Source organism: Pocillopora verrucosa, chromosome 6 (genome assembly GCF_036669915.1).
Source record: "Pocillopora verrucosa isolate sample1 chromosome 6, ASM3666991v2, whole genome shotgun sequence".
Lineage (NCBI taxonomy): Eukaryota > Metazoa > Cnidaria > Anthozoa > Scleractinia > Pocilloporidae > Pocillopora > Pocillopora verrucosa.
In genome coordinates this window covers 5445763-5517245 of record NC_089317.1, presented here as the reverse complement: position 1 = coordinate 5517245, position 71483 = coordinate 5445763, and the positions used below count along the sequence as shown (strand labels likewise).

General features: G+C 38.9%; 6 protein-coding genes and 2 pseudogenes across 6 annotated transcripts in view; 5 read left to right on the top strand and 3 right to left on the bottom strand.

Annotated features, from left to right (window-relative positions):
• Positions 1-113, bottom strand: part of LOC136281502 (uncharacterized) — a 2183-nt gene extending 2070 nt beyond the window's left edge. Inside the window, exon 1 of the mRNA XM_066167905.1 lies at positions 1-113. This exon is cut by the window's left edge and continues 42 nt beyond it. The gene's annotated coding sequence lies outside the window, so the exon portion shown is untranslated.
• A 485-nt stretch (positions 114-598) lies between these two features.
• On the top strand, positions 599-3838 carry LOC131800054 (uncharacterized). Its single transcript, XM_066167902.1, has 3 exons — positions 599-774; positions 1916-2383; positions 3111-3838. The coding sequence occupies exons 1-3, from the start codon at positions 745-747 to the stop codon at positions 3324-3326; spliced, it is 714 nt and encodes a 237-aa protein (XP_066023999.1). The 5' UTR covers positions 599-744; the 3' UTR covers positions 3327-3838.
• Positions 3839-16214: 12376 nt separating this feature from the next.
• Positions 16215-18678, top strand: LOC136281499 (uncharacterized). The gene is made up of 2 exons (XM_066167901.1): positions 16215-16353; positions 17307-18678. The coding sequence occupies exons 1-2, from the start codon at positions 16324-16326 to the stop codon at positions 17733-17735; spliced, it is 459 nt and encodes a 152-aa protein (XP_066023998.1). The 5' UTR covers positions 16215-16323; the 3' UTR covers positions 17736-18678.
• Positions 18679-21207: 2529 nt separating this feature from the next.
• On the top strand, positions 21208-25668 carry LOC131768708 (uncharacterized). Its single transcript, XM_059084440.2, has 2 exons — positions 21208-21330; positions 24247-25668. The coding sequence occupies exons 1-2, from the start codon at positions 21301-21303 to the stop codon at positions 24769-24771; spliced, it is 555 nt and encodes a 184-aa protein (XP_058940423.2). The 5' UTR covers positions 21208-21300; the 3' UTR covers positions 24772-25668.
• A 12004-nt stretch (positions 25669-37672) lies between these two features.
• LOC136281652 (uncharacterized) lies at positions 37673-38282 on the top strand (annotated as a pseudogene).
• Positions 38283-38944: 662 nt separating this feature from the next.
• LOC131779328 (multidrug resistance-associated protein 1-like) lies at positions 38945-44162 on the top strand. Its single transcript, XM_066168324.1, has 6 exons — positions 38945-39101; positions 39181-39269; positions 41210-41368; positions 41577-41743; positions 42162-42356; positions 42868-44162. Exons 1-6 carry the CDS (start codon positions 38945-38947, stop codon positions 42974-42976), a joined length of 876 nt encoding a protein of 291 aa, XP_066024421.1. The 3' UTR covers positions 42977-44162.
• Positions 44163-53544: 9382 nt separating this feature from the next.
• LOC131788221 (zinc finger MYM-type protein 4-like) lies at positions 53545-56324 on the bottom strand (annotated as a pseudogene).
• Positions 56325-67553: 11229 nt separating this feature from the next.
• On the bottom strand, positions 67554-70949 carry LOC131788230 (endoglucanase A). The gene is made up of 3 exons (XM_066168757.1): positions 70809-70949; positions 69163-69250; positions 67554-68847 (listed from the first exon to the last, which is right to left on the bottom strand). Exons 1-3 carry the CDS (start codon positions 70857-70859, stop codon positions 67820-67822), a joined length of 1167 nt encoding a protein of 388 aa, XP_066024854.1. The 5' UTR covers positions 70860-70949; the 3' UTR covers positions 67554-67819.
• Between the last annotated feature and the right edge of the window lie 534 nt (positions 70950-71483).

The following is a 71483-nucleotide window of genomic DNA, read 5'->3' as shown; positions in this document are numbered from 1 at the left end:
GTCCAGTTAACTCATGACAAATAGCTCGGCCAAATCCTTGCGAGAATCACGACTTTGTGATGAGAGAAGCTGTCCGTAGTTTATGGAGTCAAGTCAGACAACCTTAACACTACTGAGGCAGCTAGCGTGTTTGCCTCTTTTGTGGTTATCAGGGTTTTTCCCCATCATAATTGCTTTCAATTTTGATTGGCCATGGAAAATTTTGTTTTGATGACTTATTGTCATGTGGCATTCCTAACCACGCAAAGAAGACAAAAAATGTCAAAGTTCAGGCGTAAGGGAAAATTCCCAGCATGTGATAAATTTATTTTGAAAAAAAAATCTGCTAATGAAATATTTTCGAGGCGTTTGGAAAGCGCATAACTTAAAATGAATTTCTGTCAGAATTCCTATGTAAAGTCTTCGGTGCAACTATCAAGAAACATAAGCAGGAGCCTTCCGGCGCCTGCATCTCTCGGGTTTTTTCCCTAATGCGGGTTCTCCAATGAAACAAAGGACAAAAGATGACTCATTGTCAGGGGGGTTTCCCTTCTATGCAAGGAACACATAGTATTCATCAATCCATATCGGGTTCTCCATTAGGGAAAATTCCCCGCAACGAACGAGCGATAAATAAAGCGAACGACTTATTCGGCTCTATACTTAAAAACTACTCGGCCTTGTGCGGCAAGATTGGGAAATGTCTTCCACTAAATATTTAGTAAACCTGTTCCTTCCCTGAGCGAGCTGGAATAAAGTAAGACGATGGGAAGTAACAATTCAAGAATGACATTGGTAAGAAAATTTGCATCTTAATCAGACTTAGAGGTTACAGACTTACGATTGTATTGACTTCAAAGGCCGTGTTTTTCATATTTTTTCGGACTACAAGAGGACACATAGTTACTAACACATCGTTAGAGCAAGATTTATCACAACAGGACCTTTAAAAGCGAGATTACAGCATATAAACTGTGAAAATGTAAAGGCAAATTGTTAAAGTTACCGTCGCATATGACATAATCTGACATTTTACTGACGAATAGCGAATCTACTGGTGAATCTAATATTTGGTTTAAATGTATTCGAGTAGTCTCTGAAGACGGTTGTTAGTAAGGGAGGCAGGGGAAGGGAAACACATTTCTCTTTCGGAAAATTTCGATATTCAAAAACCTTAGAAATACGACATCTGAAATTTTAAGGCAAACTGAGAGCGTCTTTTGATGTTTCATTATTTTTACAAAAAATATTCTATATTTCATCAAAATGATGCCAGTTTAGTTAAAGGAGTGATGATTATGTATTCACATAAATGTATTTGAAAACCTTTGAAATATCATGCTGCATTTTAAATGTTATGTTTGAATTTTGTGTTTAAACAAAAATTACAACAAGAAACAATTTTCAGGGATGCTATCTCGCAGAATGCTGAGCCTTGCATCGAAATTCATAAGCTTTTTTCATTAAATGGTCATCAGTGTCAAGCCCGACATGCAAGCTTTCAGTGTCATGGCGGTTCGTATACATCTTTTTACGGGCCACAAACTACTGTTTCTCGCAATTAGAGCAGTTCGTGGCAGTGTGTATCATTAAATAGCTATATAGTTCAATTAACGACTCCGACGAACTTATGAGAAATGTTTATCCGTCTATGTATGCAGCTACTTACTTTAACAGTTCAAGAGAGCCCCAAAGCATTCTTTAAAGATGTAACACCTCCGACAATTGAAAGTGTAGATGACAAGTACTCGGGGATTTTATAAAAAAGTGAATTTGATCTCGTCTCAAACAGTACTTGAAAGGCTTGCGGTCACATCGACCGATTATAATCCTGACATAATCCTAAGGGTTGTAAAGCTGGGGGAAGATGGCGTCAGAGTTTCCTGAGAATCTTGCAAGCTACTAAAAGCATTTTTATTCGCTTTTTACATTTCAGGATTACCCAAGCAACATGATTGTTAGAGTTGATAAAATATCATCAACAGTTCTCGGAAAAGAGATCGTAAAGCGATGCGGAATCGAAGGACAGCATGGAAATCTCAATGAAGATGACCAGACAACCTTAAAGTTTCTGCGTGCTGCTATCTCATTCATCTCGAACGCAAATGACATGTGCGCTGATCTAACAAACGCTGCCTTCATTATATCGCAGCCAGGGAAAGAGTTTATCATTCAAGCTGGAAATGGAGATTGGGAGTTTTTCTTTTCAGAGGACGCAAAGGATGTTGTACATGGCCGCTGTGTTCGTGAGGGTCCCAAACAGTTTTCAAGCAAAAAAGACTGCAATTCCTATTTCAGAAACCTTTTCTCTTGGTGGTCACAGTCACCAAATACCGTCGTTCGTGGACCATTAGCCCTGACCTGTGAAGTTCAGGAACCCACGTCCAATGTTACACCTCCTAAGGTGACGGACGAAGAAACTTGTAAAACTTACTCAACTGATGCCTTAAGTCTTATGATTAGTGCCAACTAAAGACGTCCCCATTTACATTCAAAAGAGATATTTGCTTTAGATATTAAATAGAGGGGGGCATTGGGGTCTATTAGAACTCGCAAAACCGTAGTAAAAAATCCTCCAAAACTGCAAAACTTCAAAAAATTGGTTATAAAACGTGAAATACCTCGTGATTGCTAATTAGCTATTAGGACAATTTTTGAAGATGAAGATTGAAAAATCAATCAGTTGTCATTGCGAAGGTGTTGGCAATGCGCCGCTCATTCTAAAGGCACAATCAGACGCAAGTTTGAAGCTGGCCACAGCAGAGAGGTAATTGCAGCTATGCCAAATTGACATATCTCCAAATGATAAACGGAGGAAGCGAACTTACTAAATCTATCCTGCTAGCATAGTTTTGGGTCAAAATTTCTAATTTATGATTGCAGAGGGCCTGAAAACGGGTTTAGAAAATGATGATTTGAAATATGTATTATATCACTATTTTATTGTGATTGAAATCCACAGCAGACTCGGGGGTAGGGGGGGTGGGGGGAGGTGTTCCTCGGAATTTGAGGTAAGGTTATGCTGCCCGGTTCTTAAATACTGACCTTCAAGATGATGACAATGATGATAGCGATAAAATGCTTCCCTATAGATCGCCTACAATGACATTCCATTCATTTTTCTTTTTCAGGATAATCCAAGTACCATGATCTCCTACGTTAAAGAGATTGGGTGGATGTTCCTCGGAAGAAAGATTACCAAACGATGTGGAGACGAAGGAAAGCATAATGATCTCGAGGAAAAGCAAGCTACCATCTCGTACACCACAGAGGCAACCAACATGGGAGCAGATCTTTCAAATGGTGAATTCATTTTTTTACAACCAGGAGGAGAGTTTTTCATTTAGGCTGGAATTGGCGACTTGGAGTTCTTTTTTTATAAGATCTAAAAATGCAGTTCCCTGACAGTACATCTGGCCCTGCTAATCGAAACGGTAGACCCAGAAAAGCACCAGAACGAATAAATGGTTTGCCGTCTGCCGCTTAGAAAAATCTCTGTCCTGCTACATCTCGACGGAGAAAAAGATGAAAATCAAGAAATAGGAAGATTTTGTTACTAGCTTGATACTATGGGTGACAAATAACTCCATAATCTATCAGACAATTTGAGTTTGTTACATGTCAAGATTTATTAAATTTAATACCGTTGTCAGGAACATATCCATACCTATCTAGCCATATCTAGCCTTTGGCTAGTAATCCTTCGCCTTTCCCATGAAAGGTGTATTCATTTTATTCACAATTAATGCCCTTTTAGCAGTCTAAAGCTTTCCTTTAAACTTGTATCTATCTTTTCGATTCGGGGAGTACTCTGTCTCTTCAACATAATAATAAACAACTTTCCAGCCCAAAACCTTAAGGCCAGAAGTCTTACTCTTCACCTGTGATATTGATATGTAATCTAATAATATGCGTGTTAAGTTAGGGAATAATTTAACTGAATTTCTATCATAGTAACTTTGCGTTTCCTGTTATACCAAAAATAAAATCAAAAACAAAATCAAAAGAACAGAATAGGTAACAAAGGCTAGGAAATCAACTGAAACAATTTTTTGTTTGGGATTCCTCGGTACTTCAGTGTTTCCCTTAACCCTTTCATTCCCAAGATCTCATTAGTTACTCTCCTTGCTGTCTGCCAAACAACTCTTATGATGTTAGCTCTGAGAATTTGGTATGAATCAACTAATAATCCCTTAGCTGATATTTTTCTTTATTCTCATCACTTGCCTGTTTGATATTGTATTGATTTGGTAAGAGGACATTTTGTCCTGGTCGCAGTTTCGCAAAGACAGTTTGATCTCTTGAGCTAAAGTCAGAGTTATCATTTCTGGTAATATTCGAGCGTTGCCAATGAAATTTCCCATAACCTTGTCCAGCTAACTCAAGACAAATAGCTTGGCTAAGTCCCTCCGAGAATCACGATTTGTAGCTTTTTGTCCAGAAGCTTTTTTGATGGGAGAAGCTGTCTGCAGATCATGGAGTCAATTCAGACAACCCTAACACTACCGAGCCAGCTGGCCATTTTGTCCTTTTTGTGGTTATCGGGGTTTTTCCCTATCATAATTGCTTTCAATTTTGATTGACCAAGGAAAATCTTGTTTTGATCACTCACCGTGATGTGGCATTCCCAACCACGTAAAGAAGATAAAAAATATGTGTAATCTGACAATCAAAGATTTATATATCTTATGGCAAAATTCAAGCGTAAGGGAAAATTCCCAACATGGAATGTTCGGGGTTGCGAACACATTTCCCCTCCGGAAAAATTCGAACTTCAAAGACCTTACAAATACGACTTCCAAGATTTTAAGGCAAACTGACTGTGTTTTAATGTTTCGTTATTTTTGCAATGTTCTATATTTCATCAAAATGATGTCAGGTTGCGTTTAAAGGAGTGACAATTATGTATTCACATAAGAAACTATATATAAAAACCTTTGAAATATTATGGTGTGTTTTAAATTTTATAATTGAATTTTGTGTTTAAACAAAAATTGGATCAAAAAGAAAGAATTTTTCATATATCAAATGTTCATCGGTGTCAAGCATGACTTGACACCGATGTCCATTTCTTTATTTGTCATGTTGGTCCGTCTACATGAAAACTGAAAAACCTGAAAACTGAAAACCTGTCTTGTTTACAACTGTTAAGAAGATGTACGTAGCAGGTTACCTCCAGGCCTTCCTCCTGTCTTACAACAACGCCACTCACCTGCCAAGTGATTCCCCTCTGGGCAAACCACTCTGCTTGCTTTTACCGGAACTACATCGCGGCTATAGCGGCTATGAACTTTATTGGCCAGTCAACTACTATAAATGCTTCATCTCCCTTCAAAGAATCAAGAATTTGTCGCTAACACTGATCCTCTGCTGTCAGGATATGCCCTTTCCATTCAAAGATCTTAGCGGCAGCATTTTTTGCTACGCACAGATGGTCTTCCACTTGAACCTTACCCAACTGCATTGTGTACTCAGAAAAAGCAGCTCTTACTTCTTCAAGAACACTCTTCAGCTTCTCGCAATACTCACACTTCACGTTGTGAATGTGAAAGTCAGTATCACCAGCATCGCTCGGTGCAAAGACCCTACAGTGATTGGCACGTTTCCTATGGTGCTTTTTGCAGTGATTACGGTATGTCAGTAGTCTTCAAATACAACTTGCTCTCCTGAAGCTTTATCCGAACTTCCTTACACCTATCCTTCTTCTGCTCCCACGCGTTCCAGTTCGTCTATAATTTGGAGAAATTTCTTAAAACCATCCGCTCCCTCAGCTGCAGTGTTGCTAAACCTCCCAATGATTTCTTCTGTGTGGCCTCTTGAACTTCTAGTACTCACCACATCGTGGATTTACTTATCGGTTGAAATCCATTCTCTTTTTAAGGGTCCATGTATTGATTAACACTGCCACTGTCCGCACCATGTTGGGCATAACAAACTCTTCAACGCTCTCAAGTTTGATGGTGCAAGTGCCGTAGGCTACGTCTTGATAGTAATATGGCCTCATAGTGAACTCTAAGAAGTGGTCTAGCTGACGGTGTTGTATACGGATTCTGTGACGTGAGATTTTCTCAACGGGCACCTCACTCTTTGCCTGTGCTCTGTGTCTAGCGGAGAGGTTTTCAAATGGCTTTTATATGCGTTTAAGCTCGTTGGCTGAGAATCTATCAGCATAAATACTTAGTATTTGAGTCTTAAGTGATTTTGTGGGAGCGTTCTGATAGGCGACCATAAGGGTTCGAGGGCCAACATCAACAGCTGTCTTGCACTTCCGTTCATGCATGGTCTACGACCGCTTGAAATAACGCTTTACCATCTCTTAAAGCCATGAAATCGCACACCAGCTGGCACGCTTCCTCAGCTTTTTGAGCAAACTCAGAATGTTTTAGGAAAGGAGCATTTTTCCCAACAATCTACTTGAGATTCCAAATGTGTAATCGTGGGCTTTTGTGCAGCATCGGCGAGGCTATCAATGAATGCATTAAAGACTTGAATTGGATCCATGCTAAAGTTCTGAATAGAAACTGTCTTAAAGATAGGTGTGCAGACAACATTTCTCTTATTCCTGCCGACTAGAATTTTGATCCAAAAAACGATGTTATCGCTGGTTTATTTAGAAAGGAGAAGCAATTCAGGATAATTACACAATTGAATTACGTGACGTATCACTGATCACGGTGTATTTTAGTATGTGCTGTTATCGCCTGTTACACTAAACAGAATCCTGTAGTTTGGTTTTGAAATGTTCATACAGGTTTGGATAGCATAAGCTGTCAGAACTTATATAAAACGGTCGGAGTTTGCTCAGTGAACTAATTTGCTTAATCGGCTCTCACGCTAACAAAATCGCTAAAAGTTTGAAGTCACCACGGCGAGGAAAATTAATAAGTGCAAGATGTTTTCATATTTTTCTGCAGCCAAACATCTTAACAGAAGAAATCAAGCAGAGTTTCCAATGGTCAGGTCTGGACTTGATCAATATCAACCAAGAAAGAAAGAGTACTTTTGACCAATTTCAGAAAGCTGTTTAACGAGTGTTTTTAAATAAATTATGACAAACCCCTGAATGAAGGAATATCAAAATTGAAATTCTTTTTATACACCTAACATATCACACAGTTCAAAAATACAAAATATTTTTTGCTGCATGCGGTGTGATAGGAGGACCAGGCTACTTTTGAAAATTTTAATGTCGCAAGAGGTCAAAAAAGGGCCTTAAGCAGCTTTGACTATTAAGAGCTCTAAAAATTTTCTTTTAACGTATTTCCAGAAACTAGTGTGGTTTTATTTACTTGCTACCAAATATAGTTTATAAGGCAAAGTTTGAGGGGAAACTTTTTTCCGGTGCGAAATGCCTTGAGAGAGATCAGAGATCGCCATTTAAGTCTGACGTAAATGTTGATGGATCGAAATATCTTCGCATCCTTCGAAAAAAAAGCCAGTTTTCCATCCAGGTTTAGACTTTTTAATAGTGGTTTAGTACTACGTGCATAGTAAACACCGATGGAAGTTCCTCGAGTGTCCTCAAAAGTAGCCAAGGAATGAGAAAGGTTAATACATCTCAACATAATCTATGTGTTCAGTGCTAAATTTCATGTGCAAGTAGTGATTTCTGCCTTTCTTCAAAGGTAACACTTCAATACGCCAATATCTTGTGTAGTAAAAGCCATCAGTTCATCCATGGGTATAGTTAGTTTCTAAGTACATTAGTCAAATCTTTTTTGAAGAAGGACTATTTGAGCAAAGGCTAATTCGTGATAATTTCGATCAGGAAGATTTTTCCTCGCTTGCGGGTAGGGAGATATAGAAGATGGAAGAGAGGAGAGCTTGCCATTGGTTTCTTTTGAATATAAATTCCAGGCCTAAGTTGTTCGAAGGTTGGATAACGCTATCTACTGGATAAAACTCTATACGGTGGATACCGCTATACGTTTTGCGATCACTTATCCGCCGGATAGCAATGGTTAAACATGCCATCCTTTGTCCAAATCGAGAACAACGACGGATGTTTGTTTTAGGCTTACGGATACGGTTTGTCTGCATGATCATGGATTTTTCAGGTCATGGATTCGACCAGACTCTTGTGTAGCGGAAGAGCAGCGCGGGCAAGACACCTTGCTCTTTTTCTTTTACTGCCCAACCCCTCCTCCCTCCAGAATCGTTTTTCTCACCTCCATTAGTTTAGGACGCTATTGTAGTAAAATTTTTCTTCAAGGGGAGGCTGGTACACTGTCACCGCAAAATAATCATGAAAACTTGAATCGAGTAATCATTCGTGGTTGTACGATTACAGATACATGGCGTGAAATTTGGAAAACAATTTATAGGTAATTTCAATATGATTCATTTCGTTACATTAGTTTATTTAAGAAGCGGTGGCTTCTAATGCTCTAACGTTCTCGAAACTTACGGTTACGCTGCAAATAATTCTCTGAACGATGATAAAATAGGAATCGAACATGATTCACTGCTTTTAGAGTAATACTTAAATGATAATCTTTGGAGGCAGACATAATACAGCCGACTAGAGTTTCATTCATAATTGAAGAGCCGAATAGGGAAAACAGTAGCGTTTTCTCCCCGTTAGGATCCTGCTTTTTGCTTGCTGTATCTTTTTCCTCTCTCTTCCCTTTTAACAACGGACAAACGGGCGACTGGTTGCTTTTGTGAAAAAGAACAGTTGAGAAGTATCCAATACGTTTGTTTAGAGGGTGGAAACTCATGGGCAAAGTGTGGATCATTTTGTAATATCGCGTTCCCTTCTTTTTGGTCAATTCTCTGGAGCAGAGGCAATAAATGTTCCAGAAATTACTGTTGTACGTCTTGACAAAATCCTTGCGCAGAAGTGTGGTGATGAAGAAAGCCATCCTTACCTCGATGAAACGAGGAAGGTAACCCTTAATTTCCTGCGAGCAGCAATCGACTTCATGGAAAAAGAGGAATGCCAGTTTTACTTTTCTCAGCTTCTCAATGGAAACATACATGGTCGTTGCTTGCGCAAGCCAACACTTCATTACACTTGGGACGAATTCAAGAAGGTTATCAGTCTATATGTTGTGACTCTTGTAGTTTTAGCCTTAACAGCCTCATGATTCCTCTCATCAAAGAAAAAGACATTATGTGATGGTCAATTATTTTCCAACTGAGTGCATCATTTATTTGCTCATATAGATTTATTGTCTGAGCATTAGCTTGAGTGTAAGAGTGTTGTATGTGAGGATGGAAATGCGTGACTGAGTCGTACATGTAAATAGCGCTAGAATCATAATCTCTTACAACTCACGGTTAATCCCCGGAGTCGTAATAGCGAAATAGTCTCCTCCAATAAGATGTATTTTAACCACACTACGTTTAGTTACATTGTTTGCTTCTTCGTTACGGCTGTTAATTCTGTCACACTAGGTTATATGTAGTACATCGCGGGATTTTGTAGAAGCATTCTTGAACGTGATGAATTTCATTCCTCAAATAAATTCTTCCATTGCATGTATATTTTAATTGCTGTCATTTGTGACATTTTGCTACACAGAAGTGCAAGGCCATGATAGATTTTGATATTCTAAGAACCTAATTACATATTTTAACCAAACTTTTGGTGGACATCTGACTCGTGATTTAGAGCTCCTCAAAGAGAGTCTCGATAGTAGTATCTTTATGATATTGAAATATTTAAATATTGCCTCCATAACATGAACAAATTCAATTTTAGGCTGTTGAACATCTGAATATTTTTTGGGGAATCACGTGGTTTTCAGGGGGGGGGGGGTCAGAAGAAGGGATTAGTCGTCGCTAACAGAGGATAAAGGGAGGAGCAAAGAAAATTGACTGCCAATGAGGAAGATCATTAGATAGCTGCGGAGCCTTAGTGGTGGGGGGAGGGGGGGGGAATCAAATAAATTGTATTGTGACACAAACAAAGTCCACCTTACCCCCTCCCGACGGGTCCCTAAACTTTAAAAATTCGCACATTTGACAGACCACATGAAAAAAAAAATTGATTGATTAAAACAAAACACTTGAACCCATCCACTGAGACCCTCGAATACATGTAAAAGATGTGATTGTACTAACGATTTTGAAGTGAGTTGATTTAAGCAAGACACTAAATTGGTGAGATACCCAAAACGAACTGATGAAAGCTTGATGTCACTGAATCTACACGTTTTAAGTCCACTTTCCACGCCAAAATCGATTATTACTTTCAAAACATAGATTCATAGGAATTATATAATGGTTTCTGGTAAATATTCTGCATCGTTTTCTCTTTGAGGCAAACGAATGAACTTGTTTGAGATGAGTCTCCTAAAAGATATCACATTTTCATTCATCTGTTAACGATTATCCTATCTTAACCCTCGGACGTACAGGAGAGGATGGATGCTACCTTCTTTCTCGTTTTTTTTTTCAATTTAAAAAAAAAATACATTTGCTTATCTTGGAGACATATTTACTGTGAATTTGGTGAAAATCGGCTCAAATATGTAGGAGATATTAAATGACAATATGAGCTACGAAAGAATTTAAGGTTTTTAAGTTGAAAAGGATATTACAGTAAACCTATTATTTGTTTCGTGAGTCGTATTTTCTAAAAATTTCGAAGTTTGCATTTGTGAGATTAACACAGTGGATCAATGAATCGGTCGTTTCGCTTATATTCGGGTGTATCCTGAGAGTGACCAAATTATGAGAGAATTGTAAGAAACAATGTTGAAAATACAGGTATGGACTTTCGCCATGAAGAAATTCAGCCTGTGAGCTTTCTTAATTTCGTAGAAGAAATGGAAATAGGAAGCTTGAGTAATTTTTAAATCAATTTGAGCCCCACTCCAAATTAAATTTCTCCTGATTATCCCAACGGGTCAGCAGTTTCTGTAATCGACGATCAGTATATCATTTTAGTATCTAACTTGCCTACACTTTAATATCACTTTGATTCCTAAATAGACATGATATTGTGAATACGGATATTAAATCCCGGCTAATGTTTGATCAATAATGACGAGATTATTTTGGGCCTATTGTCAGAGTATTGAGCGTGATGCCGGCATATCAACTAAGTTTCTCAAAAATTCCCTTGACATTACAGTTTTACAAGAGTCCTAACAGTGAGCCTTCATTTCTTGCTTGCAATTTAAAATTATAAAATAATTAAAATAGTACGCGCGCTCTGATTGGCCATAAAACCATTTTACATGAGTGTATGTAAACACAGTTTTCATACGGAATCTTCTCGCGGAGTCCTCCCTGCTATTTATTTAGCTGTAACTCAGTTTCTTTAAGTTTGTTTTGAGTACAGTAATGGAATAAGAAGATTTTCCTAATTTTTCTTTGGAGTTTAATTTTCCCAGTATTCAAGAAACGGCCGAAAAGCCAAAGGAACAACAACAACAAGCACGTCGCTTTCCTTCGTTGCAAGAAGAGGCTCTTTCATAGTTATTTTATAACTAATAAGCTGGAAACCACTCCGCTTCCCGTCGTGGTTTCCTACGCTTATCTCGTGTTCTCCCAACCTCCCAAGTGTTTACATCAGGCTATGTAAACACGGAAACCATTTTACATTTCTTCAATTTGATCCAATAAAAACGTTGTGTTCTGAACTTCAGTAAGCGTTTTATTCCCAGAAAGGTTTATCTGTTTGTGGTAGGAATAGGTGATGGAGTTTTGGGGGCTCTTAAAAGCTATTAAATTGAACATAATGAAAGATTCTGCGCATAATTTTCGGCAAAATGCCACGTTTTCAGCAGTGACGTTCAAAAGCATACTGCTTATATTTTGCAGCAAAATTTATTTGACCCTAGCCCCGATAGTAAAAAATTGATTTCGCCTAGCTCTTTGTTAAGTATCCTAAAATTGTTCAGCATACTATATCTGAAAGTACATTTAATACTTACAGGATCCATTCTACTATTGCCAATTGCGTTTCCCATGATGTGTCGTTTTGGCGTGGTGAAAACGGTGCTTGAAATTGTGTGACGAAAGGTGTGGAAATCTGAGCTGTCGACTGCCCTTTTTCCTTCTCTCGGATTCCATGGGTTTTTCCCTGGCACTGTTTTGACTGCTTTGTTTACATCTCTATGGCAACGAAGCATCTTTCTGGCCTTTCTCTCGCTTTTGAATTCTGTAGGATTTTTTCCCTAGCTTTTTCCAACTAGATCATTTACATTATGCATCCTCACCAGGCAACACTGACATCTGTATGATTAAGGATTAATTGTATTCTACGCCCTTAAGCTAAAGGGAAAAACCCCCAGCTCTACACGAAAGTGAAAATGAAAATTCGATACTGCTTCTCACACACTTTTATCAACTGGTGTTGAATAGTGCCCCGAGAACGTTTGCCCTTTGAAACCATGGGAAATAAAAAGTCGAGAATGATATCGGTAAGGAAATTTTTACAGGATATTTTGGTGCTCTTTTGATCGTTTTAAGATAGCAGATTGCTTGCCACCGACGGTTATACTGGTTCTACTCGGCTTTAGACAGAAGTCACCTTGAAATTTACGCATTATCTAACAACTGAAAATTTACATGAGGCTTCATGAGAACCAGTGATTGAAAATTCCTGGGACTTCTATATATATCTGGCCGTAAGTGAAACACTTCTTGCAAAACTTAAACTTATTTACAATCAGTCCCGGATGGATCATAGTGCTGATGTTTATAGCCAAACTTCGGAAAAGATGGAAGTCGTAGCGTGACATTTGGGTCGCGGTTGAGTGATCCAAGCGAACCCGCTTTAACTGAAGACCATAAAAAGGTTTAAAACATATCAAGTCCATCCCTTCTCCAATTTATTTTTGGAGAGTGTGAACCTTGTTTGCACTGCATTGTTGTATTCGTTCCCGTTTGCCAGTCCGTGATCAAAAAGTTCTGTCCGTTTTCAGAAAAAATGAATTGCAGCTTCTTTCTTAGTTCAATTTGTGGTACACACGAGTGCACGAAAAATGTTTGTCAAAAAAATAGTTCTGAAAAGAACCCTTCAACCTAGCATTGCAATCTGGAGCCAACGATTCATTGTCGACTGATTTGATATGTCGAAGTAGACTTTTTCAGAAAATGTGACCGTAAAGCTGTCGGAAAAGTTGCATGCAAATCATTTGTAATAGTGTAAAAAAAGGAAAGAAAAATCTACAAATCCCGCAATTAGCAGGGTTGTTACCTTTATTATCGGCAACTTAGCCAACATATTTCTTTGGTCGAAGATTTAAGTTTATCTTCTTACTTTACGTAACAGCAGGAAATTTCTCTTAAAGCTAGTGTCACATCAAGTTTCGACATACTAGTAATTCGCATTTTGTCTCAGCCACAAAGTCCCCTTTGAGGCTTAAACTACTACCTACTACTACTTAAGCAGTATCTTCGATTGATAATTACGATAAAATCGTAAATTTTTTTTTAAGGCACGTATATATTTAGCAATTGTTCGGCGAATGCGAAGTGAACATTCTTGAATAAACGATATGCGCGTAAACTTCATAAGGTCACGAAGGAGACTATGAACAATTTATATAATTCCCTTGGGTCAAGTTAATAACGCCACAAGCAAAAGCTGAATGAAAGCAGTTAATGAGTACTAGCTGTGTCTGCGTTCGTTTGCATGAAAGCGTTAGGCACCCCTTCTCTGTAATCAACTCAAGTGGGGTGATACATCACGTAGTCCTCGAAGAATCAGGGCGCGAGAAAGTGATGGGAAAGGTGATGGGAAAGATTGTCGTCCAGTTCTGTCTGTAATCATACGTCGAGTGATTAACAAAATCGGACTCCCGCTTCGCGGTCGTCAGATTTGTTAATCACGAGTATGATTACAGACATGATTGGACGACCAAAGTCCTGTTACCAACTAATCATAATCATTACTATTTTCGAAGAAACAAATACATCTAGAACAAACATCGCCAAAGGAGACAATATTTACAATTAGAAAATCCTCCATTTTGGAAATTCCCTAGTTTTTCCCGGGATGAGAGGTTGTTGGTGGATGTAGCTGAGTGGAATAAGTATGATTGGCTGCTTCAACGTTGCTGTCCGATTACAGGTGTCCATTTTCAGCCAACTGTCCGATTACAACTGTATAGAATGATTAGTGACAAATAATCAGCTAATGTACCGATCACATTTGAGGAAAATGAAGTGGTTATGATTATCTCTATAATCAACTTAGTAATTATTAGATGCTAAAAAAATATCATTAAATTTTGGTCTCAACGAAATTACTCATTCCGTAAGCATTTGAAGAACCAACTTAGATGACTCCTGTGTGCACCTTAAAAATAGACGCTTGAGCTTACAGAAAAAAAAAAGAACGTGTCGGTTGTCCTGGAGTTTTAAGCGGCAGTCAAAGCTAGTGCAACTGCTGAACCAAGAGATAACAAGGGGCCGCATAAACGGGAGACAGTCGAAGTGATTCCATTCCAAATAAACCGCAACGTGGGCCTATGAACGCATTTACCAGTGATGTTGTTAAAACCTTCTTCGGAGAAATAATATTCCCAGTCGCCTTTTCCAGCCTTGACGGTAAATTCCCTCCCTGATTGTGCGAAGATGAACAGGGCATTTCTTAGGTCGGCTCCATCATCCATTGCCATCGGCAAGAAATTGATGGCAGCTTTTAAAAATTTTATTTTTGTTCGGTCGTCTTCACTGAGGCGTCCTCTATTTTCCACTTTTCTAACCTCAGCTCCCAGAACAGGAGATGTGATTTTATTAACAACTATTCTGACGTTTCTTTGATAATCCTGAAATCAGGAAGTAAGACTCGTTGAAAATGAGCATTAATCATTAAAATATGTAGAATAGCAGCCAGCTGCGAGGATCTCTTAATTTCATCTCTCCACCGCAGTACAAATATATGAATTTTCATATATCTAAAATCTTCATTCACTTGGATGTTTATTTGGACCCAATTCATTGACCAGCTCCCAGTTGGCTTGTTAGCTCAATTGGTAGAGCGCTGCACCGGTATCGCAGAGGTCATGGGTTCAAATCCCGTACGTGTAGTTGTAGTGTTCTTAGCTGCGAGGATCTCTTCAGCAGCCACACTGTTTAGAAACGCCATATTTTTTAGTCTTTCCTTATTGCCTATCTTGCTTAAACTTTTCCTTCGTTCATGCTGCTGTATCTAATGCTGCGCCGATCTTAGAATCTATTCTAGGCGTATAGTTACCCCAAATTAAATGCGACATTCAGCGGTCAATAACATTCACGCAAGCTAAAGAAATTCAAGAGAGTTTGGAATTTTTACGAGTGCTTGCTTCTTTTTGGTTCGCATTCCCTCCAATCACCGTCCACCCTCAAAAAACTATCTAAGTTCCTCATTAATTGAACCAGAAAGAGGCGAAAAACAACATATAGAACCTTGATCGATAGCATCTCAGCGCCCCTCTTTAGTAAGTGTGACGAACTCAGCACCACTCCTAATGAAGTGATCGGTCAAAATGAAATATAGTGCATTTAACTTAGCGCTATTGTCAACACAACTTGATTTTTAGATCGGAGCGAAAACTGAAAAATGTAACATATTCTAATCCAGACCGAAACAAATTTCTTTCGTCTCACTGGGAGCTGCTCGCTTTAGTTTAACTTGTTTGGCAACTTTCACCAAAAAAAAAAACATTTAACAATTACTGAAGCCATTCTCCTATTTCCAAGTGCTTTATCAAGTGTGTTACCCATCATGCGTCTTTGTAGCTTTGGGAGAAGAAATTGTTGAGGTTCTTACGACGATATTTCTTCGTTTCAGTGGCGATTCGCAGAGTAACTTTAACAGTTTCACCGCATGTGGAGAAGGTGTTGTACTGGATAAAAGCCTCATCTGCCAGTCGACTCTTTATCTCGCTTTCGAATTGCAGGGATTTTTCCCTCGAATTTTTGCAATTGAGTCCACTTATATTTTGTAGCCAATGAAACATTAATTTTAAGCAATTCTCGCGCTTTCGATTTTCATGGGTTTTTTCCCGTGTTTTGTTCCAACGTAATTTGGATTTTTCTCGCTTTCAAATTCCGAGACAGTATTTATTGTGTGGGCGACCTATGTACTCAGCTCTCGTTTTAATGATCAAGGGGTTTTCCCTTGTTTTTTTCGATGTTATTTTTTACATTTCTTAGCCAATGAAAATTTTGTTTTTATGACCAATTATCCATCGTCACCAAGCAACCCTGACATCCGTTTGATCAAGGATTATATTTCACGCATTTAGGTAAAGGGAAAAAGCCCTCAGATAAACTGGTGAGAGTGAAAATGAAAAGGGAAGCCTCCTTCGAACGGCTACATCATCTCGTGTCGGACAAAACTGAGAAATTACCTAGAGAAGGTTCGCTCCTTGGGTCAACCAATCATACTCACAAACCATGGGAAGCAACAAGTCGAGAATGACATCGGTAAGGAAATTTTTAGTTTCAAAATAGTACGTTAAAGTATGAAATTTTGGTCCTGATTTGAGAATTTCGTGATTGATTACAAGCAGGCAACGGTTTTCTCTTGGTTCTCCGGGGCTTTAGACAGAGGTCACAGAAATTAATTTGCGCCATGTCTTTTGTACATTGAAGAAATCTTTTACTAAGAATTGACAATTCCTCGGGCTCCTATATACCTAGCTACAGCAAAAGATTTTAGCAAAAACCATATATGTTCATAGTCAGTTCAAATTGTAACTTAGCTCTAGTCAGTCATAGTCAAACCTTGAAAATGACAGAAATAGTAACGTGACATACTTTGTTCACTATTTGGGTCGCTGTCGAGTAATCCAAGCGAATCCGCAATAAGGTGAAGACATCTTGTGAACCGTGCACATACTGTCGACTTGATAGCGAAGAAGCGTATGATCGAAAGAAGATTTAAGAAAATTTGAAATACCTTGTGATTGCTAATTAGCTATTATGACAATTTTTAAAGATGGAGATTAAAAAATCAATCAGTTGTGATTGCGAAGGTGTTGACAATGCGCCGCTCAATATGAAGGCACACTGCACTGAGATGATTGCAGCAATGCCAAATTGACATATCATCTCCAAATGATAAACGGAGGAAGCAAACTGGCTAAAATGTATCCTGCTAGCATAGTTCTTGGGTGAAAACTGCCGATTTTTGATTGCAGAGGGCCTGAAAATGGATGTAGAAAATGATGTTTTCAAATACGTATTATATCTCTATTTTTCTGTGACTGATATCCACGACAGCCTCGGGGGTGGGGAAGGTATTCCTTGTAATTCGAGGTAAGGTTATGCCGTCCAGTTTTCAAATACTGGCCTTCAGGATGATGACAATAATGATAGCAATATAATGCTTCCTTTTGGATCACATGCAATGACATTCCATTTATTTTGCTTTTAAGGATTACCCAAGTAACATGATCTTCCACGTTAAGAAGATTTCGTCGACGTTCCTTGGAAGAGAGATCACCAAACGATGTGGAAACGAAGGACAGCATAATGATCTCGAGGAAAAGGATAAGACAACTTTAAAATTTTTGCAAGCGGCCATCTCGTACATCTCAGTGGCAACCAACATGGGAGCAGATCTTTCAAATGCTGCATTCATTTTTTCACAACCAGGAAGAGAGTTTGTCATTCAGGCTGGAAATGGCGACTGGGAGTTCTTTTTTTCAGAAGATCTAAAAAATACAGTTCATGGCCACTGTGTTCGTAAGGCTTCCCGAGGTTTCTGGAACAGCTGCTCTTCCCCTGACAAAACTGCCAACCGAGACAGTAGAACAGAACCAGGACGAATAAATGGTTTGCTGGCCCTGCCGTCTGCTGCCTAGAAAAATCTCTCTCCTACTTCATTATCTCGACGGAGAAAAAGATGAAAATCAAGAAAAAGGCAGATTTTGATACTAGCTTGATACTATGGGTGGCAAATAACTCCATAATCTATCAGACAATTTGAGTTTGTTACGTATCAAAATTTATTCAACTTTATACCGTTGTCAAACACATATCCATAGCCTTTGGCTGGTAATCTTTCACCTTTCCCATGAAAGTTGTATTCATTTTATTCACAATTAATGCCCTTTTGGAAGTCAAAAGCTTTTCTTTAAACGTGTATCTATTTTTCCGATGCGGGTAGCACTCTGACTCTTCAACATAATAATAAACAACTTTCCAGTCCAAAAACTTACGGCCAGAAGTCTTACTCGTTACCTGTGATATTGATATTTAATCTAATAATATGCGTGTTAAGTTAGGAAATAATTTGACGTGGGTGTGTCCAAATTCGTGGAACTTCTTTCGCCATGATGCGTGAATTTTCACCAAACACTCCACCACCGTTTGATCAATATTTGCATCTTTTTTATCTAACTGAATCTCTATCACAGTTACTTTGCGTTTCTTGATATACCTAAGATGAAATCAAAAACACAATGTCAAAAGAACAGAATAGGTAACAAAGGCTAGGAGATCAACTGAAACAATATTTTGTTTGGAATTCCTCAGTACTTCAGTGTTTCCCTCTCCTTGCTGTCTGCCATACAATTCTTATGATGTTAGCGCTGAGAATTTGGTATTGGATCAACTAATAATCTCCTAGCTGATACATTTCTTTTCTCACCACTCTACTGTTTGATATTGCATTGATTTGTTAAGGAGAAATTCTGTCTTGGTCACTCATGGGAGTTAAAGGGTTAAGTAAGAAAAATGTTAGAACCATACATCATTGAATGCAGGGATTTTCTATACATTTCTCGCGATGAATAATCAAATAAATTAGCGTAAACAATGTAAAAATATGTTTACGTCTCACTTCTTTGTTTCAAAACTCTCTTCATTTTTATTTCGACTTTGGCAACATTCTCGTAGTTGGGTGTCTGAGTAACTTCGTCAGTTGTTCATTGTATAACCTTCTGTAAAGATGCAATGACAGGAAAAACTAGCTTTTGAGAAGACCCACATAAGCAAGAGGCACCAATACTCTTAGTTCTCTTCTACTTTATTTTACTTTCTATGCCTAACTAACTTGTCTCTCTTTTACTCGCTCTAGTGCACGCTCTTAAGTACCCTATTGGTGGGAGTGTGGGTAATGAGCTGACTGTCTTTGCAGAGTTAAATCTCTTGTTCAAACTGGTCAAATGTATTTTTTTATACAAGTCCACTAAGGACATCCAAACATGACCACCGACGAACGCCATTTTTCGAGAAACAAGCCTCAAAAATAGTCAGCACAAACTATATTTAACGAAAAAATTTCGAGTTCAACCTTCCGGATTTCTGAATCTGATAAGACTCACACAACGATTGGAATTTTTGAAAACTCAAAATAAAGTCAAGTACTCAACACGACCAGTCCAGAAACAAAATTTCATGTTCGAGTAATTGCACAACTAGAGGAGAAAGACAACACGGAAAACTATCCCAAAGGGGTAAGACTAACACAATCTTTGAATGTTAACCTTTGAATAACCTTGAATCGTAACAACACTTCACAACACTCTCTTTTTCCATTGAGGCCTTTTCAAAGCGAGGTCGCGTCCAAAATCTCCCTGCATTTACTTATCAGTACTTAACAATTTAATCTACAAGAGCGGCTTTCAGAACATAGCAATCCGGCGGGAACTAAGAAGGCAACTTCCGTTCTGTGTATCGCAAAGAAATTAACTAAACCGGTACCCTTAGCTAGAATGTTTTATGCGCTCTAAAATGCACGACCAAATGAGACAAAACACCGATATTTAGTTCTAAAGGATCACTCTTGAGCAGGCATTAAGGCCTTGAGGGCTAGTCCAGCAACAGACAACAACGTGGCGATACGAGAAAAACTAGATGTGACTTTGTTCCAGAGGTACATCAGCCAGGGTCTGCGGACACATCGACCGGTTATGTCGCCGATTTTATCCTCGGAAAAGTAATACTCCCAGTCACCCTTTCCTGCTATAACAACAAACTGCCTGCCTGGGTGGGTAAGTATGAAAGCGGCATTTTCAAAATCAGCTCCATCTTCTTTTGCCATAGGTATGAAATGGATGGCCGCTTTTAGGAATTTGATACTTGCTCGGTCGTGTTCACTGAGACGTCCTTTGTTGCGTATTTTTTCGACCTCATCTCCAAGAGGAATCGAAGTTATTTTCTTCACATGAATTCTTAGGTCTTCTGAATAATGCTAAAAATGACATTGATGTTATCAATATTAGGAGAAAGTTGATGAGAGCAAAAGGAAAAAACCAGCAACCAAATCAACCCACATGTATCGACAGAATCGGGGGTAGAACTCAGACCGCAACTACATGTGAGGAAGCGAGCGCTCCCACTCCCCTCAGTAAGGTTCTTAGAAACTCTCCCATCCCCTCGATCATCTCGAAATCTCGATCAGTAACGAATTCAAGTTTAATTGAAGGATCTGGCATCGATCGCGCATGATGTTGAGTGCATGAACTCGGTAAAACGGAAAACTTCCCTTCACTTTCAGGAAGGTATTGACAACAGATTAATATCGAAACTCGTGTTGACCAAGTCAAATTCGAAAGGGACAAATTTCTTTGAGTTTCATCGATAGATTATTTACAGGTTGATCTCCTAATCGGAGCCAAAGACGGAGTTATACTTACTGGTAATATTCTAGCGTTGCCAATGAAATTTCCCATAATCGTGTCGAGCTAACTCATTACAAATAGCTCGGCCAAATCCTTGCGAGAATCACAATTTTGTGATGGGAGAAGCTGTCTGCAGATTGTGGAGTCAAGACAGACAACCGTAACACTACTGAGGCAGCTAGCGTTTTTGTCTCTTTTGAGGTTATCAAGGTTTTTCCCCCTCATGATTGCTTTCAATTTTGATTGGCCATGGAAAATTTTGTTTTGATGACTCATTGTCATGTGGCATTTTCAACCACGCAAAGAAGACAGAAAATGTCAAAGTTCAAGTGTAAGGGAAAATTCCCAGCATGTGATGAATTTATTTTGAAAAAAGAGATCTGCCAATGAAATATTTTCCGAGGCGTTTGGAAAGCGCATAACTTAAAATTAATTTCTGTAAGAATTCCTATGTAAAGCTTTTGGTGCAACTATCAAGAAACATAAACAGCAGCCTTCCAGTGCCTGCATCTCTCGGGTTTTTCCCTAATTCGGGTTCTCCAATGAAAAAAAGGACAAAAGATGACTCATTGTCAAGGGGGTTTCCTTTCTATGCAAGGAACATATAGTATCCATCAATCCATATCGGGTTCTTTATTAGGGAAAATTCCCAGCAACGAACGAACGATAGATAAAGCGAACAATTTACTCGGCTCTATGCTTAAAAACCACTCGGCCTTGTGCGGCATGATTGTGAAATGTCTTCCACTAAATATGTAGTAAATCTGTTTCTTCCCTGAGCGAGCTGCAATAGAGCAGGACGATGGGAAATAACAATTCAAGAATGACATTGGTAAGGAAATTTTCATTTTAGTCAGACTTACAGGTTACAGACTTACGACTGACTTGACTTCAAAGGCCGTGTTTAACATAATTTTTCGGACTGCAAGAGGACACATCGTTACAGGCAAGGAGTTTTGTAGTCAAGGCTGTATGTCATTCCATTCTTTCCTAAAATAGACTAAAATCTATTTTGCTTCGATTGAGCTTAAAATGATAGACTTGAATTTAGACGATCAAAAGACAAACTTTATTGTAATAAGACCTTTTAAAGGCGAGATTACAGCATATTAACTGTGAACCGAAATTCTGAAAATCAGCAAAGTAAGACTTAATACATCAACACCTTTAAAAGCGAGATCACGGCATTTCACTCTGAAAATGTAAAGGCAAATTGTTAAAGTTACTGTCGCATATGACTAACACATAATCTGACGTTTTACCGATGCATGGTGAATCTACTGGTGAATCCAAGATTTGGTTTAAATTTTTTTGAGTGACCTCTGAAGATGGTTGCCAGTAAAGGAGGTAAGGGGATGGGGGGTTGCGAAACGCATTTCCCCTCCGGAAAATTTCAAAATTCCGACATTTTAAGGCAAACTGAGTGCGTTTTAATGTTCAATTATTTCTACAAGAAATGTTCTATATTTCATTAGAATGATGTCAGGTTACGTTAAAGAAGAGCGACAAGTATGTATTCATATGCTAATGAGAAATGTTTATCCGTCTATGTATGCAGCTACTTACTTAAACAGTTCAAGGATTTTCCAAGGCGTTCTTTAAATATTTACCTCCATTGACGATTGACAGTGCGTTTCCCAAGTGTTGGGGGATTTTAGAAAAATATTTGACCTCATCCCAAAGATAGTAGTGCAACGAAATGGATGGCCGTTTTCAAAAATTTGACCTCCATCTGTTCGAATTCACTGAGACTCAATCTTTTTTCCAAGAAAATATGGGCTTATTCTCTCCACTCTGATTTTTTTTCTTCCGGATACCCCTGAAATTTTAAATAATCGTGCATAAACATCGGGGCAAAGCGAAAAAAGGGCAACACACTCGACATACGTGTAATACCAAGTTCATTGTAGGAATCAAACTTGTTCGGGTCTCCAACGATCGCAAACGATCGAGATATAATCACTGCGATATCTCAGCTCTTCAATTTTAAAACACTCGCGAGAGGTCTGAGGGCCAGTATTGTTATATTTTTGATTCCTTACGCGGTTTGAATTACTAGATCTTGTTAGTTTTAGAAATGCACCGAGTAGCTGCTGAGTACTCTGTTACGACCTCAACTCTTAACTTTTACCAAAATGTGCGTGTGCGAATAAGCACATGCACATGACTTCTGCTACGATCATTTTTGACTCAAGCTTGTTTTAAACATTGCATTCTGGATATGCGCCAAATGTAATTTCGACTAAAGACGGCTCTGTTGAAATGAGAAAACATTCAACCAAATCGTCTTGGCATCAAGAAAATGACTTTTGTAGGCTTACTTTTGCAAAATAAATATTGTTTTTGTTGAAGAGAACTGTCGCGATAAAGTTACAGTTAAAGCACCCGATTTTTTTCTCATTAAGTCTGTCTGTATCCAACTCCAGCTCATGAATGTGATTTGTTATATTCCGAAATCAATCTTGGCAAACGAGTGAATCGTTTCTTTCCAACCAAATGCTTCTTTATCTTCAAAAACCGAATATCTCTTACAAAATGAAATAGAAAAAGGAAGAGAAAGTACGAAGAAAGAAAGAAAGAGAAAGAGAGAAAAATAAATAAATAAACTCTCATTTTAGGCAGTGACGATTAATGAATACTGCCCTACTGCTTTCGTTTTCGTGCGTTTTCATTGCGCATGTCCTTGAATCTGCAACTGTGGATATCTGGGTAAGTGTGGTAACAAATGAATCATGCATTAATTCTGGTCAAGACTGGAGTCGCATTCGATTAAAACTTTCAAAATTTAAAACTGAATAGAGCTCGCATTTTACATGGACATTACGTAAATTCGACTCGTATTAAATCTAACAGACGGACTTAGGCGCCGTCCACACGTATCCGGAAATTTTTCGATCCGCAATTTTCTCGCTGTGGTTTGACCTTTCGTCCACATGTATTCCATGAATACGGCTAATGAATCCGCAATTTTTTCGAAAACGGTTCCTAGAGTCAAGAATCAAAAAGTGACTTGAAACTCACCTCTAAAATGTTGCTCTCAAATTTGGGCGGAACCTAAGGATACTCTTGGGTAAAACGGAACTCAATAGGCCTGTGAAACGTTGTCGAGTGACAGGTCATATGTTCAAAACATTGATAGACGTTCGATGAATTTGAATTGATTTGAGTTATCCATGAAATGGTTGACCTTTTTGCGCTTAATGTGTGTACCAAACCTATGTTTTGCTCAAAACTTGAATGACATCGTTGTCAAACTTACGACTAATATAATCCAAGAGGTGGTGTTTTACATACGGTTATCACTACACAAGAATGTATATCATTTTAGTCGAGGAAATTTGAAGCTTGAGCCGCACATCCCAGCTTCACTCTTAGGATAAGCTTAAATATATTTTGCCTCGATTGGGCTGGAAATGTTTCTTCTTTCATGTTCACATTTTGCACTTGTTTATACGAAATCGATCTCGCCAGAAGGACCACCTGCCTTAGAGAAACTTTGGGAAGACGTAAAAACCAACAATTTAAGGGTTTGTTACGCGACCCAAGCACTAAGCAAACAGCTTAATAATAGATCTCAACATCATTTCAAAGTGCTCACACTTTGAGCTTGAGTTTGGAGCGATTTTTAAATATTAATGAGAGCAAGCATATTAGAACAAACAGAAAGCTGAGGGAAAAAATGGCGTGAGAATTTCCTGAGAATCTTGCTGGCTGCTAAAAGCATTTTTATTCGCTTTTTACTTTCTAGGATTACCCAAGCAACATGATCTTTAGAGTTGATAAAATATCATCTATAGTTCTCGGAAAAGAGATCGTAAAGCGATGCGGAACCGAAGGTCAGCATGGAAATCTCAGTGAAGATGACCAGACAACCTTAAAATTTCTGCGAGCTGCCATCTCATTCATTTCGAACGCAAATAAAATGTGCGCTGATCTAACAAACGCTGCCTTCATTATATCGCAGCCAGGGAAAGAGTTTATCATTCAAGCTGGAAATGGAGATTGGGAGTTTTTCTTTTCAGAGGACGCAAACGATGTTGTACATGGCCGCTGTGTTCGCAAGGGTCCTAAACGGTTTTCAAGGGGTATTTGGAAATTATTTTACTTCTGTCTAAGAATTTTCTGGGTGGTTTCATGGTGGTGCCCGTCACCAAAAACCGCCGTTCGTTTTACCAATGGTCCGTTAGCGCTGACCTATGAGGCTCAGGAACCCACGTTCAAGGTTACACTTCCGGAGGTGACGGAAGAAGAAGCTCGTAAAAATCACTCATAACTGATGCCTCGAATCTTACAATAAGTGCCAAATAAAGACGTCTCTATTTACGTTTAAAGGGATATTTACTCCAGATACTAAGTAGAGGGGGGCATTGGGGTCTATTAGAACTCGCAAGGCCGTAGAAAAAATCATCCAAAACCGCAAAACCGCAAAAAATTGGTTCACAACCGAAAACTGCATGCACAACCATCAGAACCGATAAATTTTCACATTCCTGTGACAAGTGAAGCATGCAGAGGTTTCGCGGCTATTCAAAATCATAGTTGCCGCTCAGATCGAAGAGGAACCAGAACCAAAGTAGGAAAAATCGAAAATCACATCGGATACCAAATCCGAAAACCCATTGGCGATTTTTGGGAATACCGATAACAAATGCTTTAAAACGGTATATCCCCAAACCGCAATGAACACCAAAACCGATCTAAATAATAACCAAAACCACAAAACCGAAAATTCAAATGACCCCTCTCTCTTTATTCAATTTTCAAAGAGCAACCCATAAAGAGTTAAAAGATTATCCTCAAATATGCCAACATTTGACGCCGCCATTTAAAAAAAATAATAATAACCTGACCATATTCGCTTTCGTAAGCAGCTGATGTTTTGTTTGATTTAAAAAACTGGTAATTGAGTCAAGAATAATTTTATGTGTAGCTCCTAGTTATTCAAACAGATCGTCGGGAGGATTGATAAAGAGGGGTGAGGTTTTTTCCACGTTACAGGTAAATGGCAAGGTAGCTAAACAAGATTCAAAATGGCGACTTTGGGGTCAAACATATATATATATATTTATATAATAAGCTCAGTTTTGCAGGCATTCTGATTGGTTCTCACTTATGATCTATTGGAGGACAGATGTATAGATGACGTCATCATTAAAAGTTTCTTTCCGTATATTTTAACTCTTTATTATATAAAACAAATAGATTCCAAGTTGCCGTGTCACATCAGTGACACACTCGGCTGGGCCTCGTGTGCCACTTTTTTGTTCTTACCACATTTTGACGTTATCTTTGATCTATTACTGAACAAACGCACGGCAACTTGGAATCTATTTGTTAAATATAAAGAAAATTTTCTTCAGACTTTCATAACGCGGAAATCAGTTAAAAAAAATCCTTTTTCAGTGACTAAGATACATGAAAATACCGTTTTTTTATAAACAGATTCCATTTCTCTGCCTGTTTGTCCAGACATCACGCACTTAAGGCGTCAGATCGTAAGTTTGAAACTAGAACCACTACTTGGTACTTACCGGGGCCCAGTGGGACACGGGATTGCATAAATATAGTTAATCTCTCGCACCGCTCCCCCCTCTTCTGTGGAGCTAATACTGACGTAATTCACAATCAGAGAAAAAAAACTCTTAAAGTCGCTTCAGTGTTATTATTCCTCCATATTTTAAGTACCAAATCGTGGCTCGAATGCTGCTTTAGCCTGTTAAATTCGCGAATGTGACCGGGCATTGTACGTGGTGAGGCAAAAATTAAGAAAACTTTCGCATATTTACATTTTCGCTAATAATTTTTAAGACGCAAACATAGAGTTTTTTCCAGCAAAAAGTTTGAACACCTGCTTAGATGTAAGTAATTTTAATAGTCATTGTGTCAATCAACTTATAATAATTTTAGAATTTTCTTTGAAGTATGCATTCTCGTTATAACATTAACAAACCTTTTTAAAAGGAAGGGCGTCCACGTCCACTGTAGGCCCGCTCATGGCTGACGAGGCCAATCCGGGACAGGTAGGTTCGAGTGTAGTAGCAGCATTTGAGGTTCTGATCAGGGTTTTGGTTCTCTGAGGCAGCAGCAGCTCTGGTATTTCTCCGCTGACGTTTTTCTTTGAGGGCTTCATGGCGTATGGTTTCAAAGTTTTTTACAGCTGTGTGGACTGTGTGGCGCCAGCCGTCCCGCTCGACAGTGATAATTGTCAACTGATGGGGGTCGATGTTGCAGGACTTGAGTGAATTCTTGAGGCAGTCCTTGTATCTATTCTTTGGTGCCCCTCTGTCTCGATAGCCAGTTGACGGTGCGTCACACATGAAGATCTTGGGAAGGCGATGTTCTTCCATCCGGGTCACACGCCCAGCCTGGAGCTGGTATTTTGACAGTATGGCTTCAATGCTGGGAACTTCAGCCTGTTCGAGGACCTCGACATTGGTGACAAAGTCGCTCCAGTGGATGTTGAGGATGGTATGAAGGCAATGCTGATGGAAACGCCGTAGAGCAAAGTAGAGAGTACAGAAGCTCTGTAAACACTGATCTTGGTCTTGCATTTCAAGCTCTTATTGTTCCACACACACTTGTAGAGTCTACCGAAGGCGCTGTTAGCCTTTGCCAGTCTGTTGTCAATTTCCTTGTCGATCTTAGCGTCGGATAAGATAGTGCAGCCCACTTAGGTGAATTGCTGAACTGATTTCAGCTCTGTTTCGCCGATGGTTTTGGTGGGCGGGTAGTATTCCTCCTGGAGCGCGGGCTGGTGAAGGACCTCTGTCTTCTTGAGGCTGACCTCGAGGCCAAAGAACTGAACAGTGCCTGCAAAACAGGTTGTGATTCCCTGTGTAGCTCCTTCTGCGTGGGTAACGAGGGCAGCGTTGTATGCGAAGAGGAGCTCCCGCACCAGCCTTTCCTGGGTCTTAGTATGGGCCTGCAAGCGCTGTACAGGCTACCTTCCAGGTGGTACCTGGCGTAGACGCCATCCTCATCATCTAGGTCTACAGTGGCTTGCTTAAGCATCATGCTGAAAAGGATGCTGAAGAAGGTTTGTGCCAGGACACAACCCTGCTTCACGCCATTAACGATGGGGAAGGGATCTGACGGGTCTCGGTTGAGTCTGATTTGACCGTGTTGGTCTTCGTGCATTGGATCACCATGTTGAGGAATTTTCCAAGACAGCCGAGACGCTCAAGAAGCTACCACAGACCTTACCTGCTGACAGTGTAGAAGGCTTTTGTTAGGTCGACAAATGTTGCATACAGACCCTTGTTTTGTTCACGGCATTTCTCCTGGAGTTGACGGAGAACGAAAACCATGTCCGTTGTGCCTCTGTTGGCTCTGAAGCCACAATGACTTTCGGAAGATGTTCTTTGGCGATGGATGGCACAAGCCTGTTGAGCAGTATCCTGGCAAGGACTTTACGGGCGAAGGCCAAAAGGGTGATCCCCCGATAGTTGGAAAAGTCAAATTGTTCTCCCTAGTTCTTGTACAGGGTGATGATGACTGCGTCTCGAAGATCTTGTGGTAGCTTGCCCTGTTCCCAGCAGCAGACGAGGAGTTCATGGAGCTTGCAGTGTAGTGTAGAACCTCGATGCTTCCAGATCTCAGCTGGAATTCCATCGAATCCCGCTGCTTTTCAATTTTGAGCGGGTCTATGGCTTTAACAGTCTCCTCGATAATAGGTGGTTCATCAAGCTCCTCTCTGATTGGTAGTTGAGGGATGCAGAGGATTGCTGGGTCTTGAACATGGCAGTTTGCAACGGAGATGGTCTGGAAGTGCTAGGACCAACAGCTGAGCATGTATATCTTACAAACCTTCACAGATAGAAAAATAAAGACGTCTTTTGACATAATTTTCAGCGTGATAGAAAAAAGCGGTTTGCGGTGACAAAGTTATTGACCTATGGCACAAGGTAGAATAAAAATCATTACCCTTTTCGACAACGTGATGGCTGTGTTGGCGAAGTAACTATAAAACCACTGAAGGAAGTAAAGCCTGCATTTAAAAGTGGACATTTCATTTAAAAAGGACCTACCAAACTTAATCTCCTGAATGTCGGAGTTTGTACATTACAATGAGGCGGAAATGCTAAAGGAATGGTTCATTACACACAAAAAAAATGCAAACTATATTGACGAGGTCAAGTCTTTTCAAACAAACTTTCTCCTCGCACAGTTCACAGCTGCCTCTGGATATTTTAAAACCCTATCACTTATGGCAACAATCAATTTACTGCCGACTTTTTCGCGCTCCTCCTCCTAAATCACGCCTGTGTAAGAAATTTAGAGTACTCTGCTACTTCGTTATTGAACAAAAATCGATTTCCAGGGGCAAGAGAGGTATCTAGGGAACAAATTAAGCCTGTACTAAGCGGCACCGTATTACTTGGTCGCTCTGTTTTTTAGCGGTCGGTTGTCAAAGTACCGAAATTTCCACAAGGCCTATATTTAGTGTTCATCTATATTAAGCAGACGTGGTCGATCACTCCTTAGTGAGTCCCCTCCACCTGCTTGTACTGAACGCTCATTCAAAGCAGAACTACTGAAATATAATTAAGGAACTAAAAATTAATAATTATGGCACTCTCAAATTATAATCGAACAAAGGCAAAGAGCGTATAATTATTGTCTGCACACCTATTGAGAGCAATTCCAGAGGAACTATTTGTAGAAGATTGTGCTGAGCTGATTTCGTGGAAGGGGTTTCCCCTCATAACCATTGAAAGCAAGGGTGACATTCGCTTGCTAATCAAATAACTAAAATTCCACAGCCAAAGACAACTGGCCCTCAATTGTCTTTGATAATTGGCGCTGAATAAGATGCCGATTAATACAGGTTCATACACAGGCCTAATTTGTTCCCTTAAAACCCAACTATCTCTCTCACTTTGGAAGTATCCTATTCTCTATTTTCTTGATCATCTGTGAACACACATTCAACTAATTTACATAGATTTTTGATGGACCGATTTCGTAAAAGGGGGAGGCATTCTTCGAATTTCGAGGTAAGGTCACGCCGCCCAGCTCTTGGTTACTGACCATCAGGATGATGATAGCAATATAATGCTTCCTTTTGGATCACATACAATGACATTCCATTTATTTTCTTTTTAAGGATTACCCAAGAAACATGATCTTTTTTTGCAATTTTTGCAAGCTTCCATCTCGTATATCTCAGAGGCAATCAACATGGGAGCAGATCTTTCAAATGCTGCATTCATTTTTTCACAACCAGGAAGAGACTTTGTCATTCAGACTGGAAATGACGACTGGGAGATCTTTTTTCAGAAGATCTAAAAATTACAGTTCACGGCCACTGTATTCATAAGGGTCCCAAGCAGGCTTCCCGAGGTTTCTGGTATAGTTGCAGATCCCCTGACAGAACATCTGGCCCTGTTATTCGAGACGGTAGACCCAGAACAACACCAGAATGAATAAATGGTTTGCTGGCCCTGCCGTCTGCTGCCTAGAATAATCTTTGTCCTGCTATATCTCGACGGAGAAAAAGATGAAAAAAATTTGTTACTAGCTTGATATTATGGGTGACAAACAACTCCATAATCTATCAGGCAATTTGAGTTTGTTACGTATCAAAATTTATTCAATTTTATCCCGCTGTTAGACACATATCCATAGCCTCTGGCTGGTAATCTTTTGCCTTTCCCACGAAAGGTGTATCGATTTTATTCACAAGTAATGCCTTGCCAAGTCAACAAAATTTGAGAGTAGACTTAAACTTAAGATATTTGAGAGAGAGCAGACAGCTAGGACAATAAATGGCTTTTTATCGATAAACCAAGAAGTTTAAAACTTTTTTTAAAACGTTTATCTATCTTTTCGATTCGGGAGTACTCTGACTCTTCAACATAATAAACAACTTTCCAGTCCAAAACCTTACGGCCAGAAGTCTTACACTTTACTTGTGATATTGATATGTAATCCAAAAGCATGCTTGTTAAGTTAAGGAATAATTTGACGTGGGTATGTCCAAATTCGTAAAACTTCTCTCGCCATGATGTGTGAATTTTCACCAAACACTCCACCACCGTTTGATTGATATGTGCACGTTTTTTTTTTTAACTGAATCTCCAGCTATCACAGTAACTTTACGTTTGTTGATTTATCAAAAATAAAATCAAAAGAACAGAATAGGTAAAAAAGGGTTAGGAAATCAACTGAAACAATTTTTTGATGCCTCCGTACTTCAGTGTTTCCCTTAGCCATTTCACTCCCGAGATCTCATTAGTAATTCTCCTTAGTGTCTGCCATACAATTCTTATGATGTTAGTTCTTAGAATTTGGTACTGAATCAACTAATAATCCCCTAGCTAAAATATTTTTTTTCTCATCACTTGTCTGTTTGATATTGTATTGATTTGGTGAGGAGAAATTCTCTCTTGGTCACTCACGGGAGTTAAAGGGTTAAGTAAGAAAAAGATATGAACCATGCATCATTGCATGCAGGGATTTTCCATACATTTCTCGCGATTAATAATCAAATAAAGTGGAGTAAACAATATAAAAATATGTTTACGCCTCTCCTTTTGCTTAAAGACTTTCTTCACTTTTATTTCGACTTTGGCAACATTCTCGTTGTTGGGTGTCCGAGTAACTTTGTCAGTTTTCCATTGTTTAACCTTCTGTAAAGATGCAATGACGGGGAAAACTAGCTTCTGAGAAGACCAACACAATCAGGAGACACCAAGACTCTTTGTTCTCCTCTACTGTATTTTACTTTCTATGCCTAACTAACTTGTCTCTCTTTTACTCACCCTAGTACACGCTCTTAATTACCCTATTAGTGGGCTTGTGGGTAATGAGCTGACTGTCTTTGCAGAGTTAAATCTCTTGTTCAAACTGGTGAAATGCATTTTTTATACAAGTCCATCCAGCACATCCAAACATGAACACCGACGAACATCATTCTCAAAAATAGTCAGCACAAACTATATTAAACGATAAAATTACCAGTTCGACCTTGCGGGCTTCTGAATCTGATAAGACTCAACGACTGGATTTTTCAAAAACTCAAAATTAAGTCAAGTACACAACACGACCAGTCGAGAAACAAAGTTTCATGTTCGAGTAATTGCACAACTAGAGGAGAAAAACAACACTGAAATCGATCGTGAATCCTTGAAACGTAACACTTCATAACACTCTCTTTTTCCACGGAGGCCTATTCAAAGCGAGGTCGCGTCCAAAATATCCCTGTATTTAATATCAGTATTCAATAATTTAATCTACAAGAGCGGCTTTCCAAACGTAACAATCCGGAACTAAGAAGGCAACTTCCGCTCTGCGTATTGCAAAGAAATTAATTAAACTAGTATTTTTAGCTTGTGTATTTTCCGCTCTAACATGTATAACTAAATGAGACATAACTCCTATATTTAGCTCTCCAAGATTACTCTTAAGCAGACTTTAAGGCCACAAGGGCTACTCCAGCAACAGACAAAAACGTGGTGATACGAACAAAAGCGGATGTGATTTTGTTCCAAAGGTACCTTAGCCAGGGTTTGCGAACACATCGACCGGTTATGTTGCCGATGTCATCCTCGAAAAAGTAATACTCCTAGTCACCCTTTCCTGCCATGACAACAAACTGCCTGCCTGGATGGGTTAAATATGAAAGCGGCATTTCCAAAATCAGCTCCATCTTCTTTTGCAACAAGTATGAAATGGATTAAAAATCTGATACTTGTTCAGTCGTGTTCACTAAGACGTCCTTTTCTTGCATATTTTCGACCTCATCTCCAAGAGGAAGAGAGGTAATTGTTTCCACAGGAATTCTTAGGTCTTCTTTACAATCCTAAAATGATATTGATTTAATCATCAATGGAGGAAAAATCATGAGAGCAAAAGAAAAACTGAAAAACCTCAATCAAATCAACTCACGTGTACCGACAGAATCGGGAGTAGAACTCAGGCGACAACTGCATGCGAGGAAGCGAGCGCTCCCACTCCCCCTAGTTAGGTTCTTAGAAAGTCATAATTAAGAAACACAACAGAAAAATCCTCGAGACAAGCAAGACACCCTCCACGGAAAACAATTGTAACTGCAGGAAAAAAACTAGTGCCCTCTGAAAAACAACTGCCTCACTTCAAGCGTCGTCTACAACGCCAACGTAACAACAGAAAATGACACAACCGGAAAGAATTACATTGGACTAGCTGATGTCGTTACACAACACAAACTTTCTTTTCGGAACAGAAACTATTCGAACAGCACGGAACTATCAAAGCATATTTGGACATTCAAAGACAACAACACCAATTTTACAATTAACTGGAGTATTTTAGCGACCGCCCCGGCCTACAGCAACAAAAGCAAGCGGTGCCACTTGTGCCTCACGGAAAAACTTTATTTAGTTAGAGCTAAGAAGCCGTCTTTATTAAACAAAAGAACAGAACTCATTTCTAAATGTTCTTATTATACGTAATAACATGTGCAGGATGTGGACATAATTATATAGGAGAAACGGGGGATGTCCTGTGAAATAGAGTGACAGTTCATAAACAACAAATTAGAGACCCACACACACGTATGCTGGGAGTCAGCTAGCATATTTATGAATGTGTTGTGGGATTGACCCTTCAGTTCACTATCTTTCCGTTTTACAAGATTCTCAGCCCCTCCGAGGTCATGAGAAAGAACATAGAGAGGTTTGTTATCCGAAATAGAAATCCGTTCTTAATGACTTGAAATTACGCTTATTGCTCGCGCGCGCTTCGAATTACAATAGCCATTATTGTTGTAATTACAATTAGATAAGTGATTAGTAATTTCACGTTTAGAGAGGTGCGTGTAGGCGAAAAATCGAAGAGAAAATCGTAGCGTTTCTTTCTTCAGTCGTTTATTACTTTGGAGATATGCTAAAATCCGTGAATATGGTCTTTTACGGCACAAAACATTCATTAGTCTATAATTTGATTGTTTATCATCATCATTGCTCATTTTAGTAGATTTTAAAGTCACATGCTGCGTGTTGGTTGACATCACCACAAGTTCCAGTTTGCTACAACTTCGGCTTTTTCAGACGAGAAATTCTGTGCTCTCGCTTGAGAGCAAATATCAATAGTTCTATCAGACTAAAAACTGTGCTTCTATTCCGAAAATAAAATTAAAATTGTTGTCCGCCGAAGACTCTCCGTAGGAATTATTCAAGCGCGTTGTTCATGCTGTCTGCTAGATAACAATTTCAGAATAATCTGCAGATCTCTATGATTATTTTCCTGCTTCGATCGTAAAATATCTGCATATTTTTTTCAAGCATTCTATTACTACATATAAATCTACATCTCTCTAGATCGAGTATTGCCAGCGTTTCATTGCGTGACTTGTAAAATTTATTAAGAAGGAGCCAGCAGAATTTTGACCAGTAGGCTTCCTACAAATTTCCCTTAATGAAATCCCAAGACAAAGTCAGTTGTTTTCGAGAGCAAAGACAATAAATATGAAGGAAAAGTGAGAGGCAAATGTCTTTATCTTTTTTTTAGCTTAATAGCAGCTGTACCCTCTCCTGCAGTCTTCGTCTAAATTTTGCAAGGTCCCTCCTTATCTTCTGCCTTGTTCGGTCAGTTTCGACTTCTGAAGGTAGATCATCAGCATCGGCCTCTTCGCCCTCATTCATATTTACAGAGAAGGACCTCGTCAATAAACCAATTTTGTAGCGGCAGATCACCTGCTGAAGTATTGAGCGATTTCCTGCTCTATCAACTGGTCAGTCTTAGACAAAATTTCTGGCTGGTGTCGTCTCTTAAACTCGATATTTGGGAAGTCACATTAGAGGCGGTTGCCTTAAAAGTTTCCACTGTCCAACACACGTCTAGGAGATAATTCTTTGTTTTCTGAGAAAAGGTGGCTGCTTTTTGTGTTTTCCAAAGAGCCCATCCAAAGTCCACCTGGCTAGTTAGGGATTGTTCATCAGAATTTTACCTGAGGTCCGTCCTTGAACGTAGCCATCCCCTATAAAATGGCAAGCCGGTCTTCTTCTTTTTCCTCTTGATCTTATCATAAGCGGATTTTTTTTGTCAGCTTTACTGTGTTTGTCTTTGTTAGGGTGCTTTTGGATGGCATTCAATGACTGAAACGTCGCGATACATTCTTCCTTTTAGCAAGAATATCATCGCTTTCATGTTCTGTCTGTGACGGATTAGATATAGTTCTCGCCGATACGCCGGTTGCTTCAATTTTGCTTTTTCTTCGCGCTGCTGTAAAACAGTTCATACATTGACCGATAAATGAAATATTTTTAAATACCGTTCGGAATTTACCTTTTCTTTTCTGCGTGCAAATCAAGGGTAGACAAAGTTTTTAAAACACTTGACAAGAATTTCATGGGGTTCACCGCGATAATTTTCGTCGGCCAGAGTCAAGACGCACCAAGCTAGGCGACATCGCTCTCGAGTAAAATAATTTTCCAAAAAATATATGTGGCGAGCCTGATGAAACGCACATTTTTTTTCATTATTGTGATCAAAGCCCAGTGATGTACCTTAATGGGTAGTTACGGTATCAAACCATTGATTATGACAGGGTGAGCTAAATTTTTCTGTCGAGGTCGACGTAACTTCACATTAAAAGCGTTTTTGACGGAACAAACTAGTGAGCATCACTGCACGAACTAAGAAAGTAAAAACTTGTACCCATCTCCCACGCGTTTCGTCTGACAAGAGTAGACTTCATCAAGGAGTTTTTCAAGTAGGGTAAATAAGCTTGCTCATATACAAAAAGTAACTAAGTTGTCTCTTATCTATTGAAGCCAGTGGATAGAATTCGCCAGGTGCGCCCACGGTGTTGATATATGTGTGACATTTTCCGTTACATGTACGAGTCCGTGATCCGTTTGAGGGTCACGGATTTAGTGTAAATATTTGACCCCTCAACATCACGTAAAGTCCATAGCTTATAAAGGTCTTAGAACGTTTCATTACACGGATTTGCCTTCTGCGGGTAGAAGGCTAAAAGCGAATTTCTCAGGCGTAATTGCCTTTGATTTCTCAATTGATGTTGTCGCAAACACAGTTTTTGGGAGTCACGAAACAAAAAAACTTATCAGGACCTAGCGTCATGTTCTAATGGAAATAAATAGCAAATATAAATACATTCTCTTGAGAAAAAAAGTTATAAATAACAGGGGTTCTCTGAAACAAATAGTGATAGAAAAGGGTTTCAGTTCTGGTCAATATTGACTTTTCATAGCCTACTTCCAAATCTGAGGGAACGCGCTGAGAGAATAAGAAATATAAATGTGTGATAATGCAAGGCAGAGAAAAAAAATACAAATAAAGAAAAAGGAGCAAACATAGGAACCCGTGTTGCAGCGTGCAGATATCTTTTGAGCCAGACCTACACACCTAAGTCCGACACCACTCAAAGAAACTCGAAAGAGTGCTGTATATAAACTGTCTCGCACGTGCACGCAGGAAAGGCCATGACAATCGGCGAAAAGAAAAGCAAATGCAGATGATATTTGCAGTCAAAAAACAGGAAAATAAGATAACAGAAGGATTAAAATTTTCTAGAAGTATCTTCTTGAAAAAAAAAAAAGATAAACAATTTTTACTTCTCATGAAAGGTCACGCTGTCATGCTACAAATACTACATCTACGTGGAATTTCTTGATGGTGGAAAGTGGAAAGAACATTGTCCAGTCTTATTTTCTGGAAACATGGCGCAGTTAATGAATTTTATGGGGCTATTGATATTTCCTATCAAATAAGGGGGGCAGAGTTTTCCGTCATCCGCGGTATGGAAAAGCCGAAGTTGTTACACACAGGAACTTGTACGTCAACAAGCACGCGACATGACTTTAAAATCTCCTTTCTTGTTACAGTTTCCTCATTTTTTGTGCGATAATGATAATAGACGATCAAGATATAGATTAATGAATGTTTTGTTCTGTACAAAAGCCCTATTTCCTGATTTTAGCAAATCTTCACAGTAATAAACGACAAGAGAAAGAAACGCTACGATTTTCTCATCGAGTTTTCGCCCACATGCATCTTTCCAAACGTGAAATTTTCCATTCCTACAAAAAATCTCGAAAGTTTTTCACATTTTTCACCTTTCTTGATCAATCATCTTGTATAAAGAGCCAAAAAATGTAGGTTTATTCGGTCAAGTGACCGCCTAAAGCAAGAGGTGCGTGACAGGTGTAGTTGAGAGAAACTTGTCACAGTCGCAGATTTTAAAAGGCATCCAAGACAAAAATGCGGTAGCGCCCAGATCTTTTTTTGATGATTTTCAGAGATGACATGATGGATTATAAAGGGGAATCAAGATTAGTGTTGATTGACAAGCCGTCAATCAAATTGACTGATACTTGCGGCGGACATTAACTAAGGATGGAAAAATATGTGTGCAAACGCTCAGAATAATTGGTTAAATACCATCACAGTGAGAGCTTCATACATTTTACCTATTTTGAAGCGATTTCCTTGGTGAAGACCAAGAAAAAACCGGGGGGGGGTGGTCTATCTCCCCCCCGGAAAAAAACAAAACAGAAAACAGTTTGTCTTTTTTAGTTTTGGGCTAGACCCTTCAAACTGGCAAAGTTTCATTGAAATCGGTGAGATGGCATGAAGCACGACTGCCCGGTGCTCTCGTGGACACGCTCTTAAGTCTATTTTGCCTCGATTGGGCTGGCAATGTTTCTTCACACATTGCACTTGTATACTTAACAATTGGTTTATACGTAAGCGTACGTCCATCGAGATATGAAGTACGCGGGAAGTTTGGAGAGCACGAAAGATGCGTAAGAGTTGCTCGAGGCGTAACCGATGGAAATTTTTTTTTCTCGAGGGGTTTGTTTGCTGACGTCATGAGCGTGCACCATAGGAATGTGAAGCACGCTCGCGCAATTGAAATTTACGCGCTATGTTATAAACGAAATTGATCTCGCCAGAGGGAACACCTGCCTTAAACAAACTTTGGGAAGGCGTGAAAACCAACATTTTAAGGGTTTGTCACATGAAACATGCACTAAGCAAACAGCTTATTAATAGATATGAACATTTTTCTGCTTTTGAAAATGTACATACAGGCTAATCTTAATGCCTTCATCTGCCATAATTATTGTTTACTAGAGAGGTTTAGCTGCATTTCCAAGAAATTTCGGATCGATTATTAAATATAAATGAGTGCAAACATATTACAAAAAAAAGAAAGCTGGGGGAAGATGGCGTCAGAATTTCCTGAGAATCTGGCAAGCTACTAGAAGCATTTTTTATTCGCTTTTTACATTCCAGGATTACCCAAGCAAAATGATTTTTAGAGTTGATAAAATATTATCAACAGTTCTCGGAAAATAGATCGTAAAGCGATGCGGAATCGAAGAACAGCATGGAAATCTCAATGAAGAGGATCAGACAACCTTAAAATTTCTGCGAGCTGCCATCTCATTCATCTCGAACGCAAATGACATGTGCGCTGATCTAACAAACGCTGCCTTCATTATATCGCAGCCAGGGAAAGAGTTTATCATTCAAGCTGGAAATGGAGATTGGGAGTTTTTCTTTTCAGAGGACGCAAAGGATGTTGTACATGGCCACTGTGTTCGTGAGGGCCCCAAACAGTTTTCAAGCAGTAAAGACTGCAATTCCTATTTCAGAAACCTTTTGTCTTGGTGGTCACAGTCACCAAATACCGACGTTCGTGGACCATTAGCCCTGACCTGTGAAGTTCAGGAACCCACGTCCAATGTTAGTACACCTCTTTAGGTTACGGAGGAAGAAACTCTTAAAACTCACTCAACTGATGCCTCGAGTCTTACAAATAGTGCCGACTAAAGACGTCCCTATTTAAATTTAAAAGGGATATTTGCTCCAGATACTAAATAGAGGAGGGCATTGGGGTCTATTCGAACTCGCAAAACCGCAGAAGAAATCATCCAAAACCGCAAAAACACTAAAAGTTGTTTATAAAACGTGAAATACTTCGAGATTGCTTATGAGTTATTATGACAATTTTTGAAGATGAGGATTGAAAAATCAATCAGTTGTCATTGCGAAGGTGTTGGTAGTGCGCCGCTCATTCTGAAGGCACAATTAGACGACTGTTTGAAGTTGGTCACAGCAGATAGGTGATTGCAGCAATACCAAATTGACATATCATCTCCAAATGATAAACGGAGGAAGCGAACTCACTAAATCTATCCTGCTAGCATAGTTTTTGGGTGAAAATTGCCAATTTTTTATTGCAGAGAGCCTGAAAACGGGTGTAGAAAATAATGTTTGAAATACGTATTATATCGCTATTTTTCTGTGGTTGACATCCACAGCAGACTCAGGGTGAGGGGGGTTGGGGGAGGTGTTCCTCGGAGTTCGAGGTAAGGTTATGCTGCCCACTTCTTCAATACTGATTCACTGACTAGCGATATGATGCTTCCTTTTGGATCACATACAGTAATGACATTCCATTCATTTTTCCTTTTAAGGACTACCGAAGTATCATGATCTCCTACTTTAAAAAGATTGAGTCGATGTTCCTTGGAAGAAAGATTACCAAACGATGTGGAAACGAAGGACAGCATAAAGATCTCGAGGAGAAGCAAGCTGCCATCTCGTACACCTCAGAGGCAACCAACATGGGAGCAGATCTTTCAAATGGTGAATTCACTTTTTTTACAATCAGGAAGAGAGTTTTTCATTTAGGCTGGAATTGGCGACTGGGAGTTCTTTTTTGTAGAAGATCCAAATAATGAAGTTCCCCTGACAGCACATCTGGCCCTGCCAATCGAAACGGTAGACCCAGAAAAGCACCAAGACGAAGAAATGGTTTGCTGGCCCTGCCGTCTGCTGTTTAAAAAAATCACTGTCCTGCTACATATCGACGAAGAAAAAGATGAAAATAAAAAAAGAGGCAGATTTTGTTACTAGCTTGATATTAAGGGTCACAAATAACTCCATAATCTATCAGATAATTTGAGTTTATTAGGTGTCAAAATTTATTAATTTTATACCGCTGTCAGAAACATATCCATAGTCTTTGGCTGGTAATCTTTCGTCTTTCCCATGAAAGGTGTATTCATTTGATTCACAATTAATGCCCTTAAAGAAGTCTAAAGCTTTTCTTTACACGTGTATCTATCTTTTCGATTCGGGGAGTACTCTTTAGGTCTAAAGTTTGAGACACCGTTAGAGATACCAGATAACTGATTTTGACCCCTGAAAGGTACGACAAGCATCCTCACCCATTTCCGATAAACTCCTCTTCCCCCTGCCCCACCAATCCTGTCAGCACCTAAAAACAAAAGATGTGATTTGCCAACTCGTAAAATTCACGTGAACTGGTTATTTACTTATAAAAACTTTTAGGCACTGATCAGTCAGATTTTTATGCTGACAAAATCTATCCTGCTGCGAGGCAGGACGGCTGTACTTTTTTTTGTTTTGCTCGTCTTGACATAATTTGGTTGGGATTACAATAACCGTACGTCTGCATTTGTTAAACAGACTATTCAAGTGAATCCAGAACTCGATGTGTGCACTTCTAGTGCATTAAGTATTATTTTGTAACATAGCCAGAGATCTTGCGATATCCACTGTTCACGCCTTTTTTTCTTTTCAAAGAGGCATCAGAATTATTTTCAAGTCAAATTTGCAGTAAACTGCTTGCGTGTCATCCTTTGTTTTCAAGGTGTCTGACCAAGTATGACTGAAAATGGCAACTCGCTTTGATAGGAGTCCTATTGTTGTTGCTTCTTACTTCCTGAAATTATCACTTGAAATTCGCTCGGTAATATATAAAAAAAAAAACAAAAAAAAAAAAACAGAGCGAGTAATACATATTTATTCAAATTCTATCATCACATAAAAAGTTGTAGGACCCGATAGCATATTAGGGACGGACCATTAGACTTTTGATGCGGGGGGGGGGGGGGGGGTTGGGTGTTGGGTGTTGGGTGTTGGGTGTTGGGTGTTGGGTGTTGGGTGTTGGGTGTTGGGTGTTGGGTGTTGGGTGTTGGGTGTTGGGTGTTGGGTGTTGGGTGTTGGGTGTTGGGTGTTGGGTGTTGGGTGTTGGGTGTTGGGCAGTAACCCCCGAAAAAAATCATCGAGCATGGAAGAAAACACAAAGTGCAATTGGCAAAAGACCCCTCCCCCCCCCCCCCCCGCATCGAAAATCTAATGGTCCGTCCCTAAGGTACCTTTTTACATCATTCCAAAATGGGTTTCGTTCCGGAACGCAATGAATTTCATACCGCGTTTACATGCAAAATAATTTAGCCTGTAAAAACAAGTATTTACGTACTTTTTCTATGCTTCCCTCACTCCTAAAGAAGATTCACACTGATACAAAAGGTCGTCCAGAATAAGTGTTTCGTTCTAGAATGAAAACCTCAATAAACTCATTCAGTACAAATAAAAGATGCCAGTTTGTACTTTTTTAGTGCACGTGTACCAAGAAATTCAGTAGTTTGATGGTTGATGGTTTGCAATCTTCCCGTATCCCTGAGAATGTATCACATAAACGGCCTAATTTTTGTTTTTTCCTGAACTTTAGAGCGTTTTATTTTCATTAACTTTTTAATTGATGGTCACGAGAGAAAGGATTGAAGGCATCAAAGGAAAGCCTTCATCTTTCAACACCTTCTGGTCGCCATTTTTTTTCTTTGCTCATATTAATTTAGGTAAGGTTTTCCTTGACAACTGCACTTATCACGGAAACCTTCCTAGTATAACGGCAGTTTTACTTACGAAGTTTACATACATTTCAGGTCGGTATCGTCGGTCGCACAGGTGCAGGCAAGTCAACTCTTACTTTAGCCTTGTTTCGTATTCTTGAGAGGGCCGGTGGACGAATTGTTATCGATGGTGTGGATATCGCCAAGATTGGTCTTCAGGATCTGCGGTCACGGCTTACTATCATTCCACAGGTAGACTAAAATACTTGGGCACTACATAAGTTTGCATCGCGAACATATAGATTGGTGAACCTATGTCACTGTGTTCACGGAAGTATAGAATGACAAGCTATTAATGGTTTTGATATCACTGATGAAATTTTTTTTTTAGAAAACGTATTGTAATTGTACATAGAATTTAGTTATGGTTGTATCACCATTTTTTTTTTTTGCGATGTAGGATCCCGTGTTGTTTTCTGGAACGCTACGTGTCAATTTGGATCCGTTTGACAGTCACACGGACGAGGAGCTTTGGAAGATTCTAGAGATGAGTCATTTGAAGAACTTTGTGTCAGGACTGGAAGAAGGTCTTTTACATCCCGTGACTGAAGGAGGCGAAAATTTAAGGTAATAAGTTTGGAATGATGAAGGGCTAACGCTCGAAACGTCAGCTTTGGAACTCTTTACGGCAGCCAATTTACGTTTTCAACTCAGTTGATAATACTAAATTACCCTTATATACTCTCCCACCGACGCAGCACTACAATTTCTTTAGAAACTTACCCCCTTTATCCATATTTTCTCACCCTGTTTTAAGTGCTTATCAATTAAGAAATAGCCCATTTGCAAGATGCTCAAATCCACTGCTTTAAAACGAGGTAAAGTTTAAAGTCTTTGATGAGAAAATGACTTTTATATTTGTATGTACATAAAACTTACTGCGTCTGAAAAGTCTTGCACTCGTCTTCATTTTGAATGTTAGGATTTTTCGGACCAGTTTTACTGAATATCTAAAGATAATCGGTCATTTTTGTCATTCTTTCAGTGTTGGTCAGCGGCAATTGGTGTGCTTAGCGCGTGCGCTGCTCCGTAAAAGTAAGATCCTGGTTCTAGACGAAGCCACGGCCGCAGTGGACCTGGAAACTGATGAACTCATCCAGCACACGATACGGCGAGAGTTCGCTGACCGCACTGTGTTCACCATTGCTCACAGGCTCAACACTATAATGGACTATACAAGGTAAAGCATTCCTTAGTTAATACTTCTCTTTGCACTCGTTACATGTCTCCTCACATGTTGATGCAGTAAGGATAAAGCTTTTCCCAGCGGTGATACAATGAAGGGGGAAGTTGAGTTCCAGTCTAGAAAGAATTCCTCTTTTGCTTAATATTTGTACAGTACTGAATGGAAACTTAACTGAATTCTCATTACGTGGCCGTGGCACTTTTGGTTTCCTTGTATGAAGGTTATACTCAGCCGGAATTGTGAAAAGTCAAGTCGCATATCTTTTGGGTGAAATGAGTGAATTCTAATTCATGTGCTATTAGCAACTGCGAACCTACCCCTCCCTTAACCCAACAACAGTCAACCGATAACAAGTTTGGGTTAATATTGGGTTAGGGGAGGGGTAGGTGCATAGTTGCTCAGATTCTGACTTTGATCCCTTTTTTTCCTCAAGAGGAGGAGGTCTCGGAGTGAACAGAACTTTGCACTGAGTGATATGTGAGTCTATTGTTGTTGTTTTTTTCAGGATCATGGTGCTGGACAAAGGTTTCATGATGGAGTTTGACACTCCACGGGCTCTTTTGGCTCAACAGGGAATCTTCTACAAAATGGCTCGTGACGCTGGACTAGCTTGAGAAGCTAGGCACCTCATGACGGCATCACAAAGCGAAAGTGCCTCTGAAGGAAATCGGGAAGAGTGGCTACGTAGGCATTACTTTTGAGCTGATGCACGATGCGCTTATGTTATCACTGACCTATCGGAAAGGATATTTTAACAGTATCAGCGTAAAAAGAAAAGGGAATGATATCTGCGATTTGGGTCCTAGCAGACAACTTGGCGTGAATTGTGTGGTGTTGGGCTGATCTCGATTAAGGGAATGTTTATTTGGCGATTACAAGTAATTGTTTTGCGTCCGTGCTCTTGAATTGCCTTCTCCATAATATTCTTATCCACGACAAAAAATTCGTTTGGAAAATTATCCTTCCCCTTTTCACTTCATCTATGTCTTTCCCGCTCCCCAGCCCCCCTTTTCCTCTCCTCAACCCCCATATATTGGTTTCAGGATTTTCTTGGCAAGATTTGTTGTCCCTCTCTCTCCTCATCCAGTCCAGGCTTTAAGAAGTGTTCTATGTTGTCTACTTTTGGCCGAGCGTGGCGTTGTAAGGAGTCCTTAAGTGATAACAGAGTCAGTGTCAAACACAAAGTATATTTATTAATGAAAAACTGTATTCAAACAACCAGAGAACATTACTTTTTAAATCTAATCTTAATATGACACGTTTTAAAAATAACGTGGTCATCCTCATGACGTGATGTAAACAGATATGGTTTACATTCCATAACATTTCTATCTCTCCAAGGCTTTCTTCATCACAGTATTTTAAACTAGGAATTAAACTTAAGTATTATATTTACAGAATCTGGTTTTTTACTAATGGCTATGGACCAATAACAAGGAACATAGTTTTTGGTCTGTTTTTGTAAATATAACAGATTTAACAAATGCCAACGAATTGATTATCTGTAAAACTACCAAGATTCTCATGATCTTTATTCGTGAGAACATTGTGAGGAGAAATGTGATACAATCAATCTTGGAGTCTAAAGTGTTAACCATTATATAACGAGATAACAATTAATGACATTGCAAAGGGCTTCACAAAAACGCATGATGGCACAACCACCTAAGTGATATATACCCAGACAACAGTATATTATATCTAATGATGTACGTGAAAAAATTACACGCTTCTGATCGACTAAAAACGAGTGTATTCTCGTGTAACACGAGTGCAAAGTTGTAACACAAGTGCAAATTACAAATAGCACGCGCACGCTTTCAAAATTTAGTCTGTCTCGACTTTCTTTGATGTTTTTTTCATGTACATTATTAACAAGAGATTACATGATTTCTTTTGCAATGTGGTGAAATAAGCACTTGTAAATATTTCCAAGATAACAAATTGCACTTGCTCTACGGGCTTGTGGAATTTTCGTATCTTTAAAAAATTTACTCTTGCATGTTAACACCAAATTGCACTTGAAATCATACTGTTTTTTATACTAATATTAATGCGATTATTGTCAGATAATTTCTAAGACAGAAGAAAACCTTAAGGCTGACAGAGCGAATGACGAACGCTCGGAACGTCAGCTTTGAGACTCTACTGTAGCCCATTTACATCATCAACTCAGTTGATAAAACCAAATTACCTTGTTTTTTTAGCCATAAACTGGTATCTTTAAGGACTACATGACTACAAGCTCAATGCAGTCTTCATTTACTAAATTCACTTCGTCGATGTTTGCATTTCTGTCCCTCTGTCCTCGAGTTGTCATAGAAGTTCTACTGATGAATTTTTCCACAATTTTTGGAACCTTTTCCTTCCCAACCCTTTCTTGCAATTTTTTCTGCCATCCTCCATCGATGTAGATGGCGACGATCTTGGGAAACGCTAAAGTGAGAAACGTTAACAAAGTTTTCATCAACGGTGTTGTGTCAAAGCTGAACATCGTAGCCCAGGAAAACACAATTAACACAGAAAACACAAGCACTGAGATCTTCAAAATCAGTAGGCAGACACCTTCTCTGAGAGGCAAAAGTTTTTCACATGCCATTTCGAAGAGCTCTTTTGGAATTGCTATCACGTTGTCGAGATCGTGCGTATTGTTAGGTAGTTTTGGCAGCTGATCAGAGCTGGAAGGAACATCTTGAGATTGGGTACGTTTTGAGTCCTTGTGGCAATCGTATAAAGTCAGGGCAAGCTCGTGGTATGTTCTCGTGAAAGAGCTGTAGCTTGACCAAATGTAATACAAAATAAAAACAGGACAAGCCACGTATGGAACATGTTCCTCTGAGAAAGAGAGTTGTAGAACACCTACCAAAGCATTCAGAGCACCAAAAGCTGTTACCATGAAACGCACGAGAGGGCATGGTGTGTGACATCAGAGAGAATGAATGATGAAAGCGATATTTTTGAATTTAAATTACTCGGTCTGTCCAAGTGATCCTTGCATAACGTAATTGCAGGAGCAGTGAAGATAATGCCTATGAAAGATGATAAACTTCCAAAAATCAATAACGCTGCAGCCACAACGGGTATACAGAGCAACAAAGAGATAAATTGTATATGACGAATCACAAAACCTAAAGAGCATCTGCTAGAAGGAATCACCGTGACGGACTTTTTGAGATAATTTAGGAAACTCCGTTTGCAAAACCTCCAACATTCTACCAAGATCAAAGGCTGGAGGCGCAAATGGTTTATAATTAGCTGAGGAAGTTCATCTTGACAGGAAAGGATTGCTGGTTTAAGAAACTTACAAAGGAAACAAGGCTTTGAGTTCAATGACCTTTTGGAGAAAAATGATATGTAAAAAGCCTGAAAACAATAACAAAAACCAAACAATATTCCGAAGAGCCTATTGCTTAATAGGGTACTGCAAGGAGCACTATGTTCAAAATCCGCAAGGACGGTTGCACTAATCATCAGAAATGGAAGAGGTATAATGAAAGCTCTCAAAATGAATGTTTTTGCCTTGCACCAAATTCCCTCTTTCCTAGAAAAGAAATAATTTCCCGCAAGGCCTCGGAGACTAACGGGACTTGCTCCCTCAAGAATGATATGAGTAACGCCATCTTGCAAGATTTCCGTCGGGTAGAACAGACAAAGAAAGGCCGGAGAGTAATATATGAACACTCCGATGAATACAAAGGAGAAGAAATCCAACACCGTCTTTGGCCATCCCCTGAGCTTTACAGCTCCTTGAAGTCCTTCAGTGCTGTTCGTCCTGTCTGGTATGGTAAAATTCATGCATAGCCCAAGAGGATCTGTTTCCACAGCATGATAATCGATGCTTTCAAAGTCAGCTTCGAAATTAATAAGCTCACAAATGGCGAAAGAACGGTTGCTGTAATCCACAGGGCTTGAAACAGTCGTTCTCGCTGGTTTCAAAGTACAAATGGCACTTATTTCTCTGTGTTCTTTGTGAAGAAATGGATTTATCGCGCTTTTATTCGGTGTCATTGAGTTAAAGAGTCGTTTGTTTACCAAACAGACTGGACAATGTTCTGAAGAGGATTCGCTTGAGTTAACAGACTTCTGGTTCGTGCATTTGTCGTCTATTTGCTTCTCGTACCTTACAATAAGCTTGATTAATTTGTTGTTGATCGTCGTTGAATTCGCCATTTCTCGTTTAAGCACCGTTAGATCAGCCACGTGGGCAAAACAATTCCACTTACATCGTATTTTACTGCCGGGGCTGGCACGGTAGCTAAACGAGTTGTCCACGACGTGACCCAGAGCAACTATCAAAACCACAAAACGAATTTGAAAAGTTGATAGCATCCTCAAGGATTGATAGATGTCCACAACTGTCTAAATGAGACTATTTTGTTCTGCTTCACACAAAAGCCGCGTTGATTTGCAAAGTTTGCAATGACTGCACAAGCGGATGAATTCGCCGAGTAAGCACAATTTTTGCTCAATTGCTTTTTGATAAATGTTCACGCGATAGTTAAATTTAGAAATTGAAACTGAAAGTCAAGTACATGTAAATAATTTGTGTCCGGGAGTTAGATTGGAATTGTTGCGAGATTTACTGACGCTTGTAACACACAATTTGCCACTATCTCCGTAGCCTTTTCCAGGCGTTCAGTTAGTGGAACACTGTTAAACGGAGCGCTGTAGTAAAATTGAAAGCAATATAGTCTTGGTAAAGCGAAAAAAAAGCGAGAAGCTTGGATGGGGGCGAAAATGGAGGTAGGTCAGGGCCATAGCCAGACTTCAGAACAAGACGAGGCAAGTTTCGAGCGCGGAAGGCGCGAGCCGCTAAGGGGGGCCTAGGGGCATGCCCTCCCCCCCCCCCCCCCCCCCCCAAGAAAATTTTGAAATCTGGAGGCTCAGAAACGCTCTATTAAGCATTTCCAGTGGCATTTTTCTTCAGAAAAGTCAATCTTGGACCAAAATCAAGACGAGGCAATTATGCTAGCTAAGGCCCAGTAGGTTTGAATTGTACGCAATTCTTTAATATCGCTCTCCGTTTTACTGACTGGAAGACCGGAGCAGGCTACCACCTTAGAGTTTGGTTTGATATTCTTATCCATCAAGTGTAAGTTTTGCAAAGGAATCATCAAAAACAATCTTTGACCTTCTGTTTTCCAGCTGCATAATTCTAAAAAAATTGCGAGTTGTCACCTTTGTTTACCGTCACAACAAAGGGCTGACTACAAAGCAATTCCGACATATTTCGGGCCGGTTTGGCGGGTACTAATTTGCTGACGGGCTGGTTGTTCATTCGATTCAAATCGCAAAAGAAGGGAAAGTTAATCCTCGAAGTTGGACCATGTGATTCATAGAGTCGGTGAGTGCAATTGCTATTCCACTGGTGCCTCACACTTCGCTGATTCAACTTGTGGTAATCAGCATACATGCATGATCATTACCTTCATTGTTATTAAACATTACTTGCTTGAGTTATCTTGGTGTTGTTATTAAACTCTGAGTCATGAAATCTTCATAAGCGATTCCCAGTTGAACAAATTAGGTAACAACTGATTTTGCAAATTTTTGTAAGTGCTTTGTTTTCCGGCCGTAAGAAATCTTATCGCAAAATTTTGTGCAAAATTGGATACAAGAGAAGCTATTCATAAGTGAACATTTTGAAAATCAAGCTATCAGTCCCTTTTGCATGTGTCATTTGAAGAACTTTGCGTCAGGACTGGAAGAGGGTCTTTTACATCCCGTGACTGAAGGAGGCGAAAATTTAAGGTTATAAGTTTGGAACTTAAGTTTCGTTAACTGACAGATTCGAATAGCGTCCGAAATTCTGAGGGGGAATTATCTCTTACCTTAAGGGAATCGGTGTGTCTTTGCCTTTTTGGCTGAATCTCAAGACTACGAGTAATGTCATTTTTCTCAGCCTGTTTTCAGTGTTGGTCAGCCAAGAAATAGCCAATTTCCGAGATGCTGTCGGAAAGGATATTTTGGCAGTATTAGCTAGAAAATAAAGAAAAAGGAAATGATATCAGTTATTTTAGTCGTAGCAGACAACTTGGTGTGAACTGTGCGGTGTTGGGCTGATCTCGATTCGCTAGCAATGTGTATAGTTGTTAATTAGAACCAATTATTTTGCATTTGTGCTCTTGAATTACCTTCTCCTTGAAATTCTAATCTACGACCAAAAATGCATTTGGAAAATTATCCTTCCCCTTTTCATTTCATTTACCCCTTTCCCCCTCCCCTCCTCCCTTCATTTACCACTTCACCCTACCCCCTGTCCCCATTTTCCTCCTCTTCACCCCCTAATATTGGTTTCAGCTTTTTATTGGCAGGGTTTATTGTCAGACACAACCCTCTCTCTCTCCGCTTCCAGTCCAGGCTTTTACAAGTGTTTTATGTTGTCTTTTTTTGGCCGGGCATGTTGTTATAAGGAGTCCTTAAGTGACAGCAGAGTTAGTGTCAAACACAAAGTATATTTTTTAATGAAAAACTGTATTCAAACAACCAGAGAACATTACTTTTTAAATCTAATCTTAATATGACACGTTTTAAAAATAACGTGGTCATCCTCATGACGTAAACAAAGACGGTTTACATTCCTTAACAGTTTTATCCCTCTAAGGCTTTCTTCAGCACAGTGTTTTAAACTAGGAATTAAACTTAAGTGTACTATTTACAGAATGCGGTTTTTACTAATGGATATGGAACTAGTAACAGAATATAATGTAAAACGAACACAACTTTTTGTCTGTTTTTGTAGATATAACAGATTTAAGAAATCGTCGCGTAATGAAATGATAATTTCTTGTAAAACTTCTCATCTTTAACCTACTTTGTATATGCTCTCTTAATATTCACGATTACAATTGCTCCTTGGCGGAAATATTTAAAGCGTTGTAAAACTCCACTTCATAAATTATCTAAAAAACAAGTTATGAGAGGAACAAACTTATCGAGTTGAACTCTTTAAGCCCCTTGATAAACATGTAAATTCTCATCTCTGGTCTCCTTACATTTTCTTAGAACAAGAATTGTGGGTAATTGTTCAACATGAGAGTAGTCTCTTTTCGGTGATCATCTCCTAGATTCTCATGATCTTTACTCGTGAGAATATTGTGAGGAGAAATGTGACACAATCAATCTTGGGGTCTAAAGTGTTAACCATTATATAACGAGATTAATGACAATTAATGACAGTGCAAAGGGCTTCACAAAAACACATGATGGCACAACCAGAATATTAATATACCAAGACAACAGTATATTACATATAATGATGTACAGGAAAAAAATACGCGCTTTTGATTGGCTGAAAATGAGAGCATTCTCGTGTAACACGAGTGCAAAGTTTTAATACAAGTGCAAATTACAAATAGCACGCTTTCAAAATTTGTCTGTCTGTCTCGACTTTCTGTGATGTTTTTTTCATGTTCATTATTAACAAGTGATAAAATGATTTCTCTTGCAATGTGGTGTAATAAGCACGTGTAAATATTTCAAAGACTTCAAATTGCACTTGTACTACGGGCTCGTGCAATTTTCTTATCTTTCAAAAATTTACCCGTGCAAATTAACACCAAATTGCACTTGAAATTATGTTGTTACCTATACTACCATCAATGCGATTATTTTCAGATAATTTACAAGACACAGAAAAAAGCCCTAAGGCTGTCAGAGCGACTGACGAACGCTCGAAACGTCAGCTTTGAGACTCTCTGCGGTGGCCAATTTACATCATGAACTCTGTTGATAATACCAAATTACCTTGTTTTTCAGCCATAAGCTGGTATCTTTAAGGACTACATGATGGCAAGTTCAACCCAGTCTTCATTTATTAAAATCACTTCGTCGCTGTTTGCATTTCTGTCTCTCAGTCCTCGAGTTGTCATAGAAGTTTCACTGATGAATTTTTCCACAATCTTTGGAACCTTTTCCTCCATAACCTTTGCTCGCAATTTTTTCTGCCACCCTTCATCAATGTAGATGGCGACGATCTTGGGAAGCGATAAAGTGAAAAACGTTAACAAAGTTTTCACCAAAGGCGTTGTGTCAAAGCTGGACACCATAGCTAACGAAAACACAATAAGCACAAAAGACACGATCATCGTGATCTTCAAAATTAGTATGGAGACACCTTCTCTGAGAGGCGAAAGTTCTTCGCGTGCCATTTCGAAGAGCTCTTTTGGGATTGCTATCACGTTGTCAAGATCGTGCGAATTGTTGGGTAGTTTTGGCAGCTGATCAGAGGTGAAAGGAAAATCTTGAGATTGGGTTCGTTTTGAGCCCTTGTAGCAATCGTATAAAGTCAGGGCAAGCTCGTGGTATGTTTTCGTAAAAGAGCTGTAGCTTGACCAAGTGTAATACAAAACAAAAATAGAACAAGACACGTATGGAAAATGTTCCTCCCAGAAAGAGAGTTGTAAAACACCCCATGAAGCATTCAGAGCACCGTAACCTGCTAAATGCAAAAGATTAGAGACACCATACCATGAAACGCTCCAAAGGACAAAACGTGGGAGAAAAGAGAAGATGTATAATGAAATCGATACTTCTTTCGTACTCGGTCTGTCATAGTGATCCATGCATAAGGCAGTTGCAGGAGTTGTGAAATAAATTCCTATGAGAGTTAATAAACTTACAACAATCAATAACGCTACTACCACAACGGGTATACAGAGCAACAAAGAGATAAATAGTACAAGACGAATCACAAAGACTCGAGAACATCTGCAGGAAGGAACCACCGTGGCACACTTTTCAAAATACTTTATAAAACACCATTTGTAAAACCTCCAACATTCTACTAAGATCAAAGGCTGGAGGCGCAAATGGTTTTTAATTAGCCGAGGAATTTCATCATGACAAGAAGGGATTGCTGGCTTGAAAAACTTACAAAGGAAACAAGGCTTTGCTTTTAATGACCTTTTTGAGTAAGATGATATGTAAAAAGCCTGACAACAATAACAAAACCCGGACACTATGAAGAGCCTATTGAATGATATCTTTGTCAAAGGGTCATAAAGTTCAAAATCCGCAAAGACGGTTGCAGTAACCAGAAATGGAAGAGGTATAATAAAAACTCTCAAAATGAATGTTTTTGCCTTGTACCAAATTCCCTCTTTTCTAGAAAAGAAATAATTTCCTGCAAAGCTTCGGAGACTAACAGGACTTACTCCCTCAAGAATGATATGAGTAACGCCATCTTGTAAGATTTCCGTCGGGTAGAACAGACAAAGAAAGGCCAGAGAGTAATACTGGAAAATTTCGAAGAAGACAACTACGAAGACATCCAACACCATCTTTGGCCATCTCCTAGGATCCAAAGCTCCTTGTAGTCCTTTAGTGCTGTTCGTCCTGTCTGGTATGGTAAAATTCATGCACAGTCCAAGAGGATCTGTTTCCATAGCATAATAAGCGATGCTTTCAAATCCAGCTTCGAAATTAATAAGATGACAAATGGTGGAAGAACGGCTGCTGTAGTCCATAGGGCTTGAAACAGTTATTCTCGTTGGTTTCAAAATACAAATGGCACGTATTTCTCTGTGTTCTTTATGAAGAGACAGATTTATCGAGCTTTTATTCGATGTCATTGAGGGAAAGAGTCGTTTGTTTACCAAGCAGACTTGACAATGTTCAGAAGAGAATTCGCTCGAGTTAACAGACTTCTCGTTCGCGCATTTGTCGTCTATTAGCTTCTCGTACTGTACACTGAGTTTGATTAATTTGTTGTTCATCGTCGATGAATTCGCCATTTCTCGCATAAGCGCCGTTAGATCAGCCATGTGGACAAAACAATTCCACTTACATTGTATTTCACTGCCGGGGCTGTCGCTGAGCGAGTTGTCTACGATGTAACTTAGAACAACTATCAAAACCACAAAACGAATTTGAAAAGTTGACAGCATCCTCAAGGATTGATAGATGTCCAAAACTGTGTAAACGAGACTACCGTTTTGATGATTTGCAAGGTTTGCAATGACTGCACAAGCGGATGAATTCGCCGAGTTGCTCGCTTGCGTTTTGATAAATGTTCACGCAATAGTTAAATTTAGAAATGAATGACCGGAAGCAAATGAGTTGATGGGAACGGTTTCAGATAACTAAGGGCGGATGGGATAATTCCTGAAATTGCGTAAATGCAGGAGGCTCCTGCAAATAATATTGTGTAAATTAAAACAGAACGTGGATTAGTTGTACTTTTTAATTTAATGAAATTGTTAACGAAAGAAGGGGAAAGATAAAAAGGTAAATGTGCTTGGTTCCCAATTCGCTGTGGAAAAATCCTTATGCCTGAAGGAATATTTGAAGCTGGTTTATCACTGAATGGGCTCTTAAACTTATCATCATTTTTTCATTCCTTTTTGCGGTCTTTTAGATCGTAAAATCTTACTGTTATTTCTGTCTTTGGTGCATTCTATGTGTAACGAAAGTCATGATAAAATTGTTCTTAATTCAAAGAGATAAAAAAAAATACTTTGTATAAATGACAATGTTTTTCTCGTGATTCCAGGGTACAGTTTCACAAATCAAAGCATGGGAAAATAACTAATAATACAATTTAAAATTAGCAAGTAATGTTCTTTCTTTGACGACGTTATATCTAAGATAGTTAATATTTGGTTTAACAGGAGAAGATGATTTAAAAATAGGTAGCACAACGTCAAAAATGTGTTATTTGTTTTACAAAATTTTGGGCAATGTTTAACTTATGTGACCCATATCCCCATCTTTTATCAACAAGGAGAATTGTTCGAAAGAAGCCATCCTCAATTATAGTACTGCGAAAACGAGTGTTAATTTTTTTAAATTCTAATATTTCATGATGCACAACTTTTCTTTCGTTATTCAGCAACCTTTATTTAACTTACTACCCTCTTGAATATTAACTAACTGAAAGTCCGGGGAGGGCTTGATAATGTAGCAGGGAAGAGCTGATGAATTAAATTTGATTGTAAATGAGGGATTTATCTGTATAGATCCCTCATTTCAGGAATTTATACAAATAAATACCTGAAGCGAAGAATTTATTAGAATTTCTACATATTAATCCCTCATCAATTATTTACTTTCCAATTACTCAGTTGATCCTTGTTCTTCCTGAGAACATCAAATTCTTCCTTTTGACAAATTTCAGCCTAAATTTCCGACAAATGTACCTTACTACAAACGATATAGAAAGAAAATAAATGTTTCTTTTCAATTAAGTTTCCAGTCTTTCGAGATTAGACAATTTACAAGTGATTTCTTCTTGCAGCTCGACTTCACGCTTTAATGGCGCCTTTTCACTAACAATGGAATCAGACAGTGACACGGCTTCACTACCATCGAAAGCTTTTGAAAACTCAATCTTAGTTGAAGTTTCCGGGAGTTCATATTTTTGCAAAGACCTATCATCTCTATGCCCGGTACGCTGCATAACAAACTTATCTGGAATTCCCTTTTTCAGTGCTCGAGTTTTTGTTGTTGCACGGCCGGCTGTGCTTGGTGAATTGGCCCTCGATTTCTTCGACTTTGCAAAGCCTTTTCACAGTTCCTTCAAGCATGTTATGACCCACTGCAGAATTTCCATACCAAAATGCAAAATAAAAAAAGAACACATTTCTTTTCAGAGCTAATTTTTTGGGGGGTTGTCGCCCAACCCCCCCAACAACCCCACCTCAATCAAAAATCTAATGGTCCGTCCCTAAGATGCTATCAGACCCTACAACTTTTTATGTGATGAAAAAATTTGAATATATATGTATTACTCGCGTTGTTTTTTTTTTTATATTACCGAGCGAATTTCAAGTGATAATTTCAGGAAGTAAGAAGCAACAACAAAAGGATTCCTATCAAAGCGAGTTGCCATTTTCAGTCATACTTGGTCGGACACCTCAAAAACAAAGGGTGACACGCAAGCAGTTTACTAATTACTGCAAATTTGACATGAAAATAATTCTGATGCCTCTTTGAAAAGAAAAAAAGGCTTGAACAGTGGATATCGCAAGATCTTTGGCTATGTTACAAAAGAATACTCAATACACTAGAAGTGCACACATCGAGTTCTGAATGCACTTGAATAGTCTGTTTAACAAATGCAGACGTACTGTTATTTTAATCCCCACCAAATTATGTCAAGACGAACAAAACAAAAAAAAGTACAGCTTTGTCAAGCTGACAGATCAGTGCTTTAAAGTTTTTATAAGTAAATAACTAATTCACGTGAATTTTATGAGGTGAGATTGACGGCTTGTAGTTGGCAAATCACACCTTTTGTTTTTATATGCTGACAAGGTGGGAGGGGGAGGAGTCGATCGGAAATGGGTGAGGATGTTTGTCGTGAGGATGCATCAGACATCAGTTGTTGTTACTCCCACACGGATAAGACTCAGGTACCTTTTATAATTATTTCATCTTATGTATAGGGGTTCCCCGAGGGATGCTGATACGTGTAGCGCACTTGAAATTTAGCAAGGACAAACTTTGATGTGATTTTCGGTGAAGAGAAAAAAGTTTTGTCAGTGTCTGGTAGCTAGTGTGGAAAGGCCCTTTACCACTGTGTGCATAATTACGCGTCCCGCCAGACGGCGGGAAGCCCACCAAGTGTTCAGACATTAGTATTGAAAACTTCGCTTCTGTCTGAATTTTTTGTAACCTATTGACCAATTCCCAATCGAGACCTAAGTATGACGGGACGCATAATTTTGCACAAGGTGGTAACTAGCCAGGTTAAATGAATTTTCCAGACATCTTGCGTACTATCTGTGGTACACGCTTTCCAATTTCCCAATCGGCCTTTGGAATCGAAGTAACCCTACCTTTAACAAGGCCGTACACTTCTTTAGGCACTCTACATCTACTAATGGAATCACCGAGATTTGATCTATGAGTGGGGAAAATTGTGAAATCATCGGTATCTTTTGGCGTCTCGAAGATGCCGGCACGCGACAAAATAAGATCAACTTCAGTTTCTGGATCTCCGCAAGTGACTTGAAATGTCTTTTTTACAACTACGCAAGGGAACGACCTGAGATATGCAACGTCGGTCTTCTCGATAACTAAATGAACAGCAAATCTCCATGTTAGCATATAAGCTGAGACGCTTATACAGTAGATCAATTAGCTAGATCAGTATGTAGCTTGTGTTATGTTAGATTTTTTTTGACAAATTGTAGGGGTTCATGCCAATAAACGGTGGCGACAAGTAGGCATACCATGTATATTTCATAGTCGCTAGCAAGCGAATTTTTCCGGACTTTGAGTTCGTCTCACGATAGAACAACACAAATACAGAAAGAAATCTTTACAGTAACTTTATAACCATCCTTTTGTCTTTTAAAAGTTAGAAGCTCAGTAGATTCTGTCATATCGAACGAAAAAAATAATTTCTCGGAAACTAAAATATATTTTCACAAAAAAATACACCACAATTATCAGGACATATTAGGCTTCAAAATATGAAAGTAGGAGAGAAAAAAAATTTGGGGCGACTTGCCAAAAATTTCAAATTTGTTGGATGGATGCTGACATCCTCTCTTAAGCCACGTCATTTGATAAAACTCTGTTCATTTGTTGCGTTATCGACTTACCATGATCTGAATGCTTAAATACGCGTTTTGGAGTTAAGTACAACACATTTTTCACCATCGCCAACTCAGGACACTCGGATACATATTCCTTATACAGCTGAAATAAAAAGCGTTCAGATGTACCGCTGTTTGCATAGTCTTCGATTCGCTTTGGCTTGAAGGATGGATGCTTTAATCCGCTAAACCAGTTTTTCTGGCTCCTTCTCGTTTGCTGGCTCTAAAGTGAGTTAAATGAATTTTAAGTTACGGTGCTCTTTTCTGCTTCGAAGGGAAAAGTTTTTTCAGTTAGAAAAACCATGGTATCCAACAGAACTCTCGGTAACGAGTCTCCTAACAGCCCGAGATTCCAAAGCTTGTTTCCTTCATCTTCTGAGAAAGCCTGTGCTTCTTTTACATTCGATTCTATACCCATGCCAGTTAAACGTTTCATCTTGGCGTCTAGACAGTCCTGAAAGTGCTCAAATGAGGGATCGAGGAGGAGTTTATTTCAGGCTGACCATTGTCTCGCTTGTGTCGCTGAAGATCACAGCAAAGTTGATAAAGAGTGTCTGGCGGGTAAACAGTACCTGGATCCTTTTTCTTACGAACTTCTACAACCAATTTTCTCAGCCAAAAATTAAGTTCCTCGTTGTCAGTGATATTGAGAATATCAGGATTGACTTGGAGAAGTGTAATTCTACTTTCACCTTTGATTGCGATCATTCTGTTTCGCTCCACTGCCCATTCAGACCAGGTACGAACTGCCCACGATGTACTTATTCTTGTATTTGGCGGTATTCGAGATTCCTTCCTCTTCTCAAGTTCTTCATCGTCGACGATCAAAATCTTCCTTACTGCTTCTGGGAAATCCGATGGGTCCGTCCGTCCATGCTTGATGCTTTCCTCAGTCACTACTTGCTTTAATTCTTCCACACACGAATTTCGTGGAGCAGGCTCATCACTAGCTACCAAGCCGTCTAAAACAGAATCAATACGTCGGTATTAATCCAGAGACATCCCTCGGCCCTACCGCCCTCGGGATGTATATGAATTATTACCTCCGTTTTCGGTATTTATCTCTTACTTAAAACTACAAGAAGCAGTGTTCTTTTAACAGAATTAAAGGCAAGATAACAAGGTGCGCGTGAATAGCTTCATTTATTCCCAAGTAAAACTGCGGCTCTGTTATGAAACTTTGAGTGGGTGTTTTGTCTTCACAACTGTTCCATCATAATATGGTGACCCATAGGCGCCACAGCAATTTTGATTTTTTTTTAAATTGTATTAGTTAAGTTCCATCACAAAATACCCACGGCCGCAAAACTTACATGCACACTACTTTTTGATTAATTACTCTCGATGAAAAAATATCGAAGAGTAATTCAGTGGGTGGACATAATTCGTATCCTGGATTTAGACTAGATTGTCGCAAGACTTACTGACGCTTGTAACACACAATTTGGCATCTATCTCCTTAGCTTTTTCTAGGCGTTCAGTTGGTGGAACACTATTAAACGAAACCCAATAGTAAAATTAAAAGCATTATAGTGGTGGAAGAGCGAAAAGAGCGGGAAGCTTGGATGGGGGCGAAAAAGGGAGGAATGTTTTGATTGTGCGTAATTCTTTAATATCGCGCTCCGTTTTACCGACTGGAAGACTGGAGCAGGCTACCGTCTTCGATGCAAATGCATCATTGAAAACAACCTTTCATCTTCTGTTTTCACCAGCTGCATAATTCTAGAAATTTTCAGGTGGTGAAATTTTGTATTTGCATCCCCAAGGAAGAACTTCTTGATAGTCGGCAAAAAAAAGAATGTCGTTATCTAGTTGGCATCGTGTTATCGCCTGGCCAGATGATTACACAGAGTCCTTCCCACAATCCTTTTGAATTGGCTGGTCATCTTTGCCGTCACAACAAAGGGCTTACTATATTTCTGGCCGGTTTGGCGAGTACTAATTTGCTGAGGGGCTGGTTGTTCATTCGATTCAAATCGCAATAGAAGGAAGGTTAATCCTTGAGGTTGGATTATTTTGATCCATAAAGTCGGTGAGAGCAGTTGCCATCGTACTGGCATCTTGCGCTTTGCTGATTCAACCTCCGGTAATCAGCATTCATGACCATTACAGTCATTGCTATCAAACATTAATTGCTTGAGTTATCTCGGTGTTGTTACTAAACCGTGAGTCATGAAATCTTCATAAGCGATTTCCAGTTGAACAAATGAGGTAAAACAAGCTTAGAAAAGTTTAAAGTTTTAAAGTTTTAAAACTTCTAGTTTTAGTGTCTTTACCGACTGAACAACAAAGCCTCACCTTTGGAGCTGATTTTGCAAATTTTTGTAGGTTCTTTGTTTTCCCGGCCGTAAAGAAATCTTATCATAAAAGGTTTGCATAAAATTGGATACAAGAGAAGCTATTTGTAAGTGAACACTTTGAAAATCAAGCTATTAGTTCCTTTTGCATAAGTCATTTGAAGAACTTTGCGTCAGGACTGGAAGAGGGTCTTTTACGTCCCATGACTGAAGGAGGCAAAAATTTAGGGTAATAATTTTGGAAAAATATACTGCATCCTGCTTGGGATGAGTCGACGAACGAAATGGAAATACCCGAAGGCGCCGAAAGCGGTTTACTGCTAGATTTTCCGCGGGAACATAAGCCGGAGAAATCAAAGAAGAGTGAACCGAACGAAGGCAACAGCGACCTGCAGCAGCTAGAACAGGCACTCAGGCAGAGTATGATGTTTTCAAGTGAAGTAAGCGAAGCGAGGAGAAATGTACCAGCGTTCAACACGAGAGTATCGGTGATCACTTCTTAGATTCTCATAATCTTTACTTGTCAAGAATATTATGAAGAGAAATGTGATACCATCAATCTTGGTGTCTAAAGCGTTAACCATTACATAAAGAGATGTATATTATAACGATTAATAACATTGCAAAGGGCTTCACAAAAGCACATAATGGCATAACCACCATATTGATACAACACTATATTGCATATATTGAAATACTTGAAAAAAATTACGCGCTTCTGATTGGCTTAAAATGAGTGTATTCTCGTGTAATACGAGTGCAAAGTTGTAACACAAGTGCAAATTACAAATAGCACTTGCACGCTTTCAAAATTTACGTCTGTCATGACTCCGTGATGTTTTCTCATGTACATTATTAACAAGTAACGACATCAATTCTTGTGCAATTTGATGTAATAAGCACTTGTAAATTTTTCAAAGACTACAAATTGCACTTGCCCTACGGACTCGTTCAATTGTGTTTTCTTTGAAACAAGTTACTCTTGCCTATGAACACCAAATTGCACGAGAAATCATTGTTACCTTTACCAGTTTTCTTGTTGAAATAAGAGTGCTCAGTGTGACTAAAGTTTAGTCACACTGAGCACTCTTATTTCAACAAGAAATATGGCCGATGGTCATGTGACTGCATACGATCTTATCTAAACGGATAGGTAAATCTACTCGTTACTTGTCAATGTTGACCATATTTCCTATTTTCCAGACCCATATGATAGTTTAAGATTGAGTGTCTCAAAGAAATTTGAAATTGCTATCAGATTTTTAATTCACTTTGTGTAAATTATGCTGAAATCATTGTCGAAAATTACTCCTCTTCCACAAAAGAGAATGCTTGAAAACATTTACATTTACATTTACATATATCATCTTGCAACATCTATAACAGACATATTCGCAAGCTGCAGACAAAAATATCTATAAACATATCTATTGCATCTTTGATCTATTTCGTCTTACTTTCTTTCATTTTTCTTTATTTATTTCTCTTTTTCTTTCTTCTTTTCTTTCGCTGTCTTCTTTTCTATCTTTCTCTGTTTCAATCAAATGCCCCGTCCAAAATGTGCACTTAACGTTGATTGTCAACATCATCAGTCTATGTTTCAGTGGCTCAATATTGACAACGAAACGAAAGTCTATGACCACACATCCCATACACCGGGGAATGCCTTACTGAACTCACTCGTAAATGCCGAAACAGGCCAACCATAACGCGCAATGTTAAATAACCCCTTCAGTCTTAACTGTCATGATCTTCTTGTACCTATGAAAAATTTTACGAGCTTCAATATTTTTCTGCCTTGCAGATTGAAATATCTCAATTATTTTGGGCAATGAACCACTCAGTACCGTTAGGAGAAATCTTTTAGCAGGTTCAGAATTAATGCTGGTTTCGATAGAGAAAAAGAAAAACTGAGCTAACAAAGCCAAGAAAAACGTCATTCTTAACAACAATTTGCAGATCATTACTCTAATAGGTATCAGTTGTGTGCATGCTCTTTCGAAAGTTCTTTTGGGATGATTACCAAAGGTGAAGAAATAAAACTTAAGTTTGCTTTTTCTAATGTTTATATGGCATTAAGCCGAGTTCCTGGTTTTCCCTGGTAAAGGAGCTGTAGCAAAACGAGGTTACTTGTCCACGCTTCTTTTTTTTTTCAGTACAAGAAATGTTGGTTTACAGTTTTCTGGAAAACCTCGTTAATTGACGATGAAGAAACAGTTGAAAAATGAAAGATAAAGACGAAATGATCGTAACATAACTAGTGATCGATGTTCTGTGGGTTTATTAGACAAAATTCAGAGACAATGGCTTAATTTTTTTTAAGGCATATTGTATCACAAAAACCAAGTTTCGCTGCGCTTATTGATCACCAAGTATGGTGTGCTGTTTACTTCTATTGCGTGTTGGCCTTGCCCCACTTGACGAGAAACAAAGGTTAAATGCAAATGTGTAATAACTTCACATCAAGCATTTCCATTACAGAGAATCTATTATCAATTATAAACAGAATCTATAAAACATTACAATACATGTTTAAGAAATAGTTGGATATATATATCTTGCCACTGTTACGGCCAGTTATTGACTTGAGGCTTCTTTAGTTACCATCCAAGGATGCTGAGTATTGGCTATATGATTATGCCCATCAACAGAAACTTCTCCGGTAGTGAGGTATACCCTCGGCGAAGGTATACATCAAAGCCTCGCTTTCACAAGCATTTGTGTAAAAAGACCCAGCATCGAAGAGTAATCAGTGGTTTAATTTTCAATTCTGCCGTAGAAATATTGCACACTCTAAGCTTTTTATAATTTGTTCCAACTTCACTGCAGTACGGTTAATAAAAATGTGTCCACAAATTGAAAACACTGCAGGCAGCCTCATTGGGAAAGGGCACCTGCTGGTATATCACTGAGTTAATTAATCTTTTCTATGCTAAGGTAAAGGTAAACAACTGTGATATTTCAAATAAAATTCTTCCCTAGTAGTTTACGACATACAAATATCCCTGAGAATTTTGGTGTTTCTTAAATCAGACACGAAGACTGTAGTTGAGAAGCAATATTTGTTTGCATAGTTCATATGACTGTGATCTTCTGAGTATAATGGAGATAAGAATAACGACTACAAAATAGGATGTGTAAACAGGAAAATATGACAATATTCCACCAGGAGTACGACATTGAACAGGATTCACGAGAGACTTGAAAATTCCCTCCTCCAAATCTTGTAATGACTGCGAGGGTACGTAAACAATTTATTTGGATCTGTTGAATGCAGGTATGGGGAATGGCTCTCATCAATCTGGGAAGGGATACCCTTTTCACTAAGGATCGGGAACCGCTCTTCTTTTAATTCTAAATCGAAAACACAACATTATTTGTTCTTAACATATTTATTTGAACTGTTATACATGACAGCTAAAAGACAACAAAAATATAGGTAAATCAAATTTCAAATTGCCTCCTATTTGGTAGGTGGATACCAAAACAATTCGAAACCGCCGTCACAGCGTTTTGGGCGACCGCAATGAAAAGATCTCACCTGTTAGCTGTAAATTGGCTAAAATTTTTACCATTAGCTGTAAAAGCTATTACGCTATTGAGACCCTCCTCTAGGGATGCCCAAAACATTAAAAGTAGGCTTAAAAGAAGTCAGGGACAAGTAACAATTGTCGTGAGGACAACTGATTCCTCTCAGATGTTGAAGAAACAAGCTCCTCGTTAAAGCGATGGAGTCCTACAACCAAAACACAGACACGAGTATTTATAACGGACTAAATAAGCAGGCGAAACCTAAGCAATGCCCGGGAAGCTGGCTACAACAGTAACAAGCATCTCTACATACTCGTGTCTCTGTTTTGGTTTAATGCTGCTTACGTCAACGTGTCACGCAATAGTCACGCATTTTGACCACTGTGATGACGAATATCGTTGTCGATAAGAGAATATACATAAGAATCATTAACTTAAATTATTTTTCATTCCACAGGAACCCTTATGTATTTGGGCAGTTTTCATCAGTCTGTCTCTGTGGTCTACGCTAACTACAACTACTCTTCCCCCACCCTCCCTCCCCTCACTATCCTATTGCTTCCGGTCATATTATTTTACTTTCAGTTTCAATTTACAAATTAGTGCATTACGTAGACTTTTCTTGAAGCGCAAGCGAGCGTAAATAATGTTGATTCGGCAAATTTATCCGCTTGTGCAGCCGTCAACACGACTTTGGTTTTAGAGGGGATTTGATATTTTACTAACTTTAGCCTCAATTAGACGGTTGTAGACATCTATCGATCCTTAAGGATGCTTTCAACTTCTCGAATTCGTTTGGTGGTTTTTATGGTTGTTCTGAGTCACGTTGCATACAACTCGTACAGTTACAGCTCCGGCAGTGAAATTCGATGTAACTGGAATTGTTCTGTCCATACTGCTGATCTAACAGCACTCACGCGTGAAATGAAAACCTCAATGGCGACCAACGAATTGATCAAGCTTGGTGTACGGTACGAGAAGACAGTGGACGACAAATGCGCGAACGAGACGTCTGTTTACCCAAGCGAATACGCTTCTGAATATTGTCAACTCTGCTTGGTAAACAAAAGACCCTTTCAATCAACTACAGTGATTAAACACCTGATAGATGATGTATTTCCTGATATAGAACAAAGAGAAATTCGCGCCATTTGCAGTTTGAACCCAGCAAGGGCAAGTATTTCAAGCCCTCAAAACTACAGCGGCCGTTCTACCACCATTTGTCATCTCATTGCTTTCGAGGCTCATTTTGATAGAATCGGTTATCAAGCGGTGGAGAAAGATGATCTTCGATCATGCATTAATGTTACCATATCAAACGGGACCAACAGCACTAAAGGAGCATTGGAGCACTGGGCATGGCCAAGTAGGGTTTTAATGTGCTTTTTCTTTGTATTCGTCGCTGTGTTCATGTATTACTCGCTGGCATTCCTTTGTCTCTTTTACCCGACGGAGATCTTGCAAGATGGCGTTACATATATCAATCTTGAAGGAGCAAGTCCTGTCAGTCTCCGAACCTTGGCTGGAAATTATTTTTTCTCTAGAAGCGAAGGCGTCTGGCACAAGACAAAAACATTCTTTTTGCGAGTTTTCATTATACCTCTTCCATTTCTATTGAGTGCAATATTTTTAAAATACGAAATTGGCTTGTTAGGAATGCTGTCATCCTTGCAAAGAATCTTGATAGGCTCCAGTTTTTGTTATTGCGTTCAGGCTTTTTAGACATCGTTTTACTTGAAAAGGTCAATTAAAGTAAAGCCTTGCACCGTTTGTAAGTTGGTTAAACCAACAATCCTTTCATGTCAAGATGAACTTCCTCGGCTCATCATAAATCACTTACGCCTCCAACCTTTGATCTTCGTAGAATGTTGGAGGCTTTTTAAAAGGTGTTTGGGAAATTACGTAAAAACGTCCGCTTCGGTGATTCCCTCCCGCAGAGTGTCTATCATATCAGTGCCAGTTCGTCTTGCCCTTTTTATCATTCTGTTTCTCAGTATACCCGTTGTAGTAATAGTGCTAATGATCGAAGTCTGTTTGTTAACTTTAATGGGTATTCTATTGACCTCTCCTGTCGCAACCTTATGCTCCGCTCAATACAGGCCGAGCAATACAAAATCAAAAAGGCGTATTTTATTGATGAAGCTCTTACATTGGATCCTCTCGTTTTTTCCTATGATGGGTGCCGCGATACTTTTGTTATTTTCAGCTTTCGGTACTTTACTTGCTGTACTAGACGTTTTCGCGCTCTCTTTCTCAGAGAAACACCTTCCTTACATGGCTTGTTCCGTTTTTGTTTTGTATTACATTTGGTCAAGCTATAGCTATTTTACGAAAACATACCACGAGCTTGCCTTAGCTTTATTTTATTACAACAAGAATTCAAGACAAAATCAGGTCAATTACGTTCCTCACAGCTCTAATCAGCTGCAAAATTTACCCAGTACTGCAGACAACGACCTTGAAAACATAATGGCAATTCCAAAAAGGCTCTTCGATATGGCATGTGAAGAACTTATGCCTCTTAGAGAAGGTGTCTGTAAACTAATTTTGAAGATCATATTGATCGTGTCTTCTGTGTTGATTATGTTTACTTTGACCATATTGTCCACCTCTGAGACTACGCCTCTGATGAAAACTTTGTTGACGTTCCTCACTTTATCGTCTCCTAAGATCGTGGCTATTTACGTTGATGGAGGATGGCAGGAAAAATTGCGAGCAATGGTTGTTGAAGAAAAAGTTCCAAAAATTGTAGAAATATTCTTAAGTGAAACCTCTGAGACAAATCGTGAACAGAGAGGCAGAAATGTAAAGACCGACGAAGTAATTTTAGTAAATGAAGACTACATTGAGCTTGCACGCATGTAGTCCTTTAAGAAACCAGTTAATGCCTTTATGAAGCCTACTATACTGCTCACACATCTTTATTAGAGTATTATGCTTCAATTTCAAAACTTTCAATAAGCGTTAACTATTTCGATTACCGCAGAAAAATGAAAAATGTAGAAGATATTGACGTATGAGATCAGGATAAATATCTTGAATGGCGCGCCTTTGCCACCGAATCATACGCTTCATTAGGTTTATTTTATCTCTCTTGTAATAAATGTCACATATACAGAGGTCATCATTAATAACTTCAGAATTTGATCGCCTGTGATTTGTAAAATATCTGGTAAAAAAGCATCAAGTCACCAAGATCCTGATATTAGATCAAGTATGATAAAGTTTAGCAGAAAGCGTAGAAGTTATGTGATGAATATCTCTTATTCTTGTGTTATTAAGCCAAAGATAAAGTACCTTATTAATCAGATTGATTGCTGCTTTTTTGTAAACATTCCGCTTCAAATTCACTTTTGACTATGTTTTTACGATGTTATTTTTTATGTTCAATCTCTTAGACCCCCGATGTTGGGTGCTCAATAAAGTTTGTATCCACAGTTTGGTCTTTATATTATGCAGAACACTCTTGTGTCGATCAAAATGTCAGACTCAAGGCTTAATATTTCACTACTTCAGACAAAAGCATTTCCGCCTGGTCGAGGCCATTCAACTCAAAACAGTCCCAGATATTAATCCGTTAAGGTGTTTACATTTTCTCCTGTATAGTGCCTTCCTGAGAAAAATAATTATAAGAAAAAATTTGTGGCAGTGTTTGATACGCTGAGATGTTTAGAAAGAGTTAGATAACCAAATAGACATATCGAGTATCATTTATAAACTTGATGAAAATCAAGAGTCTGTATATTTCTAATTATAAACATGTGTTATTGACTTAGCGTGGGGTTAAGATGGCTGGATGTTGGTCGAGTCCTTTTCGCTTTGTTATGGCTGAGATGAAGGCGAAGTCCATAAAAGCCCGCTAAGAAAAAGGAACGAGGCTATTATCCAGCCATCTTGGCCGCACAAGCTTGGTCAATAAAGGATCTATTATTGTTTCGTCGATTGATTTTTACAAATTAGCTGATTGATTTTTACAAATTAGCTGATTGATATTTGATTGTAGCCTTGATTGACAGTCGATGGCGCAATCGTTTTAGCAAGTTTACCTTGAGATAAAATGACACGTATTTCAGTTGTGAAAGAGAAAGTACAATTCATCGTTAGCTAACCTGTAGTTTTTCTGCTGACCCATCTCGCTGACCTGTTCTGTAGTAATTTCTGACTGGATAACGCCACAGAAGTGAGTAATTTGTTTTGTAACCAGTTTGATTTTCAGTATTGTAATTTCGTATTTTCCGCATGTAATTTCACGAATCGCTCGCCATTAGATTTCTTGAGAATTATGTTTTGTCTTGTTTGTTTTGGCTTACAGATCGAATAAAATCAAAGAAAGAATTATGCGATTCGTATCAAGTCAATTACTCGATAGCCACTTTATCCCTGGACCAATTATATTTTGCAAAAAGATATCTCTTCAACAACAATTAAGAACGACCTGTTCGTTTCGAGAGCCGGGAAATAAAGCCAACTGTGGCTGTAGCACAATAAGCTCTCGAGAGTCGTTTATGTTTTCTTTGTTTCGATTGTCCTCTTCCGCTTTTTGCGAATCTATCGCCGCCATTGTCCAAAAGTTTCAAACTTCGCTCCACGCAATTGTTTGTTTTGCGGGCGCTGCCACCTATATCATGGAGATTAATACATGGGCGCGCGTAGATATGAAATTTCTCTTCGAGTTGAACACGAGAATAGAAATTCCATATCAGCAAGCAACTATGTATTATTTTGTTTATCATATAAACACAGTAGCCCTTTACTGAGAAGAAAAGCCGACTTCATTAATGAATGAAAATAAATGAATCGACAATCCCCGGGTAACAATCGTAGGGTGCGTTAGTGCTAACCCTTTTAGATGGAAAAATGCATCGAATCATGATTAAAAAAACAAAGATGGTCGTAATTTTCAATTTTCAAAATTCTCATTTATTGAGTTTGTTCTTATCGAAAGAAGAAGTCTATCAGGTAAACGGCCAAAATTGGCCAGAGGCAAATCTTCCAGTTGTCGATTTTCATTCTCAGCCAAGAGAAATGCCAACACCGAAGCTGCTGAATATTTAACTTTCGATTTTTCTTTTAGTATATTGTTTTCTTCCCCTTCTAGAAAAGTTTGAGCCTCGCTGTCTGTCAGCGATACGGATTTTTTTAGCCGCCATAATTCGAGGATTCTCAAGACAAACAGCTTGTATTGAGAATCGTGAAGGCTTTGCCGTTCATTCACCAACCTGACCGAGTGACGCCAAGGGCGAGTGACTTTTCAGCAGCTGTTTAGCTATATCAACACACGTAAAAAAAAACGATATTTTTTCAGTGTGTTGTTACAGCTTTTCTCAGGGCTGGAAATCCCTGTATAATACCACAGTTTATGTGATAAATAATAATAATTGCTCATTAGAAAGTGAGATAGCCTACGATTCTTTAGGCAAACAGGGCAAATTTTTTGAAATGGCATAAAATAATACGAAATCAGGGTACGAAGTGCTTGAAAAGATTTATCCGGTCAGAATATAAAATTAGTAGTAGCAGTAGCCACCCCCAACACGCTGATTCTTATAGGCAATTGTAAAGACTGTATCAGTTCTCCTTTTTAGAATGATTTATTACGATTCTCCAAAAGTCAGGTGCATCAGGTCTTACACCATCATGTCGACTCAGGAAACAGTCTTAAAACAGTCTAAAAACAATCAACTTACAAACTTTTAGCGAATGGTAGGTCAATTAAGCTTTATTTCTAACGCTATACACCCAAAAAGTCGTCAAACGCAAATTTTCAGACTAGAAGAGGTTTTTAAATTTCTTCGTCAGCTTTGTCTCTAAATGTATTTTTTTAAGTCTTAGTTTGCATCACTCCCTGTCTGAAGCTTTCATCACGTTTGAAGTCTACAATATGCCCAGTGTACGATCAAAACTGCGCTAAATTACTCTTTTTATTTATTTATTTTTTAAATCTAACTCTGACAGTGTGAAAGCAGTAGTATACAATCACTCGTTAGAATGATCTTGCCCTAGACTAGCCTTCAACAAGTAAAACTAATTGAAACAATCCTTGTTAGTTCTAGGTTCATGGCGTGTAATTAACTAATTGACAGCCTTATGGCATTACTTTTCGAATATTGTTCAAAATCTTGGCCATGTTTAACTTTCGACCCACGATACGCTGAGGCTTTTTCAGCCATTTGCTTTCCTTGGTGTCGTAGTAGTTGTCCAGAACGTTCATAGACCATGGTATTTTAGCCCTGCGCAGTTCCTTTACAAAGAAAACGGCAAATTTCATGACTTCTGCTTGTGTTAATGTTCCCTTCATGTTATCTTGAGGCATCCATGCACCAAGATAAGTCCGCAGACCAGTTACGTTTGTGAAATGTGTTGCGTCGTTAATTGCTTTTTTGACATTTTCTTGGCCTTCACGTTTACCGTCTCCGCTCCAGTACTTCTGCGAGCCAGGCGTTTTGATTGGCCCTGAAGCATAAAGATGCCACTCGACCATCATGTATGAATCATTTTTATAAATACTTGGATCGATTCTATCTAAGTCCTTCGCAGTTTTTCCTGGCGACGCCAGAATAATTATCCGCTTCGCGTTCTTGCCACCTGTAGCTCGGATTGCTTTTGTCACATCTTTGGTCCACCGGTTGTACTTGTCGGTTCTTCTGCGGAGACTGTTGTTGCAAAGTTTTTCTACTATCTTCTTCTCAGTTTTTCCTTTTGAACAAGTGTCTATTCCAAGTTCTGTAAATAGATTAAAACTGAGTCTATAGTCCCTGTCTTTTAACTGCCGAGCCACCGCTGTCCACCAGGCAACGTACGCGTCATGGTCCTCCTCTGTGGCATAGGCTTCTGCGTGATGGTGAATCCAGGAGATGATAGGAATCACATCGTGTTTCAGACAACCGTCCACAATGGTTGTTAGATTGCCAAGAAACCATTGGAATTCAACTTTGGATGAGTACAGCTCTGCGTCGCATCGAATTCGTAAGTTACTAAACCCTTTATCGTGGATGTCTTCGATGTTTTTCTCAGAGTACTTTTTCATTGGCTTCTTTGCAAAACTCTTAAACCAGTTTGTGGAAAATCCTGCGCGAATCTGGCTTTGATACTCTTCTGGCGAAATTGGATTATCTGTAAAAGAATTTTCATGGAACGTTATAATTAAATAGAAGATGCTGAGTGTTTTAAATTTTTCGAGAATTTATTTCTTTTAATCTACGTATCAAGTTCATTTCATTGCATGCTCGAGCATGCACAGATTATCAAAAAAATTTTTTCATTTTTTTTCAAGATACAACCTCTATTTTTGACTTCTGATATTCTCGTACAAGTCAATTTGCTTAAAAAATGCAAATGATCTGAAGTTATTCTATTTTTTTCCTTTTTTATTTCTCGATAAAATCACATTTAGTGTAGCCTTATTAGCAACATCGTTTTAAGACCCACCTTGTCCACGAGCGATAGCCACCGTAAACAGCAGGAAAAACAATGGATGCAAAACCAGGAATCGGGGCATCTTTTGTTTCATGAGTTCCTATTGTTCAGCACAAAAAAAAGCAATTAGGGGCTATTGAATTGATTAGTGATGGTCGACGTACTTTCCGCGCAGGTGGGAAATTGTTATAAATCTTTAGCCTTTGTAAATACTGCGTCTTTTCTAACTAGGTTTTTTTCCAACGCGATTCGAAAACAATACATGGTCATATATGAAATAAACAAGATCCCGGGAGAGCTGTCATTGCTTAAACATTTAACTCCCACGTGCGACCAAGAAAGAATTTCTCCTTACAAAATCAATACAATATCAATCAGATAAGTGATGAGAATAAAGAAAAATATCAATTTGGGGATAATTAGTTGATCCAATACTAAATTCTCTGAATTAACATTGTGAGAATTGTATGGTTGACAGTAAGGAGAATTACAAATTTGATCTGGGAGTTTAAGGGTTGATTAACACATTTGGATGGGATCTTGTAAACAAGGTTTGGCTCTTTAGATATAGGTGTGTTTTTGAGAGATACAATGTTATTTTACTGAGCCAAAGAGGACTTCACTCTCAGAGCTCCTTGCGGTTCGTTTTTTTTTTCGGACTTACGCAACGGACTTCGCCGAAAAGAAGGGACTCCTCGTAGCTTACTTTCCTCAATGCAAACACGTTCCACTCAAAGACTTTCTACAGCTCCCCTGCACAATTACAGGGCGTGACATTGTTGTTTGTTCCGACCGCCGGGCAATGCCAATGATTCAAAAAATGACCACAAGACATTTCTCTAAAAGTGCCTTTAGTTTCCTGCTCATCTGAGTGTGAAGCCAAGATGTGGGCGATCAACAAGAGTTCTTTAAATTGTCGAAACGACTGAATTAGAAACTCTTTACGGCGGCCAATTTACATCATCAACTCATTTGATAGAACTAAATTATCTTATAAAATCCCCACTGACCCCGCACTACAGTTTCTCTTGAAATTTCGGTTGCCCCCTTTAATCATTAATCAATTCATTGTTGGACAAGAAAATTCGCAATAAAAAATACGGGAATGAATCATTTAGCCGGAATCATTTAAGGGGATGGTGTTTTGCTTTAAAATCTTCAACGTAATGTATAAAATGAACAGAGAAGAAAAGGTATACTTCGAAATCGAGTGCAATGGTCGTGTCTCGCAGTCCTAGGCAAGCAAGTTGCTCTTAGTTCAGGCTCACTCAAGGTATCAGAACGGAATGGACATCCTGTTGGTCATGTTGTCTTTGCGGAGAAATCACAATTTTTTTTAATGACTCTGCTGGCGAATGCTGAAGGTTTCTGAGCTATTTAAATTGATCCCAGTCAAAATTTTCGGCAATTTCAGTGCATAATCTCATCCCCCCGCGTCTAATAAGCGGGGCTATCTCAGCAATTCAGTTGAGGACAAAAAGAGTATCAAACGGACAGGATTTATACCTGGTGAGTGATTTACCCCGATTCCGTATTAAATCGAGGTAAACCACCTGAATTAAGCAATAAGCGAATAAACGAAATTGCTTTCGCTTCGCATCTGCTCGATTTTCTTTAATTTCTTTGGCATGCTCGACATGAAAAAAATTAATACTTACAGGAACCTTTCTCTCATTGCGAAAAATATTTCCCATGATGCGTCTCGTCATTTAGCTTGAAGAAATCAACTTGATGAGGTAGTTTTTACGATGAGTGCTTTTGTATGTGCTTTCTCTGACCCACACGCATTTCGAACAAAACTTATCACAGCGCTTCGTTTTGTGTGGAAACATCTATTGACGATTACCTATATTCTTTCCCTCGGAATCCATGCATTTTTTTCCTTGTAAAAAATTATTCCAGAACATGCAAATGGTGCCCGAAATAACCACAATACCTTTTTGTCAGAAACTGCCTTGGGTTTCTGCTCAGTCATTCGATAAATATGTTCATTGTATATTTTAGCTTATTCTACGTAAGGCATAAGCATTCTGACACGAATCCTGCAATCCGATACCGAAGATACTTGATAGCATAGGAACGAATAATGTGGGATTTGAAACGGCCTTAGGAGTCTGAGAGGAGCATATATCTTACTAAAAATGGCGCGCCGATTGTGAAATACTGCGCTGCGGGATCAGTTGGTGAGGACGGTTGCCGATTGCCATTATTTTTTCTCTAAGATTCCACGCATTTTTTCCACTGGGAGACTTTCGCCACAACAATGCCGATGGAGCTCGAAATAACCGCAATACCTTTTTGTCGGAAACTACCTTTAGTTTGTGCTTATCTAA

Coding starts and splice junctions, on each gene's coding strand:
- LOC131779328 (XM_066168324.1), top strand. CDS start 38,945: ATGATCTCCTACTTTAAAAAGATTGAGTCGATGTTCCTTGGAAGAAAG. Junction 39,102..39,180: donor GGGAGCAGATCTTTCAAATG/GTGAATTCACTT, acceptor TCTTTTTTGTAG/AAGATCCAAATAATGAAGTT. Junction 41,369..41,576: donor GGCTTACTATCATTCCACAG/GTAGACTAAAAT, acceptor TTTGCGATGTAG/GATCCCGTGTTGTTTTCTGG.
- LOC131768708 (XM_059084440.2), top strand. CDS start 21,301: ATGGGAAATAACAATTCAAGAATGACATTG. Junction 21,331..24,246: donor ACAATTCAAGAATGACATTG/GTAAGGAAATTT, acceptor TTTACTTTCTAG/GATTACCCAAGCAACATGAT.
- LOC136281499 (XM_066167901.1), top strand. CDS start 16,324: ATGGGAAGCAACAAGTCGAGAATGACATCG. Junction 16,354..17,306: donor ACAAGTCGAGAATGACATCG/GTAAGGAAATTT, acceptor TTTGCTTTTAAG/GATTACCCAAGTAACATGAT.
- LOC131800054 (XM_066167902.1), top strand. CDS start 745: ATGGGAAGTAACAATTCAAGAATGACATTG. Junction 775..1,915: donor ACAATTCAAGAATGACATTG/GTAAGAAAATTT, acceptor TTTACATTTCAG/GATTACCCAAGCAACATGAT. Junction 2,384..3,110: donor CCAATGTTACACCTCCTAAG/GTGACGGACGAA, acceptor TTTCTTTTTCAG/GATAATCCAAGTACCATGAT.
- LOC131788230 (XM_066168757.1), bottom strand. CDS start 70,859: ATGACGAGACGCATCATGGGAAATATTTTTCGCAATGAGAGAAAGGTT. Junction 69,251..70,808: donor GCAATGAGAGAAAGGTTCCT/GTAAGTATTAAT, acceptor GCTGAACAATAG/GAACTCATGAAACAAAAGAT. Junction 68,848..69,162: donor GGCTATCGCTCGTGGACAAG/GTGGGTCTTAAA, acceptor ATTCTTTTACAG/ATAATCCAATTTCGCCAGAA.